Source organism: Carya illinoinensis, chromosome 3 (assembly GCF_018687715.1).
Source record: "Carya illinoinensis cultivar Pawnee chromosome 3, C.illinoinensisPawnee_v1, whole genome shotgun sequence".
NCBI classification, from domain to species: domain Eukaryota; kingdom Viridiplantae; phylum Streptophyta; class Magnoliopsida; order Fagales; family Juglandaceae; genus Carya; species Carya illinoinensis.
This window is the reverse complement of record NC_056754.1, coordinates 26,961,165-27,033,253: the sequence shown is the minus strand read 5'-3', so window position 1 is coordinate 27,033,253 and position 72,089 is coordinate 26,961,165. Positions and strand designations below refer to the sequence as shown.

The 72,089-nt window shown below is 38.1% G+C and overlaps 2 protein-coding genes, 2 long non-coding RNA genes, 1 other non-coding gene and 2 pseudogenes across 5 annotated transcripts in view; 4 read left to right on the top strand and 3 right to left on the bottom strand.

Annotated features, from left to right (window-relative positions):
• Positions 1-4,234, bottom strand: part of LOC122303991 — a 5,252-nt gene extending 1,018 nt beyond the window's left edge. The window contains exons 1-2 of the long non-coding RNA XR_006240880.1: positions 2,950-4,234; positions 1-452 (exon numbers count right to left, since the gene is read on the bottom strand). The exon at positions 1-452 is cut by the window's left edge and continues 1,018 nt beyond it. This is a non-coding gene — a long non-coding RNA (uncharacterized LOC122303991). The remainder of the gene's footprint in view (positions 453-2,949) is intronic.
• A 1,974-nt stretch (positions 4,235-6,208) lies between these two features.
• LOC122304675 lies at positions 6,209-7,732 on the top strand. Its single transcript, XM_043116932.1, has 2 exons — positions 6,209-6,273; positions 6,982-7,732. Exons 1-2 carry the CDS (start codon positions 6,209-6,211, stop codon positions 7,730-7,732), a joined length of 816 nt encoding a protein of 271 aa, XP_042972866.1.
• Positions 7,733-30,970: 23,238 nt separating this feature from the next.
• LOC122304673 lies at positions 30,971-34,347 on the top strand (annotated as a pseudogene).
• Positions 34,348-42,418: 8,071 nt separating this feature from the next.
• On the bottom strand, positions 42,419-42,525 carry LOC122305909. Its single transcript, XR_006241342.1, has one exon. It is a non-coding gene; the product is annotated as a small nucleolar RNA R71 (small nucleolar RNA).
• Positions 42,526-43,181: 656 nt separating this feature from the next.
• Positions 43,182-43,998, top strand: LOC122304672. Its single transcript, XM_043116931.1, has 2 exons — positions 43,182-43,322; positions 43,495-43,998. The coding sequence occupies exons 1-2, from the start codon at positions 43,182-43,184 to the stop codon at positions 43,996-43,998; spliced, it is 645 nt and encodes a 214-aa protein (XP_042972865.1).
• A 3,576-nt stretch (positions 43,999-47,574) lies between these two features.
• Positions 47,575-48,441, top strand: LOC122305779. Its single transcript, XR_006241232.1, has 2 exons — positions 47,575-47,745; positions 47,941-48,441. It is a non-coding gene; the product is annotated as an uncharacterized LOC122305779 (long non-coding RNA).
• Positions 48,442-53,865: 5,424 nt separating this feature from the next.
• On the bottom strand, positions 53,866-55,064 carry LOC122304671 (annotated as a pseudogene).
• Between the last annotated feature and the right edge of the window lie 17,025 nt (positions 55,065-72,089).

Here is a 72,089-nt window from a genome sequence, read left to right as displayed (position 1 = left end):
TCATTACATGCCCTCAACATTTTTTTTTTACTTTATTAGGTAACTGCAGATGCCAAATACTCTTCCAAAATGATGCATTAGAGTTCACATTTGAACTACTTCCAGCTACAATAACATTTCTTAATTGAAGTGCTAAATGATAGGCTGACCTCACACAAAAATGACCATTTTGTGTACAATCTCACACCATTTTATCAGCATTTTGATGAGAAAATAATGGAATTTTAAGGATTTCAGAAGCCTCAAAAGGAAGAAATACTTGGTGTATCAAATCTATCCTCCACCGACCGGACTGTGAAGAGTCCAATAAATCGCTAACATATGCATTAGCAGTAATAACTTTCCTGTTTGGGGAGCTTAGGAACCAATTATTTGACTAAATCTTCACTTGCTCTCCTCTAGCAATACACCACAAATGGCTAGATTGAACAACAGATTTAGACTCCAATATGCTGCGCCACACATAAGAAGGATTAGAGCCAATATTAGATGATAAAAAATCAGTGTGTGGAAAATATTTGGCCTTGCAAACCAAATAAAAAAGATAATTTGGTAAGTTTGCAACCCCCAGGCTTGCTTAGCTAAAAGAGCCAAGTTAAATGCTTCCAAATCTCGAAAACCCATCCCACCAAAAAATTTTGAACTGCATAAACATTTCTAGCTCATCCAATGAATCATCTTCTCTTGCTCTCTTTGTTCCCACCAAAAATGTGCAATCAGCCCTTCTAAATCATGACACAATCCTTTTGGAATTTTAAAGCAACTCAGGGCATATGTGGGTATGGCTTGTACCATAGCTTTCATCAAAACCTCACGACTAGCCTGCGATAGTAACTTTTTTTCCAGCCTTGTAACTTTGCCCATACATTATCTTTAATATCCTGAAAAGTGGTTAATTTTGATTTGCCAACAAAAGAAGGTAATCCAAGATATCTATCATGAGATTGAATAGAATAAACTCCCCATAGTTCCGTTAGGGCATTTCTTACTTCCACATTCACATTCCGATTGAACAATAGCTCAATTTTTTCCTTATTCAGTAGTTGGCCTGATGCAGCCCCATAAAGAGGCAAAATATTTTGAAGATGCATATTTTCTAACACTAAAGCTCGACAAAAGATAATGCTATCATCAACAAAAATAAATAAATGACTAATCCATGGAGCTCTATTGCAAACACAAACCCCCTTCAACAAATGATATAATTTAGCCTACTGCAACATTGAAGATAAAGTCTCAGCACATATAACAAATAAATATGGGGAAAGTGAACAGCCTTTCCATAAACCACGAGTTGGTAAAAATAAATTTGAAGGAACTCCATTAATAAGAACCTTATAAGAAGCTGTAGCAATACACATCATGAGTAACTGAATAAATGCAGGAGCAAAGCCCATCTTGAACAAAAGTTTCTCCAAAAACAGCTGCTCAACCCAGTCATAAGCCTTACTCATAACTAATTTAATCGACATATAACCTTTTTTTACTGCTTTTCCTTCTCTGTTTTGCATCCACTATCACTTAAGCCACCAAAACATTGTCCGTAATAAGCCAATCAGGAACAAAAGCACATTGAGATGGCAAAATAATCCTTGGTAAAATCAACTTCAACCAATTGGCTAGGAGCTTGGCTATGATTTTATAAACCACATTATATAAACTAATGGGTCTATAATCCTTGATGTACTAAGGCTGTGTTTTCTTTGGAATCAACACAAGATAGGTTAAATTTAATTCAATAGGCATAACTCCCACTCCCGAATGTAAGACTTGTAACACCGCAATAGACACTTTTCCTCCCACCACATGCCAATATTTTTGAAAAAATAATGGAGGCATCCCATCCAGACCCGATGCTTTCTATGCTTGCATCTGGAATAATGTAGTCCTAATCTCAATGTCACTAAAAGGCCTTGTTAGATCAACATTCATTGAATTTGAAACACATTGTTGCATAGAACTCAAGACAACATCAACAGTAATAGGATTAGTGGACTTAAACAATTCAACAAAGTAATCTGTAGCCATAGAAAACAAGTTAGAATCTTTGTGTCATCTGCCAGCATCATCTTTAAGACTAAATATCAAATTCCATCGACGTCGCTGAGAAACTTTAAAGTGAAAATACTTCATGTTCTGGTCCCCAGCAGTTCACTCTAGATCTCTGCCTCCACATTAGCTCCTCCTTTTCTAGCAGAAAATTAATATCCTTTTTAACATTACACATAGCTTGATAGGAATGTGTGGGTGAAGCCTGTAATAATTCAAATCCCCTACATTTGATAGCCAAATTCCTCTGTACATATCCAAAATAAGAGCGACTCCAAGCTCTTAAATCTGACCCAGACTGCCTCAATGTCTCAATCAGGGGTGCCATTTTATACAAATCCCAGGTATTCTCAATTGTTTCGTCATATCCCCTTGTACCTACTCACATTGCCTCAAATTTAAATAAATGAGTAGGATAATAAACATGATGGCCCATATCCTTAGTATTCAATAGCAAACAACTATGGTTAGATATAGACTTAGAAATATTTTGGATTTTACAGTAGGGATTGTTCTAGCCAATTAATAGTACTTGTAAAACGATCTAATCTCTTTTGTATTAAATCTCCCCCTTCTCTTAAATTGCTCGATGTAAAAAATGATCCTGCTGTATTATTACTTTCCAAGTGACAGTAATCTAATGCAGATCGAAAATCAAGCATCTGCTTATGAGGCCTTACCCTTCTCAGACTAAAATACAATTTCATTAAAATCACAAAAAATGAACCACAGCTCATTCGACTGATTTTTCAAATGGTGAAGTAAGTCCCAAGTTTCATGCCTAAGATGAGTTATAGGATGACCATATATAACCGATAATCTCTAAGTGGTTAAATTTATAGGATCTAGAACACACACATCAAAGTGAGATTTAAAATAAGAATGTAAGATTAGATTTACCTCACTACACCAAAAGAGACAAAGACCTCCACTTTGACCATCGCTAGCCACCGCAAGAAAGCAAGAAAACCCCAGTTGAAACTTAAGTCTTTCCATGTGACGAACGTCACAGTGAGTCTTCATAACAAAGAAAACTTCGGGATCTTCCCTCCAAATCAAATCTTGGAGTATACGAACTCCCCGCGGGTTCCCAAGCCCTCAGGAGTTCTAGCTTATTATCTTCATGGCGTCCGATAGGGTTGAGCCTCAGCCTTCATTGATAAAATTGGAATCTCCACCATAGCTTCCTCATCAATAGATTCCAATTTCTTAAGTTGACCCAAACTAATAGAATCTTATGATAGTTTCTCAACTTGACTATGTTTCTGTTTGGATGGAACCACCATTGCTCGTTGAGATGTACCACGCAGGTTACGGTTGCCAATCCATAGAGTTCCCTTCCCCCTTCACAATTTAGGCATGACAGAAGAATGAGTCTTTGCTAAGGCTTCAACTAATAGTGATGGACCAAGCCGTATACAAGGCCCACTTGAAGTTGGATTAAGCCTAAAAGGCTTAGCAACAAACTTAGAGATATTTGGCAACGGTTTTGGGTCATCATGCAACTGCTTCCCACCAATAACTGCCTGTGATAGTGGACCAAAAGCGTTCATCACCGCCAGAGACTTCGCTGGAGATGGAATACAGTGATTTTCAGCATTCACTGTCACAGAAGAAGAAGGTCCTTCATTCATATTGTTTTTAACTTCCACCCTAGGCTTATTCTGCATTGATGCATCCCTAACCCGTAACCATGGACTGTAAGGAAATCCTTCATTTTCAAACTTCTCTTTGTTTCATATCCACATCAAGCAATCCCGATCACCTTGCCCATCTAAACCACAATAATAACAAACTTATGATAGCCGCTCGTATTTGAAGTGAATCCAAACATAATCTTGGCTTCCCTCGATACCCTTTTACCACGCGACAATGGCTTATTAATATCCAAAGAGATCCTGACCTGAACGAATTCTCCCCACCCTGGCTGTGACTCTTTTAAGTCAATGTCCTCAACATGGGCCAAAGTTTTTGCAATCTTTTATACTATCCTAGCATTCATCCCATCCATTAGGAAATCATAAAACTGAACCCAGGAAGAAGCCATAGAGAGAGGAACCTTTGAGAGTTGCAACGAGCCATCACACACTATCAAGACTCAAAACCACAACTATTACTGAACATCCATGGACCATTATTCACAATACGCTCATTTTCACCCTGTTTTGCAAATGCAGCCAAAAATAAATTCTCTCTCATATCATAAATACAGAACCCAGTAGGACACCATAAATTCTTCATCATTGTCTTAAAGGCCTCTTTGTTGTAGAACCTCCCAATTAGAAGTTTGAAGAGAAAGAACTGATCCGTGGCAAAGGTATTATTTGAGTCCCACCAATCAAAAAGATTAACCGTTGTTTTCTTATGTTTAGACAGAGACAATACCTTCCATTTTTTAGAAACATCCTCATCATTTTGTGATCACATAAAGGAACAAAAGGTGAATAATTGGTATTCACCAGTGTAAAATTCTTATCCAATTATCCAAAAGAGGATAAATAGATTCTCATTTAGGTGAGACTTAGATAGTGAGATGAGATTTGATGATTTTGGATAAAAGTTAAAAGTTAAATAAAATATTGTTATAATATTACTTTCTAATATTATTATTGTTTTAAGATTTGAAAAAATTGAATTATTTATTATATTTAATGTGAAAATTTAAAAACATTATAATAAGTTAAAAGTATATTTTGATCAATGCAGATTCAGGAAGAGAGATTTTTTCTCTCCGTACAACCGAGAAAGAAGGCAAAAAAAAAAATCCAATATTTCATCTTGTTGGTGATTCGTTTCCGTTAACGATGGTGCTGTTCAGTGGTGTTTAGCTCAACTGTTACTTGCTTTAGGAATAGATACATTGTGATGGGGTTGTCAAGGAATGTTATTGTTGATCAGAAGTGTTTTGAGTTTGAAAAATTAAATGAGCGATGGTGGAGATGCACGAAGAGCAGTTGTTGTGCAGTGAACTACATTTCCATTGCTCAAGATTCTATGGGTTGGTTGGCTGCCATGGTGAAGGAAGCTCTAGGCTACGGGGATTCTACATAATTTATCAAATCGCGAAGAAGTGGGTCTCAGGTTTTGGTGGTGCAGTGGCAGCGTAACTCTTATGGGAGATTTATCTTCGCTTCAAAGTTAGGTCAAGGGAAGCGTCGTGGTCTAATAGTGATACTGGAAGGGAGGAAGGGGGTAGGGTGGAGGAACTTTGCTGATTTGTTGAATGAAATCACTGCAACATCCTCTATTTTAGGGGGAGAAAATAAAGGCAAATCGCAACTGGGGCCTCCTCCGTCGACTCAACATGATCCTTTGTTGCAAGGGCACCAGCTTGCCCTTTCGTATAGGGAGGCTCTATCTCGAGCCTTAAAACTTGCAGTGAGGACATTCGAGAATACGTCTTTGGTGAAAGATCAGTCGTGGGTAGGGAATGGCTGTAAGGTGTCGAGACTAAATATGGAAAAATTGATGCATGCGTTGGCTGAAATTGAGAAGCAAGTGGCTACTTTGTAGATGAATATGAGATTACTGAAACGTTGCGTTGAGGTTGTGGGGCTGGATCAGGTTATGGGTGCTTAGGTTGAGCTGGGCTTTGATAAGGAGATGCTGATTGGGCCTAGTCTTCATGATAAGGGGAAGGGTCTGGCCTTAGTTGGGCCTAACGGGCCCAAGGACTTGCATTGTGTGGTTCAGCAGTGCAGGCCTTTCCTACAAGCCGATGGCCTTGGCCCAATCTGCCTCTCCAACCCAAGTGTTGTGCCCACGGTGCCTTGTAATCAGGCTCAAGCCCAGGCCCAGGCATAGCCTGTTCTTCAGATCCAGGCGATGGACTACCAGTCTCGAAGGTAGTGTACGCGTGACGATGTACCATCATCATTGTGTGGGTCTCAACCCCCACCGTTGGCGATGGGTCAGGGGTGCCAGAATATGCCCGTGGCTTCACCGGCGAGGTCTGTAGTGCCGGATTGTACGTCGGAAGCCTTACACGATCAAGAGACGTGCTTTCACAGCATTGAGATGCCTCTAATGTAGACGAAGAGTTCACAGATAAGGTCGCCTGAGGTGGCCGGAGGTCTCCCCGCTTCATCAACGCCGTCAAAACCATTGGGATGTGGCTCTCTATTTTCTGGGCCTTTGATAGGTAACTCCCCAAGGGAGAATGGCGAATCTGATGGGAATAGGTTGGGGGAATGTAACTCTCTTGATGTTGGAAGGCTTTCTGAAGTAGTGGAAGAGGTAACTCGTACAAAAGTCTTAATTGGTGGGGAAGAATCAGACTCAAATTTGAATTTGAAACTAGCTTTGGTGGATAAAGACTGTATTGGTGGCGAGGGGGCCGTGCTAACTCCGTTAAGCACACTCCTACCAAGTTTCAATAATGAGAGAGTTCCTTCTAACTGGGTCTTCAAAAAAGTGGAGGAGATACAAACTGTTATTAGGATTTCGTTTGGAGGTGACAAAGAAAAATTTAGGGATCTTCTTATCGCAATTGAGGATAGGCGTATGAAGTCAGCCACTAAGTAGGATAGGGAATTCAAAAGGCTAACTTGCTCCATTAACTATGATGCAAAGGAAGGAAGTAGCGGTAGAGATAGAGCGAAAGGGAGGGGCAATCTAAGTTTACATGTAGCCTAAGATTATCTCTTGGAACGTGCGGGGGTTTAATGATCGCAGTAAACGCCTTCGTATCAAAGCATTATTTTGGATGTGGAAGGGTGATGCAATTTGTTTTCAAGAAAATAAGCTACGGTTTATCGATAGAAGAATAGTGAGAAGTTTATGGGGATGCGCATATGTGGGCTGGTCCTACTTGGCCTCCTTAGGAGCGTCAGGTGGAGTGTAATTAATGTGGGATAAAAGAGTGGTTGATGTGATTGAGGAGTGTATTGGGGATTACTTGGTAGCGTTTTGATTCGAAAAAGTTGTTGACAGATGGGAATGGGCATTTGTAGGAACATATGGGCCCAATGTGGACAGGGATAGGAGGAGGTTATGGGAAGAGTTGGCGGGTGTATACTCTCTTTGGGATATACCGTGGTGCATGGGAGGAGACTTCAACATTATTTTCTTTCCTAGCGAGAGGTCAGGACATCTTCGGAACTCAACGGCCATGGAGGAGTTCTTCGAGTTCATTTTTGAGTTGGACCTTATGGACCTCCCTTTGGTAGGAGGTGAATACACTTGGTCTAACGGTCGAGTTTGGTCGAAATTCGACAGATTCCTTGTCTCTCCTTCATGGGAAGCCCACTATCTGGAGATATGTCAGAAAAGTCTACCGCGAGTCTGCTCAGATCATTTTCCTATTTTACTAGATTGTGGGGGCATTCATAGTGGTCGCCGATATTTCAAGTTTGAAAACATGTGGCTTACCACAGACGGGTTTGTGGAGATGGTGCGTAATTGGTGGTCTGCTTATCAGTTCACTGGTACCCCATGTATTATTCTTACAAGTAAGCTGAAGGCTTTGAAACAAGACTTGAAGAAGTGGAACGTGGTAGTTTTTAGCCACATTGACAACCAGAAATCTACCCTTTTGGAGGAATTGCAGGAGTTAGAGGGGAGGGAATTATTGGGATATTCCTCGGAGGAGATGATTGTGAGGAAGGGTACAGTCTTGGCAAGTTTGGAGAGGGTTTTGTTGTCAAAGGAGACCTCTTGGCATCAAAAATCTAGGGCCCTTTGATTGAAAAAAGGTGATAAGTGTACGAAGTACTTTAACAAAGTGACAAACTCACATCGATGCAATAATGCTACAGAGTCGCTACACTCAGGTACTTAGGTGTTATCCTCTCCCTTAGACTTAGAAATTCATATCATGGATTATTATGAGACCCTTCTCTCAGAACCGGCTGAGTGGAGGCCGAAGCTTGATGCTTTATCTTTTGATGCTATTGACTCTTAGAACGCGAGTGTTCTAGAGAAACCCTTCGATGAAGATGAGATCTACAAGGTCATTATTGGTATGTCTAAGGATCAAGCGCCAGGGCCGGATGGTTTTTCTATGAGGTTCTTTCAAACTTCTTGGGACATTGTCAAAGGGGATGTTCTGTAGGTCTTTAGCGAATTTCATTTTTTTCAAAAGTTTGAAAAATCCCATAATACAACTTTCATTGCGCTCAATCTTAAGAGATACAGGGCTTCGATTATTGAGGACTTCCGTCCTATAAGCTTGATCAGTGGAGTGTATAGGATTATCTCAAAGGTTCTTGCTAACCGGCTAAGCCTAGTGTTGGAACATATTATTTCCAAGCCTCTGAATGCATTTATTCATGGAAGACAAATTCTTGACTCGGTGCTCATTGCAAATGAATGCTTGGACCATAGATTGAGGGAGGGAGACTTAGGCATTTTATGAAAGCTTGACATGGAGAATGCGTATGATCATGTGAATTGGAAATTCCTCTCATACCTGCTCAGGAGGTGTGGTTTTGTTGATAGGTGGATTGCCTGGATGAGTCATTGCATTTCGACTGCTCGATTCTCAGTTCTAGTTAATGGTACACCTGTTGGATTTTCAATAGCTCTCGGGGTTTTCGATAAGGAGATCCCCTATCTCCCATTTTGTTTATTATAGTTATGGAGGCTCTTAGCCAGATGGTGTAGGCCGCAGTTGGTGGAGGTATCTTATCTGGTTTTCAAGTGGGTAATGGTACTGGTGGCTCGATTACTATCTCTCATATGTTATTTGCAGACGATACTTTACTTTTCTATGAAGTAGATAACAACCAGATTCAAACTCTATGTGCATTGTTACTTTGCTTTGAAGCAGTGTTGGGACTCAAGGTGAATCTTGGTAAGTCTGAGATGGTTCCGGTGGGTGTGGTCTCAAATATACGCAGTCTAGCAAGCTTATTGGACTGTTAGGTGTCCTTTTCACCTTTAAAATATCTGAAACTTCCATTGGATGCAACTTTTAAGGCTAGAACTATATAGGATGGGGTGGTGGAGAAGATAGAGAAAATGTTGGCTGGTTGGAAACGAGTTTATTTATCAAAAAGGGGCCATCTTACTCTTATTAAGAGTACCCTTTCAAATCTTCCCACATATTTCTTATTATTGTTTCCTTTACTGGCAGGGGTGGAGAACAGGATTGAGAAAACCATAAGGGCATTCTTATTTTGAGGGGGCGGGGGGGGGGGGGGGGGGGCTTGGGAGGAGAAAAAAATTCATCTAGTTAGTTGGAAGATAGTTTGTGCTCCAGTTACACAAGGGGGGTTGGGAGTGCGCGACTTGAGAACTTTTAATAAAGCCATATTAGGGAAGTGGTTATGGAGATATCATTCGAAGGGAGGGTCTTTGTGGAAAGAAATGATTGATGCAAGATATGGAGCTGCTTGGGGTGGTTGGTGCTCCAATGAAGTGAGAGAGGGGTATGGTGTGGGTTTATGGAAATTTATAAGGAGTGGGTGGTCTTGTTTTGAGAGAAATGTTTGCTATGTAGTTGGAGATGGTAATCGTATCAGTTTTTGCGGGATGTGTGGTGTGGAGACCATGCATTGGAAAGAGTTTATCCAACTCTTTTTCATAATGCTGCTAATAGGGAGGCTTCAATGGCAGATGTGCGGTTATTCCTTCATGGTGCTCATCAGTGGAATGTTTTTTTTTATCAGAGACTTTCATGATTAGGAATTACCTATTGTTTTAGATTTCCTCAACCTGTTATACTCCATGGGAACTATGGCACAGTGTGACCGCTTGAAGTGGAGGTCTAATAATTAGAAGAAATTAACTGTAAAGGCGTATTATAAACTCTTATCATCACAAGACCACTCTCTCTTTCCTTAGAAGAGCATTTGGAAGTCTCATGTGACTTCTAAAGTAGCCTCTTTTGTATGGAATGCAGCTCTTGGAAAGATCTCGACCACAGATAACTTGAGGAAGAGAGGGTGCGTAGTGATGGATTGGTGTTATTTGTGTAAAAGGAATAGAGAATCCGTTGGTAGTAGATTTGTTGGGTTGTTGGAGGAAGATGCAAGGATGTCATCAAGTAGCAGCAGTGTGGAAGATGATACCGATGTGTATTATGTGGTATATTTGGTTGGAAAAAAATGCGCGCTGCTTTGAAGACAATGAACGCTCTCTGGCAGAGTTGAAGAACTTTTTCCTATACATTTTATTGCTTTGGTTTCCCGCTATTGTACTAAATGGGGACAATGTTCATGAGTTCCTGTCTTTAATTCATTGCACATAGAATGTCCTAAGTGTTATGTATACTTCTTGTGTGCATCAACTTTACCTATTTTTTGATTAATAATATTTTTCTCTTACTTAAAAAAATAAAAAAAAAAATTATATTTGCATCCAAACCAAAGAGAGAACCACACTCACACTCTCATGGAAGGAGGGAAGAAAATCCACGGTCCCACACGAACCCGGGCTTGATTTGCAGTTAGTAGCGGTTATTAGAAATCGCCCTGAATCGCAGGAGGGAGCCAGATGAAGACTTTCTTGTCATTAGAATCCCTGATTGACAAATTCAACAGTACAGTTCCATTCCTTTTTTCCTTCTAAAGAAACCCTTACCCTAACTCCCCCAGCCCGTCACCGCCTCTCTCTTCTGGTGACCATCTAAGCCTCCTTCTAAGCTTGATATTTCGTTGAAATATACATATTTCGTGGCTGGCGACTCGGCTTAAACATTTTACTTTCTCTGAAATTTGTCCAGGGTCTCGAGGATAACGTGACAAGTTCGGTCGTTTTCTGATGTTCTCTTCTCTATTCTAGAATCTAATTTGTGGCTAGGGTTTTTGCATTGCAGCAACCGCTGCCAAAAGTGGTTTTGATTGTAATCTTTATCTCGATCGCAAAAGGGAGACCTCTCTCATACTCGGTGCAGATTCCAAGGCTCTAAGAATCCACACCAAGGAAAACCTCCCCATTGACTCCAAAACCGACCTGCAGGTATTCTATATCTCTTCATTTTTCTCTTCTTTTTATGTTTGGTTTCCCTGACCATGCAAGGAATTGAAAATTTACTGACTTATGCAGCACTTTGGAATAACCTCCTCTCTATTCTATCTATTTTTTTTTAATTTATTATTTATTTTTTTATAACTGAGACACGCTTCATTCATAAGCAAGCATTACAATATCTAAGGACAGTTACCTAGGAGTTGGCTCAAGTGGTAGAAGGCATTGGGCTTGGGGGTATGATTCCCCACGTCTAAGGTTCAAATCCCTTGAGTGCAAATAATCTCTAGGGGCTATCAGACACTATCAATTTTTCTTACCAAGGGCATGTGCACTCCCGGAATTAGTCGAGACACTATTCCTGGACTTGTGGTGCCAATAAAAAAAAGAGTAACACCCTGCCGGATAATAGCAGGAATAGAATGCCACCACAATCTAGTATCCTCCACACGTTTGGAACATCTAGCCAAAGTATGTATAACAGAGTTTGCTTCGCGAGGAGTATAACAAAACTCAACATCTTGAACCTATAGACAAAGTCCTAATATCAGTCAAAATTGCCCTCTGTTCAAACAAAACCTCCTCAGCATTCAACATTTCAACAATGGATTGTGAGTCCGTCTCAACTATTAGTCTTTGAAAACCCATATGGGAAATAAATTGCAAACCCCTTAAAATAGCAAGAGCTTCAATTGTTTGAATAGAACACACCTTGTACCACATTACACACAGCCATTAAAACAGATCTGGAATGATTGCATAAAACAGCCCCCACACCTGATTTATTCAGCTCAAAAAACAGTGCTCCATCCACATTTAATTTGACTCTATCAATTGGTGGTTGTTGCCATCGAATGCATCTATCTCTAGCTACTGGTAAACGATGAGAATGTACCTTCTGAAAACTTTGAAGCAGATACAATCCTTTCCGTACAACAATATCTAGAGCAACATGTTGATGTTGGAAAACTGCCAGGTTCCGTCTATACCACAAACCAACATTCAGATTGTCTTTCATCAACAAATGGCATAGATTCACACCAACATCCAGATGTAAATGGAAATCAGAAAAGAGTCTTGGAAACTGTCTTACCCATACCTCCTGAATTTGCTCACAAGAAAATATAGCATGCTGAGAACTTTCAACCTGTTTTTTACATAGAGGACAAGAATCCTCAATTTCTATGTCTTTGTTTGAGCAAGTATGTGGTAGGAAGGATATCATGACATAATCTCCAAGCAAACTGCTTTATTTTACTTAGAGTATGCATAGTCCATATGGTTTTCCAAACTTTCTTCCAAACAATAGTAGTAGAGCTTTCACCCTCCATGTAATTTGGCTTGCACCTTGAGAATCTTCTATATGCTGATTTTACCGTAAACAAACCATTTTTCTGATCTTCCCAAACAATTTTAACTTCCAAATTAGTGTTACTCAAAGGAATCTTCAAATAGCTTCTTGTATCCCCACCGAGAAATTCCTGGATGGTTTGGCCTTATTCCACCAGAAAACTTCTATATCAATTATCTAACTCACTGATGAAGTGATAAAACTACATAATTAAGCTACTTAAGTGAATAAATTGTTTAACCAAAAATGATTTAAGTACTTAATTATGTAGTAGATCATGATATTTGAGTCCATTGATAAATTCTGATATTTTTTGTGCTTAAAAAAATTGATAATGCAATTGTTTCACATCAAAGTAAATATCTTAATTTTACTCTTCTCATATCATGTTTATACGTTGCAGGGCAATTATTTTTTTAAAGAAATACATGAGTTGTTGACATCCCTTTTTGAGTATAGAGAAATATTATAACAAATGGACATTCTTGACAAGTCACAAATAAATGTAAAAGGAGCTGCAAGCTGTAGCAAAGAAACTCACGCACTCTGAAGAGATCAATTAACTTGCAGCAAAGAAACTCACACGGACAGACAGCACACTCGGAAAGCAGGAACACACCGAATATATCATGCTGGACGCAGCACATTGTAGGAGAAGAATGGGAGGCAGCAGAGGATTATTCGGTTTCAACTTTTGGCATGTGAAGCTGAGAGATGGAAGCACTCGGATGTGCAGCAGGTCAGCAGAACAGTTGGCCCTCAACTTTGACAGAAGAGATCACGCTGGCACCAAATGGAGATCAGATGCTGACTACTGAAGCATTGAGGATTTGGTTTTAGCCTTTGCATGGAAGCACGTTGAAAACAGCAGGTCTTATTCCTTTTGTTGGTTCTACAATAGCACATGGATATGCGCTGGATCATTGAAGACGTTGGGTGGAAGCTTTTATTTATTATTTTTTCTGCTTCTTTTGTTATTCATTCGGCTACAGCAGAGTAGACCTTCTTTTCTTTCTTTTTTTCGTTTAAGCTGGAGAAGTAGCTTAGCCTGAAGTTATTTTTTTTCCTTTCTTTCGTTTCAGACGCTAGGCTTCAGAATTTATTTTGTCACAGCTTTCACTTTTGTTTTTTTCATTCCAGACCTAGACTAGAGAGGAGTTCTGAGCTATTATTTTTCTTTCCTTTTTTTTTTTCGTTTGGACGGAGGGCGGCTGCTTTGGTCTTTCTGCACTTATTTCGTTTGGTTTTTATTGGTCTTCACGGCTGGAGGTGTTTTCCAGACCGAGGAGTAGCTTTCTTTTCATTTTTTTTACATTGGCGGCTGGTATTGTTTTTTTTACACACACTGTTTTGGTGGGAGACCTTCGGACAGCAGGGAGCTTAGCTTGGAGTTGTTAGTTGGTTCTTTCATTTCTTTCTTTTTCGTTTAAGTTCGGTAACAGCAGAGTAGGGAGGAGAGTTTTATTTTCTTAAGTGTATTTTTTCTTTCTTTCGTTGAGACCACTGGGCGGCTGATTTTATTTCCTTACTTTTTTTTACTTTTCATTTTGAAGACCTTCGGCGCAGCAGGGGCTCTGGAGTTTTATTTCTTTTCTTTTCATTTAGACGCAGGCAGCAGCAGAGTTCTTTGCTTTTATTTTAACTTCGTTCCAGACACAGTTTTATTTTTGGTTCCTTTTCGTTGGAGGGAGGGACGGACGAACTCCGGAAGTCTCTCATTTTATTTTACTTCGGTTCATTTCTTTTGTTTATTTGTCTCTTATTTATTTTACTTCAGCTTTCAATAGATTCACAAATGCTTAGAGAGATTATCCATTTAGAAATGATAGGCTAGATTTTTGGACTTGGGATTCAATGAGTAACTTATGACTGTTTTGGGGTGGATTTTCTTCAATGTTATGTGATTTCAATGATTAACTTGGTGGATGATATTTCAATTTACATATAGAAAGGATTGAAGTTTTTTATTCTTGGTTTAGATTAGTTGTAGATGTGAAGGCACAATTAATACTTGAACAAGTAACAAGACTTTGATGGCTTTCTTCCACTATTTTACAATTGTTATATAATCTGTCAAGTAGTTTTATTAGGCTGAGAATTGGGATTCATTGCTATATTATCCGACCATGATTTCTAGGAATGTGAGCATGGTTGAGAGAAGATAAAAGAGAAGTAAATCCATCTCCAAATCAGTGGGTGAAAATTGTATCCCAAGCGTTTGTTTTATTGTTAGCTACAAGTTTAATTCATTTGCTACACATTTTCTCTAAACCTCTTTGTTTTGGTAATTTTAGAAAAATAGATTCACATTTATTTTCATCTTTTGTAAGTGATATATCTTTTACACAAAGAAAATCTCACAAACGCTTTGATAACTCTTTGTCCATGTGGAATACGATCCTGGACTCATCCTTGTATTACTTTGACAGCTTCTACGCTTGGAAGACAAAATTATAAGCTGATCAAGTTTTTGGCGCCGTTGCTGGGGACAACGGGTGTTTGTCAAAGCATTCTTTTTTTCTTGAGAGGACGTTTGTGGAGCTGTGAACTTCTTCACAGCTTGGGTGATATCTTTACCTCTCATTTTACTTATTTACTTTTATCTTGTTTTGTGCTGAAGTTGCATGTCTGGTTGGGCTTGAGATAGCACACACAGACTTGCTAGGACTGAATCATCGACCTCATCATCGAGTGCATCATTTGTTTCTCTTAATTAAGTATTTGAATGATCATTTGACACTCATAGTAACATGGCTGATGAATAAGAACACAATAATAGGGAGATGGAAAATCCCAACAGGAGACTTAGAGAATATTTGCATCCTATTAGGACCACCACTCCATCATGCGTCATTACACCTTTGAATGCTCATATTTTCAATTTTAAACCTGGAATGATACCATTATTGCCTCATTTTCATGGAATGGATTCTGAAAATCCCTACTTGCACCTCAAGGAGTTTGAGGAAGTATGCTTCACATTTTTGGATCAAAACTGTACTGAGGAGATTGTTAGATTGAAGTTGTTTCCTTTTTCTCTTAAGGACAAAGCAAAAACATGGTTGAATGCATTGAGGCCAAGATCCATTGGAACATGGCAAGAAATGCAAGCTGAATTTCTGAAAAAAAAATTTCCAATGCATCGCACCAATGCTTTAAAGAGACAAATCATGAATTTTTCTCAAAAGGAAAATAAAACTTTTTATCAAAGTTGGGAAAGATTCAAAGATCTCTTAAATGCTTGTCCACACCATGGTTACGAGAATTGGCGCATTATTAGTTTTTTTTTTATGAAGTTTTGGTACCTAAGATGCGACAAGTTGTTGAAACCATGTGTAATGGAGAGTTCTTTAATAAGGAACCGGAAGAAGTATTTGCATATTTTGATTACTTGGCTAAAAACGCTCAATCATGGAACACTTCTTGTGTCTATGATAGAGCTGAACCATTGAGGACCTTAAGTTGGGGGGGGGTAAATATGTTTTAAATGAGGAGGATGATTTGAAAGCTAAATTTGCCTTATTGTCAAAAAAATTGGAGGCAATTGAGTTGAAGAAAGTGCATGAAATTCAGGGCATTCCAAAATAGGAAAAATGAAACATATGTGAGGATATTAGCCATGTAACATCTGAATGTCCTACTATTCCAGCTTTTAAAGAAGTTTTGTGTGATGCTTCTCATCCTGTTAACATGATTTCTAAACCTTTTCCTGCACCATATTCTAACACTTATAATACAGGTTGGATAAATCATCCTAATTTCAGCTGGAAAAATGATCATCCCACAAATTTAGCACATCCGGGAGCTGGTCCACCTCAATATCCAGTTCATACCCAGCAAAATGCACTAATTGCAGCCCCTAGAAGACCCATGGATGACCCATTTCAACAAATGGCTTCTACTCTTCAGCAGTTCATGCAAAGTCAAACCACCATAAATAACCAAACTTCTCAAGCCATCAATGACATGAGGAATAATTTGACCAAGCTGAACACAACCTTGAGTGCCCAAGAGAAAGGAAAATTCCCGTCTCAACCCCAACCAAATCCTCAAGTCCAAATTGCTGCCATAGAGTCTTCATCTTCTTCAGAAGCAAATGTCAGGACTTGCAAGGCCGTAATAACTCTCCGTAGTGGTAAAGAAGTTGAAACATTGGGTAATGAAGCTGGAAAGAAAGGTGAAAGTTCCATTTCTAATGCACAAGGTAAAAATTCTAATGTTGATGTTTCTTTGGAACCAAAAGTAACTCCTTCGGCACCCTTTCCTCAAAGATTGGTTCCTTTACATAAAAATAAACATCATGCTAAGATTTTGGACATTTTTAGACAAGTGCGCATTAACATTCCTCTTCTTGATGCCATTGAACAAATCCCCACATATGCCAAATTTTTGAAAGATTTGTGTACGGTTAAAAGAAGACTTAATGTAAAAAAGAAGGCATTTCTCACGGAACAAGTCAGCGCCATTATCCAATCCAATACTCCTCCTAATTATAAAGATCCAGGTTTTCCAACAATAGCTTGTGTTATAGGAAGCTCCAAAATAGGCCAAGCACTACTAGACTTAGGTTCTAGTGTCAATTTGCTTCCTTATAACACCTATGAACAACTTGGTTTAGGAGAGTTGAAACCAACTTCTATCATCTTGCAATTGGCCGACCGTTCAATTAAAAAGCCTAGGGGAGTGGTAGAAGATGTGTTGGTGCAAGTGGATAAATTTTATTATCCCGTCAATTTTGTGGTATTAGATGTTCAATTAACTCATCACTTTGTTTTTCAGGCATCCGTCATTTTAGGAAGGCCATTTTTGACTACTTCCAACGCTTTGATAAATTGTCGAAGTGGCATCCTGAAATTGACTTTTGGCAATATGACGTTGGAGTTAAATGTGTTCAACACTTGTAGGCAACCACAAGATTTGAAAGAACTCCAAAAAGTGAATTGTTTGGAATCTTTACTTGCTGAAGAATTGTTTTTAGAGCAAGAGAGTCAAATGGAACTTGTTTTACCTGGAACCTTAGAAAATAGTGAATTGTTGGATACTAATACAGTAAATTCTGGTACAGGTAGCAAAATGGACTCATTGTGACGACTTAATATCGAAGATCTACCACTTCAATCCATACACCAACAAACATCGGATGAAGTTCCTCCATCACCGGTTTTGAAACCACTACCTGAATCACTGAAATACGTTTTTCTTGGGCCAACTAACACTTTTCCATGTATTATCTCATCTTCTTTGTCAGTTGAGCAAGAGGAGCAACTCCTACGGGTTCTTAAGCAACATAAAGGAGCACTTGGATGGTCGATTGTCGATATCAAAGGAATCAGCCCCACCATTTGCACACATCGAATTTTCTTGGAGGAGAATTCATCACCAACTCGGGAGATGCAAAGGAGGTCGAATGCTACGATGAAGGAGGTGGTTAAAAATGAAGTCTTGAAGCGCTTGGATGTAGGTATCATCTATCCCATCTCGGATAGTCAATGGGTAAGTCCTACTCAAATAGTTCCTAAGAAATCTGAGGTTACAATTGTGAAAAATGAAAAAGATGAATTAATCCCAGCTAGGACCATCACAGGATGGCGCATGTGCATTGATTTTAGGAAACTAAATGCTGTCACAGGAAAGGATCATTTTCCATTACCATTTTTAGACCAAACTCTGGAAAGAGTTGCGGGCCATAGTTTTTATTGTTTTCTTGATGGTTTTTCGGGATATTATCAAATTGAAATAGCCCATGAAGACCAAGAAAAAACTACTTTTACTTGCCCGTTTGGAACTTTTGCATTTAGGAAAATGCCCTTTGGACTTTGTAATGCACCCGCCACATTTCAGCGATGCATGTTAAGTATTTTTAGTGACATGGTTGAGTATATTTTGGAGGTGTTTATGGATGATTTTTCAGTCTATGGTGATTCATTTGATGCATGTCTTACTCACCTCACTGCTGTTTTGGCTCGATGTGAAGAGAAAAATCTGCTCTTAAATTGGGAAAAATGCTATTTTATGGTGCGGCAAGGTATTGTCCTTGGTCATATCATCTCAGCTCGAGGCATGGAAGTTGACAAATCTAAAATTGATTTAATATCAACGTTACCCATTCCAAAATCAGTCAAAGATATTAGATCATTTTTGGGAAATGCCGGGTTTTATAGGCGTTTCATAAAAAACTTTAGCTCCATATCGAGACCTTTGTGTGAGTTGTTAGCTAAGGATTGCGTGTTCAATTGGACTAATGCATGTCAAGTTGCTTTTGAGCAACTCAAATCTATGTTTGTCACTGCACCTATAATTCAACCACCTGACTGGTCACTGCCATTTGAGATCATGTGTGACGCTAGTGACCTTACCATAGGTGCTGTCCTTGGTCAGCGGAGAGGTAAGCTTCCATTTGTGATTTATTATGCAAGAAAAACACTTGATGCAGCTCAGAAAAATTACTCCACCACTGAAAGGAGTTACTAGCAGTTGTTTTTGCTTTGGATAAATTTAGAGCTTACATTTTAGGCTCTCCAATTGTTATATTCACTGACCATGCAGTTCTTAAATATTTGCTCACAAAGAAAGATGCCAAACCTCGACTGATTAGATGGATTTTGTTATTGCAGGAATTTAATATCAACATCAAGGATAAAAAGGGAGTAGAAAATGTGGTTGCCGATCATTTATCTCGACTCGTCATTGAAAATTCTGAACCTTCTACTCCCATTTCAGATTCCTTTCCACATGAACAGCTTTTAGTTGTTGATTCTTTACCTTGGTTTGCTAATATTGTCAATTTCTTGGTGACAGGACATACCCCACCACATTGGAGTTCTCAAGACATCAAAAGGTTTAAATTGGAGGTCAGATCTTTCTTTTATGATGACCCATTTTTATTCAAATATTGTTCTAATCAAATTTTGAGAAGATGTGTGCCTAATTGTGACATTCCACACATACTAAATTTTTGTCATGCTAGTGCATGTGGAGGCCACTTTTCAGTTAAGAAAACAGTGGCTAAAATCTTGCAATGTGGTTATTATTGGCCCTACTTGTTCAAGGATGCTTATAATTTTTATAAGGCATGCGAACCATGTCAAAAGTTAGGAGGAATCACCCGTAGAAACATGATGTCCTTACAACCCATTTTAACATTAGAAATTTTTGATTGTTGGGGGATTGATTTTATGGGACCTTTTCCATCTTCTTTTAGTTATCTTTACATTCTTGTTGTTGTGGACTATATTTCTAAATGGGTCGAGGCAATACCATGTAGGACCAATGATCATCGGGTAGTGTTAAAATTTTTAAAAGACAACATTTTCACTCGGTTTGGGATACCAAGGGTTTTAATTAGTGATGGAGGTTCCCACTTTTGCAATAAAACCATTTGCGGCATTAATAAAAAAATATGGGGTCCATCACAAAGTTTCAACTCCTTATCATCCTTAAACCAATGGCCAAGCTGAGTTGGCCAACCGGGAGATCAAAACCATTCTTGAAAAAACAGTCAACCCAAATAGGAAAGATTGGTCTTTGAGGCTTTCAGACACTTTATAGGCTTATAGGACAGCTTTTAAAACTGTCCTAGGCATGTCTCCCTATTGTTTGGTTTACGGTAAAGCATGCCATCTCCCTATTGAGCTAGAACACAAGGCTTATTGGGCTGTCAAGCACTTTAACTTTTCTACTAACAATTCTGGTGTTTTAAGGAAATTGGAACTGAATGAATTGGAAGAGTTGAGACACAATGCCTACGATAATGCCAAACTTTACAAGGAGAGAACTAAGGTTTTCCACGATAAGCACATTTTGAGAAAGAGTTTTCTCCCCAATCAAAAGGTTCTCCTCTAGAACTCTAGGCTCCATGTGTTTGCCGGTAAACTTCGATCCAAATGGAGTGGTCCTTATATTGTTCAAACAGTGTTTCCTCATGGGGCTGTTGAAATCCTCAATCCACACAATGGTAATATCTTTAAGGTTAATGGACAACGACTCAAATATTTTCTTGACCATTTTTCACTAGAGGATACCACCATCCATCTATTGGACCCTGACCCTCCAACCGAGCCTTGATGTTTGATTTGTTTGTCATCTTATTTCACTTCTTCCTTGCATTTTTCTGTTTTACCTTTTAGTTTATGTAGGTGTGTTTTTCTCTCTTCTATTTTTCGTTGTTCTATTCTTGTCATATGTTTCTCTTCTGACCAGGTAACCCTTCATTCCCTTCACTATCATTTTGCGTTTCATTGTTTTCTTTTGTTCTTCATTTCTCTTGCATCATTGAGGACAATGCTACAATCTAGTTGGGGGGTGTTTTCTGTTTGCATGCCTTAGATTTTGGTCCACCTTGGGGGAGTGTTGGTATTGAGTTCAAAGCAGATTAAATGCCATATTCTTGAATTTTACATGCTAGAAAGTGAACTGAAAGAAATGATTTGTTGAGGTCATGAAAGATGTGGAACGTAATGCAAATATGAGTATATGTCAAAAGAGGGACTTATCTATTTTATTTAGTTGTTAAACCAAGAGAAAGATGTTAAAAGTTTTACTAAAACACACACAACACATGCCCGGAATGCCTAGAGAGACTACATTGGGTCATTGTTTGTTGATTTACACTTCGATTGTTTGGGACTCTAATGAACCATATCCAAATGGTTTAGGAAGAAATTTGGAATGAATCAAATTAGAAAAGGGACAAGCCAGGGATCAAGAAAAAAAAATCATTTAGGTAGACTAGTGGTGAGGACGGACTTGTGAAAGTGTGGGTAGGCGCACATTCATAGGCTTGATTCTCCCACTAGGAAAGTTTAAAAAAAAAAAAAAAAAAGCTTTACATTTGTGTATTGGAAAAGGCTGCCTATTACTAGGATCCTTACTAAATAAGAAAGTAGGTGCCTTTTAAAGTGTAATAGCGTGAAAGCCACCACTACAATGGTTTTGACTTAGAGTAAGACCTATGGTTATCTCGGATTAACTGCTGTGATTGAAACTATTAATGCCTCTTGGTAGTCAATCTTGAAATTCTAACCTCATTCCCATACACTTGAAGAAGTAAGCTTTGCTACATGTAATTCCCTTGGTTGATTAACTAAATGGTGTATAAATCTCCCAGTTGATACAAAATTCAGATTAATATATCTCCAGTGTTTTTAAACTCAACAAGTATATTTCATGGCATGTGATTCTCAGATTTTCTCAAGTTGGTAATTTCACCTTTGCATGAATTCATGCGCTTTATTTGCTAGAGTCTAGCAAAAAGCTAGTTGGGGGTGTGATGAAGTGATAAAACTACATAATTAAGCTACTTAAGTGAATAAATTGTTTAACCAAAAATGATTTAAGTACTTAATTATGTAGTAGATCATGATACTTGAGTCCATTGATAAATTCTGATATTTTTTGTGCTTAAAAAGATTGATAATGCAATTGTTTCACATCAAAATAAATATCTTAATTTTACTCTTCTCATATCATGTTTATACGTTGCAGCGCAATTATTTTTTTAAAGAAATACATGAGTTGTTGACATCCCTTTTTGAGTATAGAGAAATATTATAACAAAGGGACATTTTTGACAAGTCACAAATAAATGTAAAAGGAGCTGCAAGCTGCAGCAAAGAAACTCACGCACGCCGAAGAGATCAATAAACCTACAGCAAAGAAACTCACATAGATGGACAGCACACACTCGGAAAGCAGGAGCAATGCAGCTCATGCATCATTTCGTTGGAAAGCAGGAACACACCGAATATATCATGCTGGACGCAGCACGTTGTAGGAGAAGAATGGGGGGCAGCAGAGGATTACGGTTTCAACTTTTGGCATGTGAAGCTGAGAGATAAAAGCACTCGGACGTGCAGCAGGTCAGCAGAACAGCTGGCCCTCAACTTTGACAGAAGAGATCACGCTGGCACCAAATAGAGATCAGATGCTAACTGCTGAAGCATTGAGGATTCGGTTTTAGCTTTTGCATGGAAGCACGTTGAAGACAGCAGGTTTTATTCCTTTTGTTGGTTCTACAACAGCACATGGATATGCGCTGGATCGTTGAAGATGCTGGGCAGAAGCTTTTATTTATTATTTTCTCTGCTTCTTTTGTTATTCATTCGGCTACAGCAGAGTAGACCTTCTTTTCTTTCTTTTTTTCGTTTAAGCTGGAGAAGTAGCTTAGCCTGAAGTTATTTTTTTTCCTTTCTTTCATTTCAGATGCTAGGCTTTAGAATTTATTTTGTCATAGCTTTCACTTTTATTTTTTTCATTCCAGACCTAGACTAGAGAGGAGTTTTGAGCTATTATTTTTCTTTCCTTTTTTTTCGTTTGGACGGAGGGCGGCTACTTTGGTCTTTCTGCACTTATTTCGTTTGGTTTTTATTGGTCTTCACAGCCGGAGGTGTTTTCCAGACCGAGGAGTAGCTTTCTTTTCATTTTTTTTACATTGGCGGCTGGTATTGTTTTTTTACACACTGTTTTGGTGGGAGACCTTCGGACAACAGGGAGCTTAGCCTGGAGTTGTTAGTTGGTTCTTTCATTTCTTTCTTTTTCATTTAAGTTCGGTAACAGCAGAGTAGGGAGGAGAGTTTTTGTGATACCCCCAAATCCCCATGCACGGACACGGGGAAATCAAGACGTCCGGATGATGACATCACGGGTCATCACCCTAACGACGTGTGCTAAGTGTGTGTATAGTAACAAATGTGCATAAAGAAATACGCAGCGGGTAATGAAAGTCATAACTAAGTACCAGAATTTTTTTTGTTTAACACAAAGCTGTTCAAAACATACATAAATAAATATTACAAACTACAAATATTACTCAAAGCAACAACAAGACATTAACTTCAACCCAGAACTCCGGCGGAGCCGCATCCTCTGGCTCAGCCTCCTCCTCCTCCTCAAACTCTGCACCAAAATCTAAGATACCAAAAATGGTGCCGCAGGTAAGTAAACTCCAAACACTACTAGATAAAAATATATAAAATTCAAACAATATGCATGAAAGAAAAACCAATGCACATGCGCCATAAAACCATAATTTTTTCACGCACGCCAAAAAACTCATTTGGCCCACAAAAACATATCCTTAAAACCAAGCCTAGCCATTATCCCAGATAATGGCCCAAACCACCATTTTCTCAGAAAATGGTTCAGAAGCCTCAGTACATCCTCGCCATTATCCCAGATAATGGCCCAAACCACCATTTTCCCAGAAAATGGATCAGAAGTCTCGAAAACCAAATCTCGCCATTTTCCCAGAAAATAGCCCATATCTGAAAACCATAAAAACAATCCAGTTATGCATGCACCATGATCTCCCCTAGGGATCATCCGCACACCCTGGCTCTGTGCCACATCGCAGGTAACGACTACGCGTGTGACACCTAAATGAGCGATGCCCAGACTCGCGCCCCGCGCGTACCTGGCCAGACCATCCTCTAGTCCCCGCCACTGTAGGGACCACGGAGTCGACACGACAGCGTTACCGTATCGTGCGATCCGGTCGTCGCCCTGCGACAACCCAGGGGATGTCACTCAGTATTATCCACTCCCGAGTGACCAGAGGAGCTCCACCGAGATAATAACTCATCCCAGCTTGGGCTCGTGAGACAAACGCACCCAAAAACCATTTATGCCAATAAAATGAGATTTTCTCGATTAAAACAAAATGCACATATACACAATATGCAACTCACGCCTCATGGTTCACATAATCAAGCAATCACAAACAACCAAAGCCAAGCACTCCGTCCTCAATCTATCCGACCCCCGAACTCCTCAGACTCAGTCCGGAATCAGCCAACCAACAGATAAATTTTTATTGTAAGAGTAAAATACATTTAAATCTAAAAGTAGAGTTTGAAAAATACTTACAGTGCTATATGGTATTTTTAGAAAGCTCGCGGCGTTGCAAACGGCGGAAGGAAAGTAACGTAATAGTGAAATTTCACTGTGGCCGTGGGTTGTAAAATACCCACTTTTGAATGAGGACAAACCAAGGCTCGGGATTGATAGGGAATGGTCTAAGGATGTTTATGAAGCTAGTGGAAGTGGAGTTTGGCCGTGAGTGGCGGCGAAAACGGCGGAGAAAGTGCTGAAATACCCAAAATGGAAACTGGCTCGTGGGAGCTATTCCGGTGACTGTTAGAGGCCGGAAATGGGTGGGTTAGGATGGCAAGGAGTCGGTGATGAAGTGATGAAGAGGTGGTGGCCGGAGGTGGAGCGATGGCGGCAGATCGGAGCAAAAACTGTGTGGCTTGATGGGCTTTTTCCGGCTAAACGACGGCTCCATTGGCGGTGAAAATTGGTGGGGTGGTTCACCGGAGGGAGAGGAAAAAAATGGTGAGGGTGGTATGCCACACGGTGGCCGGTGGCGGTGGGTCTAGGAGCAAGGGGCGATCGGCGTGAAGAGAGAGAGAGAGAGAGAGAGAGAGAGAGAGAGAGAGAGAGAGAGAGAGAGAGAGAGAGAGAGAGAGACGGACGGGGGAGGGGTCGCGCGGGAGGGAAGGGGAAAAAGGAAGAAAAAAGAAAAAAAAAAAAGAAAAAAGAAAGAAAAGAGAAAAAAGAGAAAAGGAAAAAGAGAAAAGAAAAGATGGAGGGAAGAAATGAGGTCAAATCCTCACTCTGGAAACCAAAACGGATCTGCCGAAAACGAGATTAAAAACCGTAAAACGACTAACTAAATAAAACACAAAATCAAATAAAATAAAAACCAATTTAAAACGTAATAATTAAAAATAAATAAACCACTATATTAATTAAATTAAAAACAACCCTTAAGTGAAAAAAATACGTAAAAGCGGGTCGTCACAGTTTTATTTTCGTAAGTGTATTTTTTCTTTCTTTCGTTGAGACCGCTGGGCGGCTGATTTTATTTCCTTACTTTTTTTTGCTTTTCGTTTGAAGACCTTCGGCGCAGTAGGGGCTCTAGAGTTTTATTTCTTTTCTTTTCATTTAGACGCAGGCAGCAGCAGAGTTCTTTGCTTTTATTTTATTTTCGTTCCAGACACAGTTTTATTTTTGGTTCCTTTTCATTGGAGGGAGGGACGGACGGAACTCCAGAAGTCTCTCATTTTATTTTACTTCGGTTCATTTCTTTTGTTTATTTGTCTCTTATTTATTTTACTTCAGCTTTCAATAGATTCACAAATGCTTAGAGAGATTATCCATTTAGAAATGATAGGCTAGATTTTTGGACTTGGGATTCAATGAGTAACCTATGACTGTTTTGGGGTGGATTTTCTTCAATGTTATGTGATTTCAATGATTAACTTGGTGGATGATATTTCAATTTACATATAGAAAGGATTGAAGTTCTTTATTCTTGGTTTAGATTAGTTGTAGACGTGGAGGCACAATTAATACTTGAACAAGTAACAAGACTTTGATGACTTTTTTCCACTATTTTACAATTGTTATATAATCTGTCAAGTAGTTTTATTAGGCTAAGAATTGGGATTCATTGCTATATTATCCGACCATGATTTCTAGGAATGGGAGCATGGTTGAGAGAAGATAAAAGAGAAGTAAATCCATCTTCAAATCAGTGGGTGAAAATTGTATCCCAAGCGTTTGTTTTATTGTTAGCTACAAGTTTAATTCATTTGCTACACATTTTCTCTAAACCTCTTTGTTTTGGTAATTTTAGAAAAATAGATTCACATTTATTTTCATCTTTCGTAAGTGATACATCTTTTACACAAAGAAAATCTCACAAACGCTTTGATAACTCTTTGTCCCTGTGGAATACGATCCTGGACTCATCCTTGTATTACTTTGACAGCTTTTACGCTTGGAAGACAAAATTATAAGCTAATCACTCACCATTGCATCATAAGCCAAATCCTCACTAGCATTGAAAGGAATAACAAAATCAAGCCAAAGATCTTGCCAAAGTCTAATCTACTGACTGTTTCCAACTCTCCTTTACAGCCTTAATGCAGAATCCATTTAGCTTGGTGTATCCCCCTCCAAGCATATGAAGGATGATGACCAAGTGTAGAATCAAGAAAAGAAGAACAAGGGAAATACTTTGCTTTAAAAACCTTATAAAACAAAGATTTTGTCTAGTGAAGCAACCTCCAGCCTTGTTTTTCAAGTAAAGCCAAATTAAAGTCTTCCAAACATCGAAAGCCCATCACTCCATCAAACTTAGATTTACACAATTTAGTCCAACGTATCCAATGTATTCTTCTTTCATCAAATCTCTGCCCCCACCAAAATTGTGCCATTGACTACTCTAGGTCCTTACATAAACCAGTGGGAAGTTTGAAACAACTCATAGAGTAGGCTGGGATAGATTGAGCAACAGCTTTAATTAAGATCTCCTTCCCCGACTGTGACAGAATTTTCTCTTTCCACCCTTGTAATTTCTTCCATACTTGATCCTCAGTTCCATTGAAAACATGTTTATTTGATCGACTAATAAAAGATGGCAATCCCAAATATTAATCATGGACAATAGCTCTATCCACCTACCATACTCCCTTGATACTATCCCGAACCTCGGCTGCTGTATTTTTAGTAAAACAAATTGAGGTTTTATCCCTATTAACCTGCTGTCCAGAGCCCTCCTCATACTACCACAAGAAGGACTGAATCTGAATGTTATCTTGAAGTGTAGCTTGACAAAATAAAATACAATCATTAGTGAAGAAGAGATTATTGATACGTGGGCAGCCCCTACATCACTGAATACCCTTTAAACATCAGTCATGTGCAGCCTTCTTCAATAAAGCAACCAATCCTTCTACACAAAATAGATAAAGATAGGGGGATAGAAGATCCCCTTGACGTAGGCCTGAGAAGGAATAATAGTTCCATGAGAAACCCATTCACTAAAACTGAATAAGAAACAGTAGAGATACACATCTTCATCAAAGAAACCCACTTTTCAGTAAATCCCATCCGACGCATAACAACTACAAGAAAAGACCATTCCACTCTATCATAGGCCTGACTCATGTCAAGTTTGATCGACATAAAATCTTTCTTCCCCTTAGTTTTATGATGTAAGAAATTAAGAATTTCAGAAGCAATTAGAACATTATCTGTTATTTGCCAATCTGGAACAAAGGTGCTTTGATTTTCAGAAACAATAAACGGTAAGATGGACTTCAATCAGTTGGCCAACACCTTAGAAATTAGCTTATAAATCACGTTACACAAAGTTATAGGCCTATAATCTCCAACCTTCTTAGGATTCTTCAGTTTTGGAACAAGAACAATAAATCCATGATTCAAATCAGCAGGTAATTGACCCGAATTTATAATATTTAAAACAGCAGCAGTAACCCCTCACCAAATGCCAATAATGTTGATAGAGAAAGGGAGACATACAATCTGGTCCTGGAGATTTATAAGGATGCATTTGATTCAATGCCTTCAAGACCTCAGCCGATTGGAATTCAACATTTAAAGAAAGATTCATATCATCCGTGACACGGGACTGTATGAGAGACAGTAAATTACTTTCTGGGCCAGAACTGACTGAAGAAAACCTCAGTATAATGTCTCAAAATCTCGGCATTCATCTCTTCATTCTCACACCAACGACCATCAGCTCGAAGAATACCATTAACTCAATTTCACTCAAATCTTTGTGAATCCTTTGAACAAAAATATTTAGTATTCCGATGACCATCACTTAACCACTAGACCTTAGATTACTGTTTCCGCAAAATCTCTTCCCTTTCTCTAGAAGTTCATGAATCTCCCTATTTCAGGAGATCAAGTTGAGAAATCATACATATATCGCAATCGTTCTTGTTTGTCACGAATTTGAAGCTGTAGAGATCCAAAACAGTCCTTGTTTCACATTCTGAAATTATGGCTACAATCAGCAATAGATGAGAGCACGGATGAAACAATATCACTTCCCCTATCAAAATTCAAACTCCTCCTTAAAACATCCTTACAATCAGGAGCACGAGCCCACATAGCTTCGAAACGAAAAGGTTTACGACCAAAAGCTTTGCTGCAATTCCAACCAAATAACGGTTGGAAGATGTTTCACAGAGGCTTTAGGGAAATACTCTACCCATTCAGCAGTTTCCAAAAAACGGTTTGACCATTCAGATATTCTATCCCCACCCTCTCTCTGGTTACACCATGTGAAAGGAAAACTCAAGAATCCCAAATCAATTAACTGACAATGATCAATAAAATTACGAAATGCCATGATCTGATTAATAGGCCTATAAGCCCCTCCTAGTTTCTCATCTTGCATAAGAATTTCATTAAAATCACCAAAACATAGCGATGATGCACAATCAAAAGAGTGTTGAGATTCCAACAAATTCAACACCTGTGTCTTGTCGAGATGCCTGAGGATGACCATAAACACCAGTGAGTTGCCACTTGACATGAGATAACAGATCAACAATCCACGCATCAATATGACGTTTTGAATAACTACAAAGCTCTAAATTGACATCATACTTCCAAAAAGTCCGAAACCTCCACTCCAACCATCACAATCAACACCAATATAACCAGAGAAATTTAACATAAATTTAAAGAATTCAAAATTACCTTAACTAATTTTGTTTTCTGGAGGAACAAGATATCAGGATCTTCTCTTCGAATCAGAGTTTGAAGAGATTGAACGGCCCGTGGGTTCCCAAGCCCGTGGGTGTTCCAGCTGATGAGTTCCATGGTGATTGGTGGGGCTTGACACCAGCTTCCACCGATAATTGTATTCGTAGGTCATCCCCTCTCCTATGGCTCTGCTTTCGTCGTTTCTAAGACCGCTTTGCACCACCGGAAAAATTAGGTTCAACCCTAATATCATGTTGCCCTTCATTTCGTTGCAGATTAGATAGAACTTCCTTGCATTTGAATTGAGACCTCTGACCAGAGGCGACACCAACAGCGAGGGTTTGAGAAGAAAGTAAAGCACTTTCTACTCCAATCACATACGTTGAACACCCGAGTAGAACCAGACAGTAATGGGCCTGAGACAGAGGGAACATGTGTTTTCCAAATTTTTGGAACGTTGGGATCTGATGAACGCCCAAAGCCCAGCCACACTTTTAATTGCTGATGACTAACTTTTGAAATTGAATAGGTTCAGTAATAATGGCCATCTCTTTCTCCACCATTTTTGCACCAGAAGTTAACTGTCCTGGCAAGAAAGATTTTTTCGAGGGAGAAACCATACCCACCTCTATCCTTGGTACAGCATTATCAGATTGAGAATGAAGCGCTTCATTATCCGAGAAGTCCCTAGGAACATTCTGTTTAACATTTAAAGATGGATCCTTTTTGAGTTGTAACTTTGAAACACAGAGCCAAGGACCATACTGGTGTACATCATCCGACTCTGAGTTGTTCTTTGCATACCTGCAATCTTTTTTATTGTGACCAAGATGACCACAAACATAACAAATCTAGGAAGTTTTTCATATTTAAGATTCACCCAAACAGGTTCTGGTCCACCAATGTTAGCAAATATTCCTCTCTGAAGAGGTTCGAACACATCAATAATTACCTGGATATGCATATACGCACCCAAACAAATGTCATCTTCATGAACATCCACAGATACGACATGCCCAATAGATTGTTCAATTAATCGACCAACATTACCCGACATGCTATGAAAAGGTAAATCATAAATGCGAATCCAAAATAGAGCACAAGACATTCTGATTTTTTATGGTTGCAGATCACCCTCAAAGTCCTTCAAAACAAACACCATGGACTAGTGCGGCATACTCTATCCTTATCAGCTTTGTCAGTGAAGAAAACCAGAAAAATATCAAACCCCACATCCGTGAATGAAACTCTCTGATTCAGTTTCCATAAAGTAATGAGAGTTTTAGAGCCTCCTTGTTGTAATACTTGTTAGTCAACAATTTAAGCAATAGACAATGCTCCCCTTTACTGGAAATTGCTGTCTGCCCAACATCATCAGTAGAAACAGCCCAAGATTCACGTTCGGAAAGGGAAAGTTTCCTCCACCCTTTTGTAAGATCCTCTTCCTTCATCAAAACAGATACCATACCAAAATACGAAGCCCAACCAACAAATAGAAAATTCCCAGACCAGCAATAATTCCAAACTAGAAAACCCACGATTTTTACATGACAAGAGAAACACCATCGCCAAGAGATAATGCGCAAAACAGCAAGAAACGAACACCCAAGTAAAACGAAGTGATTGCCTTACTGGGAGAGACCAAGACCCAAAAAGGCAGTTAAAATTAATTTCCGGAATCCCGACACAAAGTAACCGTCATTGAGATTTCCACTTCGGGTCTTTTTCATTCTATCTACTTTTAATTCTCCATTTGTGCGAACAACTGGGCTAATGATTATACAAATCTGACTCCAATCCGACTTGCCGCTCTGACAAGTCAGATTGGAGTCTACAGTAGTCAGTCTTCCAAGTTTTTACGTGCATATTCTATTTGCATGAAAGATGTATGCCTTCTTTGCTGCCTTACCTTTTTTATTTGTCACGATTCATTTACTTCTATTATAGATAAATAAGGTGCATTGCTATTTTTTTTTTTCCTTTAAATTCATTTATGTTTTATTTAAGTTGAAACTTACTGTTGTTTGGGTTGAAAATAATCATCACATTCCTTTTGATTGCATGTTACATATTTCTGCTTCTTAGGGACATGACAAGCACGACTTGAAGGATGTACCTTTCCATTATCATAAAATGAAGAAACCTAGAGTTCAAGTTTCTTTCTCGTGGGGAAGGCGGAAGATGTCTTCTAAGGATGCTGACCTTATGTCTGCTGCAGTATCTAGCTTAAATAGGTTTGCCAATGATGGGAGCTTTATGCACAGTGCTCTTCGACATCAGAATAATGATCCTGTTGGTTCTGTTGAGGGAAACATGGAGACGGAATTTGCTTAAACTCAAATGAAGCAATCTAGTGAAGGTATTGGCATGGCTAATAATGCATTGAGTGCAAACCAGTTGGCAGCTAAGGCAATTCAGCTTCGTATGAAAGGAAAGCATGAAGAAGCCGATAAACTTTTGGTAAGATAGTGCAGTTTGCATTATAAACTTTTCTGCTCTTTTCTTACCAATGAATATTTTCTTTGTATTGTATCCTTCCCCTGTAACTCTCTTCTCCACAGTTCAATACCTAGTTGCCACTCCTTGACTTGATAGAACTGAACTGGTTGATATACTAAAGTTATGAATTGAAACGTTTCCCTGCATTACTTGGGAATGATAAACCTAGGATAAGGCGGCCCTAACATGTTAGCATACTTTTATACCCACCAAAAAGGAAAAAAAAGGCTACTGTTGGGTTTGTGTGGAAAAGTAATTGTATCTTAATTAGAGTCATTATACATGATAAATTAGTTGTTAAGAGTGTGAGCTTATGCTTCAGTGATTAATCGGAGGTATGTTGCTTTTCTTTCTTTTCACTAGCAAGAAGCAATGAAGATAAAAGGCAAATGAGGATGCTGGTAATAATTCAATTAGACTGCAGAATGAAGGAAGCTCAAGCAGGTAATTATGCAGCTTGTGATTTTTTATTTATTTTTTGGGGTGAAGGGGTGGGGGGGCTTGTGTGTGTGTGTGTGTTGTTTTTTTACGGAATCTCTGAATTTCATTGTTAATGAGAACACAAGTATTTGTGTATACGAAACTTTTACCAGCAAAGATGTATTTAACTTGTGTGAGTGGGTGAGCAGATTATTTTCCTTTTTCTTCATAATGTAGTCATCAAAAGCTTTTTTTTTTTATTGATTTTTTCAAATTTCCTGTACAGTGTCTCAATTCAATATCTTTCTTAGTTGTAACCTTGGTAGTGGTAATATCATTGTATTGATATATCCTTTTTTACCTAGATATATTATGCAGGATAGATCTTTTCAACGAAAGAAGGATGAGGATGATGCTGACATGCATCTAGCTTGGAAGATAATGCATAACAAACAGTTTACTACTTATGGTCAGGCAGATGATGAATATGATTTTGAAGATGGCCCTAGCAGAAAGGCTCAGAAGAAGGGTGGAGGTAATGAGCAAAATGTCACCCAGAAGAATATGCGACTGTTAACTCAACAAGACAGGTGCCTTTTTTGCATTGAGAATCCAAAGGCTTCAGAACATCTTATTGTGTCAATTGCACAATTCACATACTTGATGTTGCCACATTGGCAGCCTGTAGTGCCTGGTCATTGCTGCATTGTGCCACTGCAGGTGAGCTTAACTTGGTTCCTTCTTGAAGTTATAAAGTGGATTAAACTAGGTTTACTTTTAACTTCCAAGTAGGTTTTTGCCTACAGGTAAGAATGAAAGTGTGGTCACAGTGTTATATCAAAGGCCCATCCTTTAAAATTGAACTAATGGTAGAAAAGAGTGGGAGAATTGCGTACTACTTGATCAATCACAGAAATGATAATGAATAATGTTTGCGAGGTCAGTTGTCTAATGTGCTTGTACCATGAGACGCAATGGATTGTCTACCTGATCTGGAAAGTTGGGTTAATCTGTTCAAAGTGGTATTAAAAAAAAAAATATATATATATATATATATATATATATATATATCATTCTTGGGGACATGGACATGCTTCTTCTTTTTCTGTTATTTTCAATTTCCTGGATATGAAAATTGTATTCCCTGAAACATATCTTTTTGCTCTGCAGCATGAATCGGCCACAAGAATTGTGGGGGATAATGTGTGGGAAGAAATTCGTAACTTCAAGAAATGCCTTATTGTGATGTTTGCAAAGCAAGAGAAGGATGTGGTGTTTCTTGAAACGGTGATGGGATTGGCACAACGCTGCCATTATTTGATTGAGTGTATCCCTTTGCCTCGAGAAATTGCTAAACAGGCTCCTTTATATTTTAAAAAGGTATTGTTCTTTTTTCTTTGTAGAAAATGGTACTGTTTTGTACTTGGTTGAATTTTGTGCTTTGAAGTTTTTGTTTATTATTTTGGGGAGCAGGGTCTGGTAAGTTAGTAAGTTAATAAATCACCAAGAATATCTATATTTTCAGAGACCCTCGCCCACAATTTACGCTGGTACATTGCAGCTGTAACACCTAAATTATATTACCCACAGTAGCAAACACAAATTTCTGCAGAGTTTACTCAGTAACTACCAAATTACAGCTAATATTCCTGCAAGGAAAATTATATATACTATACCACCATCTCACTTTCATCTCATTATATAATATATAACACATTTATTGCTATTGGATGATCTTTTATTAGCTGATTCTTTATTATCCAATAGTAATAAATAATTGTTCTACATCTCATATAACGGGATGAAAGTGCGATGTGAACCTTTTATAATTGGATGCTTTTTGCTTTGAACTTAGCCGAAGAGATATTTAAAAAAAAAAAAAAAAAAAAAGCTTAGAAAAATCTTTTAGCAGGTCAGCAGAGCTGGAGAAACAGTCATGTTGAAGCAAACCAACCCCCCCCCAAAACAAAAAAAAATGGAACATTATTTGCCCATTGATTTCTTGTTTTACTGTTTTGATAATTATGTTATTATTTCATAAAAAAATAATTATTTTATCATCTGTTCTAACTTCACAAGTGGCATGATCTCCATTCTCCACAATTTATCTTAAGAAAAGAAACTTGTGCTTCTTCATTAGAAGCTAGCAGTTGATGTTTATCGCATTGAAAACTGGATTTGAGATTCATGGATTGTATAGTGTACATATCTGAGTTAATGTGTCGGATTTTGAATATACCGTAAGTGCTTGTTATTTATTTAATATTTGTTTTACAAGTTTCTAAAAGAAGTTTATTTTAGGCAATTGATGAAGCCGAGGATGAATGGAGCCAACATGATGCAAAGAAGCTCATTGATACAAACCAAAAGGGGTTGCGTGGTTCAATTCCCAAAAACTTTCCATACTTCCATGTTGAGTTTGGTCTATATAAGGGGTTTGTCCATGTAATAGATGACGAGAAACAGTTTCAGAGGAGCCTCGGCCTTAATTTCATAAGAGGCATGCTACAGTTCAAAGGGAAGCAGTTAAAAGCTTTGTCCAAGATTGGGAACCTTTTGATTGGACAAAACAGCTTCAGCAGGCATCGTGACACTGTCGAAGCAGTTAGAACTCATTGCTTGTAGCTGCATCTTCCATTCAGCATATTTAACTGATTCAGCAATCAGGATGCCACTAGCACAAAAGGTTCCCTTTTCCACAAGAATATCCTATATATTAATACACTAATCTGGAACTGTCTGTCAAAGACGTGCGCTGTGTGCGTGTGAGAGATAGAGAGAGAGTGAGAGGTGCAAATTTGTAGATGTCTTCTATTATGTGAGCTCTAGGCCCCATCTGATTTTACAAATGCTCTCAATCCATCTCTTCTTATCTCAAGTTCTTAACATATAAATACTGCTGAAATGAGATTTTTTAAATTTAAATTTTTTCAATTTGAATTCTTTTTAATTTATACATAATTATAAATAAACATAAAAATTTCTTTATCTATCATTAGATATTTATTTATTTATTTTATTAGATATATATGTTTTATTCGTTAGATACGTATTAATTTATTTTATTAGATATAACTGATAAAAAAATTATATATATAGATATTATATATTCATTTTATTGACTTTTAAGGTTTTATTTTTTATTTTTTTGGTGGAGAGATCAAAGATATAAGGTGGTAAAAAAAAAAAAAAAGCCCTCCACACGTCCCTGTTTTCCTGTTTTTTAATTGAAAGAAATACAATAAAATGAATTAGAAATTTGTTCAAAAATATAATTCGGAATATATACGTTTTTCTATTTTTAGGCTCAGCCTCTGCCTTCTCCCTCTCTACCTCTACTGCTCCTTCGGCCTCTCTCTCTCTCTTTCCCTTTCTCTGAGCCTCTCAGCATCTCTAAGCCATTTACAAAGTTCTGTTTTTCGATTCCATTTCAGGTTTGCACACCCATTCGATCTATGCCGATGTTGTTCTTGTTCTGGATTTTAATTTTCCAGTTATTCTTTTGGATTTTTAGGCATCTCCGAGTGTCAACTATCAACTTTTGCCTCTACTCCAGTTAGAACCGAGAACATGGAAACAAAGAATGAAATGAACTAGAAAACCATGAATGACTTCAAGAATGCAAGAATTCATTCAAGAATTGAGTGAGAACGAAACAAGGGAATTTTCGTGAAACTCCCAACCTCCCACAACTCCATACAATCAACCAAATTCCTTCACCTTCACAATTCCCGTTTATTTATACACGTGTTGAGTTCTTACATATGCTTAAATGCACTGTATTCATAAAGTTCCAAAACACAAGTCGCTACACATAAAACGCAGTCTATCAATTATTACATAGATGAAACACATGAAACCCAAAACGTCCCGTTTTCCAACTTAATCTTTTCTTCCTAGTACCGTTGCTTCCATCTTCCCTTTCGCCTTCACCCGTGACAATCTCCTTCCCTTCAAAGTATTGCCCACAAGGCATCCATGACAACCCCGCTTCCTTACAAGCCTTGCCCCAAGGCTCTTGTGACACCCCTCCCCCTAGAGGACCTTGCCCACGACGTGGGGTTACAAGCTACACAACTTCCACAAAAACTCCCAAGAACCGTCTTCAAGTGGTGCCCCCAAACATTTGATAAGGACTTCAGTAGCCATATGATTACCTACATTTTTCATTCTCTTTTCAAGGATAGCCTCAGGTTCTGGTTGTATACTTCCCTCACCGTCTGGAGGTGGAAGTGTAGGCAAAGGAGTAATTTGATCCCCCAATTTTTCTTTAAACAAGAAACATTGAAAAACTGGGTAATATGCCGCAGTACCAATTTTAGCAACCACCTGAAAAGGCCCATAATATCTAGGAGATAACTTCAAGTTATGGCACATTGTCACTGTTTTTTGTCTAAAAGGCTGAAGCCTTAAGAAAACCAATCACCCACTTATCTTTCAATTCTTTTCCTATTAGCAAAACTCTTCATCTGCCTATACCCACATCACCTTAATTGGTTCTTTTCATACCCTTTTTCTTCACGTGTGGGGAAAAGTTGAAAAAAAAAAAAAAAAAGATAAGGAAAAGAAACCATCATGAATTGGTAGTAGTAGAAGTTCAACTTCCAACAAAAGCATGACTATTGCATTATAAGCCAAAAAGCATTATCAAACTAGAAGAGGAGCAGGTAACACCTAAAGCAAATTCATTGAGACTATTATTGCAAAATTATAAGTGAATTATTACAAATAATGTTCTAAACCACTTGCAAAGATCCACAACTTCTTTCCTTTCCTGTATCTCATAGGACTTGGATTGAACTAGACAGATGATATCCAGATTTGCAAGATCAGCACACACCACAATATTCCACTTGACCCGAATGAAGATTGAAAAACAAGTTGCTCCCCTCTGTCAAATATGTTCACTTGATAGAGAAACTGAGGGCTGCAAAAGTAGTTTGCCCGAGAGAGTAATACTATTCTTCGTCATAAATTTTACTAGGGCTGCAAAAGTACTTTATATATCAACAACTTCAATGACAACTATATAATAAGCGTGACTGGAGTTGAAAAAATTTAAGGTAGTAAGCAACACTTCCTTATTTAAAATACCAAGCGAAACCCAAAACTTAAGTTTGATGCCTTTCTTTCAGGATGGGTCTAAATCCAAGCATGAATATAAATGTGCTTCCCATCATTTTGGTATGCGAAGGTATGTGCTTCTTGGTTCCTCAGCTCAGAAAGATCTGATTTTCCATTGACAAGTTCCTGTCATATATCCTAGGAGTGGGGGCCGGTTGTAGAATTTTGGGTCAACAGCAACCAATAACTGAATCATTGATCTTATAGAAAATCATTCATTCATTGTGGATGGAAAAAACAATAACGGGTCTCTCTCAAATTTGTCCCATCCAATATGAAACCCAGAAAATTATATCCAACAGAATCATTTATGTTTGAATTCAGTCACAATTTAATTCATTTTTAAGCAACTCAGTTGACTCTCCGCCCTTTTCTTATAGAATAATGATAGTCTTACTACTCGCTTACCACCGGTTCACAATTTAAATATTAAAAAAGTTTAAAAAATTAATAAAATAATTATGTAAATTGTTTTCTATACTTTTGTAAAGTAAAATGCTACTTAGTTCCCTCAATCTTATTTTTCAAAATTACCGTTAAGAGTGTTTTATTTTTATTTTTATTTTTTTACTTAGTAGTTAAAAAAGTGAATATTAGTAAAATTATATGTATTTTTTACTTTTTTTAATAAAAAATATTTAAAATAAAATAGTAAAAAAGAAACAATTTTATCAATTTTATTAATTGTAAACTGATAAAATTTTAAAATAATTTGATTGCCTTAATTGTAAACCGGTTGTTAACAAGTTGGAAGGGTATCATTGTCTATAAATTTATTTTATTTCTTGGGTGTGAAGTGAGCATCTCCATTCCTTCTTAATTATTTTCACTGCAAACAACAATGAGTTTAAACTTAAATAGAACATAATGGCATTTAAAGGGACAAAAAAAAAAAAAAAAAAAAAAAAAAACAGCAATGCATTGGATAATGCAAGGTGGCAACAAGGTACCTTTTTGGTAACTATCTCACTTTGATTATTTGAACCTGTTCGTTGTTTCCCTCTCTTTCTATCATTTATGACACGTAGATGAGCTCGAGATTGGGCAGCTGAATGACATGGTCCATAAATAGCCAACTGACCAAGAGAACCCCACCTTTCTTCAACAACCTGCACAATTTCACTTATAAGAAACAACAGCGAAAAAAATAGAAAGAGAAAAAATGATCAAGTATGTTTTTGGTAAGGTGGCAAGGTACCTTTTTGGTAACTGTCTCACATTGATTGTCTACACCTGTTCGTTATTCTCCTCTTTTTCTATCATTTATGGCGGCACGTATATGAGCTTGAGATGCTACATAAATAGCCAGTTGACCAAGAAAATCCCACATTTCTTCAACAACATGCACAATTCCATTTGTAAGAAACAACATCGAAAATAGAAAGAGAAAAAATGAATATAAAGATGTTTACTAATATATGAAATACAAGGTAACATACTTCCTCAAGCCTTCGCCCTTTTCGAACTGCTTGTTCTTGTGCATGCTTCAAGGCTCCAGTCCCTAACAACAGAAGAAGATAAAAAAGTTGATCCTCACTAGCTTTACTCCTGTTAAAATTTTATGGATAACCACTACCATTCAAAGGATTCAATTCCTTATATTTGTCATCTTGTATTTTTTAGAACTCTATGGGAGGTTTAGGTTACCTTGAACAACCTTAACTATTTCCATGAATATATGACAACATTTCATCCATATACATTCACTATTCTCTTATAATTCCTTTAATTTTCAGCAACTCTTCTCTCACTAGAAGGAAATACTCGATCAGGGAGCTAACATTTGGTATCCAGAGCCAACAATCCTAATGGTAGAGGGCACACATTCTAGACATCAGCGAGACACACTCCAACGATAAGTTGACTCTTATGAAGAAACATCGCAAATCTTGAATGAGAGGTTAAATCAACTTAAGACATTTTCCCCTTCTGGTACTAACCATAACCCTACTGGACAGTTTAGCAAAATGGTAGTAAAGTTGGAAAGTATATACCCCAGACAAAAAAATCTCCCCAACAACAATGGATGAGAAGCGTCGTAAAGGACTCTACTATCACTATAATGATAAGTGGAGTCCAACACATTAGTGTAAATCTCCAAAAAATTACCTATTACAAACACAAGAGGAGCTTGTAAAAAGTGCTGATATTGTTGACATTGAGTGTGATGGTGATAAAGAAGAAGTGTATCAAAACTTGCCTTGGAGCAAGTTGATACTATGGTGGGAACTCCAAACTCTCAAACCATGAGAGTCATTGGAATTTTACGTTGGGAGCAGGTGGTGGTATTGGTAGATTTAGGCAGCACAAACAGTTTTATGGACCCTTATATTGCTCAGAATAGAAGACTACCAATTGTTGAATCAGGAGCCATTTATGTCAACATTGCTAATAGTGATATTGTACAAGGGGAAGGCCAATGCAACAATGCTCCCATTAAACTCCAAGGTACACAGTTTAATCTCTCTTTTTACTTACCTAAACTGTGTGGATGTAATATTGTTTTAGGGATGACTTGGCTGCAAATTCTCAGGCTTATCATATGGAACTTTTCGAAGTTGATCATGGAATATGGGGATAGTGCCGAAAGGATTATATTAAAAGGATTGACTCTTGAAGGGCTAACATTAGAAGACAATAGTAACTCTCTACTCCATTCTATGCACTGTGGAAAGGGATTATGCCTGCAATTACAAGAAATACAAGACCCTGATATGAACCTCAAAACCCTTTAAAATTGAAACAATTCTAAAAGCTTTTCACTAGGTTTACAACACACCCCAAGGACTACCCCCTCCTCGTTCTAAGGATCACAGCATCATTCCTAAATAGGAAACCCAACCAATCTCAACAGGACCTTACCAGTACCCCCATTTTCAAAAAATTGAGATTGAGAAAATAGTTGCTAACTTGCTACATTCAGGGGTCATACAACATAGTTCTAGCACTTTCTCATCCCCGATATTATTGGTTCGTAAAGCCATTGGTAGTTGGCGACTATGTGTCAACTATCGAACTCTAAACAAGGAACCAATGAAAGATAAGTTTCCTATATTGGTAATCGATGAAATACTTGATAAATTACATGGGTCTGTGATTTTTTCTAAACTGGTTCACTTGAGGAGGATATAGTGAAAAATGCCTTTAGGACACATAAGGGTCATTTGATATCCTCGTGATGCCTTTTGACCTCACAAATGCCCCTTCTACCTTTCAAGGACTTATGAATAAGATCTTTAGACCATTCCTAAGGAAGTTTGTACTGGTTTTTTTTTTTTTTTTTTTTTTGACATCTTAATTTATAATAGCTATTGGGCTAACCATTTAATTCACCATAAAAAGGTGTTGGAGACTTGCAAGAGCACGAGTTATATGGTAAGGTCTCAAAGTGAAGGTTCAAAGTTACTAAGATTGATTATTTGGGTCACATAATAACCGCTGAAGGAGTTAGCATTGATTCCTCAAAGGTGCTGGCTATGTTAGAATGGCCAAGAACAAAGAATGTTAAGTCCCTAAGAGACTTCCTTGGCTTAACGAGCTATTACCGAAATGTCATTAAGCATTATGGCGCCATTGCTGCACCTCTTACACAATTGTTGGGAAAGAATTCTTTTGTGAGGACTCAAGAAGCCGACAAGGCCTTTCAAGAACTCAAGGAAGCCATAACACAGCTGCTAGTTCTTAGGCTGTCTAATTTTTCTTAGCCTTTTACTATGAAATGTGATGCTAGTAGGAGATGGGTTGGAGCTATCTTGATGCAATTTAACTAGCACATAGCATATGTGAGCAAGGCACTAAAGGGGAGGGCCCCATCACTTTCGACCTATGAAAAAAGAACTATTTGAACTGGTCACAGCAATGCAAAAGTGGAGGCCATATTTATTGGGTCAATCATTCACAGTGAAAACATACTAGCAGGCCCTTTAAATTCCAGCTGGAACAGAGGGTGGGTATAGTGGCCCAACAAAAGTGGTTGAGTAAGCTTATGGGGTATGATTTTATTATTACTTATAAAAAAGGCAAAGAAAATAAAGTGGCGGATGCTTTATCGAGACAAATGCAAGGGGAAATGACACAAGAAGCCACCCAAAGTGGCCATTTTTTTCCCACTCCTAAGTGGGCCAAGAAGTTGAAGATCAGTTACAGTGACTTAATTGAGGCCCATCAACATTGATGACCAGCCAAAGGGGTACAACATCCAGCAAAGCTTGATTCTTAAGAAGGGGAGAATTCTCATAGTGCCTGAATCAGCTTTTAAAACCAACTGTTGCACTTTATTCATGATGATCCAGTTGGGGGCCATTTGAGGTACTTGATGACTTACCAAAGGGCTAAAAGGGATTTCTTTAGGAGGGGCATGTAAAAAGACATTAAAAAATTGGTGAGGGAATGTGAAACCTGCCAGTAGGTCAAGTATGAGACAACACTTCCAACAGGCTTATTGTAGCCTTTGTCGATTCTAGAACAAGCTTGGACTGACATTTCTATTGGTTTCATAGAAGGGTTGCCTAAGTCTAAAGGCCTTGATGTGATTATGGTGGAGGTGGATCGTTTTACAAAGTTTGCTCACTTCATTCCCCTAGCCCATCCATACATTGCCTTCATAGTGGCAGAATTATTTATGAACCACATTTTCAGACTCCATGGATTGCCTAAATCCGTAGTGTCTAACAAAGATCCTATTTTTATCAATTTATTTTTGAAGACGTTCTTCACTTTATATGAGTGAACACTGCAATTCAATTGACCCTATCACCCCTAAAATCAAACGCTCTAAGTCTATTCTTATTATCTTTACAATATTAATTTTAACGCTCTTTTCTTCAGATTAATTTAGATAAGCTATTATTTGAATTTTGATTTTTCAAATAGTAATTAATTTAGTAAATTTCAGTACCTAATAGCATAATTTATCTCTGTGGGTTTTAAATTCATTTTCTTTAAAACAATTTACTACTTGTTACGATTCTATACACTTATAGATATTTGTTTAAATAGGCCTCAATTTTGCTTTCCTTCTCTTTCTATTTTAGGATTTAGAAGTGTATGCCTTGATCTAAACCATTAGAGCCCACACTTAATAATCTTGAGATTGAAAGAACTTTATGTAGAATCAATAAAAGGAAGAAGCAAGAGGCTACCACAGCTGCATTCACCATGGCTGACCAATATAATAAAGCTTTAAGGGACTATGCTTTGCCCTCGGTTAATGAGGCTACATCTAGCATAAGGAGGCTATACAAGCTAATAATTTTGAGATTAAGCTAGTGATAATTCAAATGATATGACAAACTATTCAGTTTGGAAGGCTGTCACAAGAAGATCCTAATGTCCATGTTGCAAATTTCTTGGAAGTTTGTGATACTTTTAAACATAATGGAGTGACGGATGATGCTTATTAGATTGAGACTTTTTCCTTTTTCACTCAGGGATAAACCGAAGGCCTAGTTGAACTCTTTACCACCTAGCATCATCACTAGTTGGGAGTAGTTGGCACAAAATTTTTTAGCGAAATATTACCCCCTGGCCAAGATAGCGAAGCTAAGGAATGATATTACTACCTTCACCCAATTTGAGGGTGAATCTTTGTATGAAGCATGGGAAAAATACAAAGATCTGTTGCGCAAGTGTCTTTATCACGATCTCCCAGCATAGCTTCAAGTCCAAACATTTTACAATGGTTTGGGAGCTACGAATAGATCCATGGTTGATAAAGCCGCAAGAGGAGCTTTAATGAATAAGAAGCACGAAGCAACCTATGAGCTCCTGGAAGGGTTGGCGTCTAACAATTATTAGTGGGCCATAGAGAGAGCAATGCCAAGGAAGACAACCAACGTAGTTGAGCTTGACTCTATGTTTGCAATTGCAGTCTTCCAAATAACTAGGTAAGATAAACGTTAATGTTATTCAAACTAATGTTTTTTGTGATCATTGTGTAGGAAATCATTCAAGTGGAGATTGCCAAGTGTGGAATCCTTTTGCCCAACCAAGTTATGAACAAGCCCATTACGTGTTCAATTTCCAATGTCAAAACAATCCTTATTCAAACATGTCCAATCCCAAATGGAGAAATCACCCCAACTTTTCATGGAACAATAACCAAGGGTCGGCTAGACCACCTCAACAGTTTCCAAAGCAAGACAAGAAACTAATGCTTGAGGATATGTTTATGCAGTACATGCAAAAGACTAATATGGTGATCCAAAATAACTCGGCTTCAATCCGTAATCTTGAGGTGTAAATCGGTCAGCTCTCAAACATGCTTACCGAGAGAACCATATGGACCTTGCCAAGTAACACTATGACCAATCCAAAAGAACGTGTCAAGGCAATAGACTTGAGAAGTGGGCGAACATATGAGCAGCCACAAGCAGCAAGTACCGAGCAGGCATGGGGAGGCCAAGTCCAAGATGAAGGAAGTAGAGCAGGAAGTGGCCTACAAGTAAGTTAAGAAGACTAAGGAGAATAAAGGGGCTTCAAAACCCAAGAAATCCAGGGAATTTACATCTAAAACTCATTATCCTTCAATTTAAGATCCACCAATTCCTTTTCCACAAAGATTAAGAAAAAATAAGATTGATAATCAGTTCTCTAAATTTCTGAGTATATTTAAGAAATTGCATATTAATATTCCTCTCATTGAAGCCTTAGAGAAAATGCCTAAATTTGCTAAATTTTTGAAGGATATATTATCAAACAAGTGGAAATTGAAAGAGCATGAGACTATGATGCTAATCGAGGAGAGCAGTGAAATTTTACAAAAGAAGTTGCCGCCTACGTTGAAAGATCTAGGGAGTTTCACGATCCCTTACACTATAGGAAATTCCTATTTTGATAAAGTTTTATGCAACTTAGGGGCAAATATTAATCTAATGTCTCTCTTTGTTTTCAGGAAACTGGGTCTTGGAGAAGCAAAGCCAACCACCATCTCTCTACAGTTGGCGAACAGATCTATTAAATACCCGAGAGGACTCATTGAGAACATACTGGTGAAAGTTGATAAGTTCATCTTCTTGGCTAACTTTGTTGTACTTGATATGGAGGAGGACGAGGAGATCCCTTTGATATTGGGCCGACCTTTCCTTGTGATGGGGAGAACCTTAATTGATGTCCAGTAACGGAAACTCATTTTGAAGGTCGGTGAGGAGAAAGTCACTTTTGATTTATTTAAATCTATATAATTCCCTTTTGAGATACATTCTTATTTCCAAATAAGCAACCGAGACGAGGTCATGACCAACAAGACTTATGGAGTTGAATTTTCAAAGCTACCACTTGGGGCATGTCTTACTCACTCTACGTCTATTGAATTTGAAGAAGAAGAGGTTAGGAAATGTGAGCAACATTTGGAAGCTACACCATCCTTTCCTCCTTCAATAAAACTGAAAGTAGAAGAGTTAAATTCATCTCAGTCAACATCTCCAAGTAAGGAACCACCCAAGCTTGAGCTCAAACTGCTTCCATTAAATTTGAGGTATGCTTTCCTAGGCCAAGACTCCAGGACTCCAGTTTTCCAGTTATTATTAACAGTTCCTTGAGTAATGTAGAGAAGGAGAAGTTGCTGAGAGTCTTGCGGGAACATAAGATGGCCTTGGGTTGGGCCATCTCAGATATCAAATGATAATTTTAAAATGATTGTCCAACCCTAAAGGAGATTGAATCCATCCATGCAAAAAGTGGTGCATAAAGAAGTGTTGAAGCTGTTAGATGCCGAGATTATCTATCCGATCTAAAAAAATACATGGGTAAGTCTGGTACAAGTCGTCCCAAAGAAAGGTGGGATAATTGTGATCAAGAATGAAAACAATGAACTTATACTGATGAGGACGATCATGGGATGGCGAGTATGCATAGATTATAGAAGACTTAATGATGCAACTCGGAAAGACCATTTCCCATTACCTTTTATTGATCACATGCTATAAAGACTTGTGGGCCATGCTTACTACTGTTTTCCAAATGGATATTCCGGTTATAATCAAATAGTCATTGCACCGGAAGATTAAGAGAAAACCACTTTCACTTGTTTGTATGGAACATTTGCATATAGGCGAATGCCTTTTGGCCTTTGCAATGCGCCAGCCACATTCCAAAGATGAATGATGTCCATCTTCTCGAACATAGTGGAAAGAATTTTAGAAATCTTCATGGATGACTTTTCAATTTTTGGGTATTCTTTTGACAATTGTTTGTCTAACTTATCTTCAGTTTTGTAGAGATGTGAGGAGAGCAATCTAGTTTTGAATTGGAAAAAATGCCACTTAATGGTCAAGGAGGGGATAGTGCTTGGCCACTAAATTTCCTTCAAGGGAATTGAAGTTGACCGAGCAAAGATAGAAGTAATCGACAAACTCCCACCACCAACCAATGTGAAGGGTGTGAGAAGTTTCTTAGGACATGCTAGGTTCTACCCTCGGTTTATTAAGGATTTTTTTTTTTCCAAATTACTAAACCTCTATGCAATTTATTGATTAAAGACACTCAATTTGAATTTTCAAATAAATGCTTGCATGCTTTTGAAACTCTGAAAAAGAAATTAATTTCAGCACCTATAATTGTGTCATCAGATTGGAATTTACTTTTTGAATTAATGTGTGATGCTAGTTACTATGTTATAGTGGTTGTTTTGGGTCAGAGAAAAGATAAAAATTTTCATGTTATTTATTATGCAAGTAGGACTTTAACAGAATCCTAACTTAATTATGCCACTACTAAAAAAGAACTATTAGTGGTGATATTTTCCTTGGACAAATTTCGTTCTTATTTGGTAGGGTTGAAAGTAGTCATCTACACCGATCATTCTGCTCTTAAATACTTGTTGTCGAAGAGGGATGCCAAACCGAGACTGTTAAGATGAATTTTGCTCTTACAAGAGTTCGATTTGGAAATAAAAGATAAGAAATGTATTGAGAACATAGTTGCTGACCACTTATCTCGTCTCAAGTTTAAAGAGGTGGCTGGGAAGGAGAAATTTTCAATTAATGAGACCTTCCCAGACGAGCAATTGATGCCTATACAAGTCGTTCCATGGTATACCAACATGGTATATTATTTGGTGTCAAGAATTCTATCGGCCGAGATGAAATATCAACAAAAGAAGTTCTTCTCCGACTTTAAATATTATTTTTGGGAGGAACTTGTTCTATAGTAGCATTGCACGGATCATATAATTAGAAGATGTGTGCCCTAGGAGGAGATGGAGAGCATACTCAGACACTGCCACTCATTGGAAGCAAACGGCCACTTTGGTGGAGCAAAAACGACAGCGAAAGTTTTACAATGCGGCTTTTATTGGCTGACTATTTTTAAAAAATCTTTTAATTTTGTTAATTTATGTGATTATTGTCAAAGGTTTGCCAATATTTCTAGGAAACATGAGATGCCTTTAAATAAGATTTTAGTGATTGAATTATTTGATATTTGGGGTATAGATTTCATGGGTCCTTTTCCATCCCCATATTCTAATAAATTTATTTTGGTGGCTTTAGATTATGTCTCCAAATGGGTAGAAGAGGTCGCCTTGCCAACCAATGATCCGAGGGTCATAGTGATTTTCTTGCGGAAGAACATCTTTTCCCGATTCGACACTCTGAGGGCCATAATCAGTGATGGCGGGAAGTATTTTTCCAATCGCCAATTTGAAACGCTACAAACTAAGTATGGAGTTATCCATCACGGGCGACACTATACCATTCTCAAATGAGTGGCTAGGTCAAGGTATCTAATCGAGAGATAAAGTGCATACTGGAAAAGACTGTGAGTATCTCTCAAACAGATTGGGCAAGAAGGTTAGATGATGTGCTATGGGCCTTTCGAACAACATTCAAAACACGGATTGAGATGTTCCCTTATTGACTCGTTTATGGAAAAGCATATTCTGATAAGGGAATTTGAACTCGAGCAGAAAGTTTTATTATTTAACTCAAAACTTTAACTTTTCTCATGAAAGCTGCGCTTTTGATGGTCGGGACTATTTGTGGTGACCCGTGTCTTTCCCTATGAGGCAGTTGAAGTCCATCACAAGACAAAATGAACATTTAAAGTAAATGGACAAAGATTAAAATCCTATGTGGATGGAGACTTTAACTCGGAAAAATTTTCCATCGATCTCACCAATGAGAAATGATGAGAGGATAAATTCTAGCTATGGACTTTAAATAAAGCGCTTTGGAGGCAACCCAAGTTTTTATTTTTCTGTTTAAATTTTATTTTTGTTTAATCTTATTCGTTTGCTTTCCATCTTGAAGGAATGAAGAGACCAGGGAGATCTCCATGGAGTACACAGCTGCACCTTCAAGGAAAATATTCAATTGGATGAAAAATAAAAAAATAAAAAATCAGTGGAGCATCTCTTACCTTCTCTCATCCTCTTATTTTGTTTTTCTTCCTCTTTTCCATTGAGGACAATGTGATATTTAAGTTTAGGGGAAGGGAATTTATTTTATTTTTATTTATTTCAAATAATAATAATAATAATATATTTAATTATATAAAAGCCAAGTTTTAACTTTTGAGTTGGCATTCATACAACATTACTCGGTCTAATATAAAGGGGTGAAATCGTTCTTATGGACGCTAACGGAAGGTGCCTCCTCACTGTTAGGCGAAAGGTAAGGATTTTTATTTTTATCCTTTTCTTCTTTCATATTACGGGACAAGGCAAACATATAATTTTTTGGAAAGGAAAAGAAATCCCCAGTTCGTTTCTGATTGATTTTCATTAAATAGGTACGGTCAGATTTCAATCCTCTCTGGTCTGCCCAAAGTTCCATTCGCTTCGTGTCTCTGGATCTTCCAAGACTGGGTTTTTGGATGCCCCGCTTCACACCATCGGATTCAATATTGGACACTTAACCCCATATAATGTAACCGGTCATCTTCAAGTTATCGAAATTTGTTGTCAAGTCAACACCTCGTCACTGTTCTCCGATCCCCTGCTCCCCCCCCCCCCCCTCTTCCCTCTTCAATCATTTGTTTCTTTCTTTCCATTTTAATTTTGCATATTTGTTTGAAGACATAGACAGAATTGGTGATCTTTTTACGAATTTTATGCATGCTAGGTTGAAATTAAACAACCATTCAAGGTGCTGCATGAAGGGGTATTGGCTTTGATAGCTGAGGGACTAGCAAGCATAGGCGTGCACATGGCTTCAGGTTTCCAGAGAGTGGTTGCTGAGATCCACATGCATGAAGAGATAACAACATGCAACCTCTATTCTTCCAGCCAAAAATAGAGGACGACGTGTGAAGCCCAAAGCTAATATGATCACTCCGTTCAGAGCACCACCTCCATCAAAAGCACACCGACGACTTGGACAGCCACTGTAAGCCACCACCCAACCATGTCAAGAGAAATATCAGAAGTTAGAAGAATAATTTAGGAGGAATACGATTGGAATATTGTGGCATTAACCTCGCATTAATAGGCTTAAGATGCATTGTGTGGTTTCAAACTTTTAGTAAAAAACCTTTCGAACCTGCAAAACAAATTCCCAACGAGGTGTAATGGTGCAAATCGGAAAGACAAACACAAAGTAGTGCTTCTATGACCTTTTGAACCAGGAAGATGTTTTGATCCAACATAAATATTTATATGCAATGTTTGTCCCCCATAACACCATATAAACACCATTTTTGTCTGTTTCTCATATTGGGTGATGGTTTTTATTTTAGTTTTCGTGCACTCCTTACCTTTCTCACACACTCAGTCAATCATCTTTGTCATATTTTTTTTTCCCACAAATGTAGACCACACCGTGAAAGTACAAGTAACTGAGTAAGTGTCATTTTTCATTCATTTCATTGATTTATGGAGTCTACAAAATCATTTTAGCATTTTAATGACATTTTCATTCACCCTTTCTTTTTTGGGCTTTCTTTCTACATGTTAAAGAGCATGTTTTAGTTCAATCATTAATATATCTATGATCAATTTTTCATAATTATGTTTGACTTGGGTTTATTTTATTTTTTCTAGGTAAATAGGATGATAGGTGATTTGATGGTGTGAGGCCATTTCTTAAGATTATTCCAGTATTTTTTTCTCCTACTTTCTTCACTAATTGGCAACCATGTCTAATAAAGATTCATGTTTGCCACATGCGTTTGAAACAATACTGTTAGATGACATCTCATTCTAAAGTGGTATTCATATTTGAAATGGTGCCTTGAGTTTGAACTTCAAATGGGCAAAGCCTGTAAAGCCATCAAAATACATCATTTGATTTTTGTATTTCACCGATGTTTTACATTGTTAAAGGCAGCATTGTTTTACCTTCAGTTTTTTCTTCAAATAATTGTGAAAAAATCTCTAATTGAGTGTCACATTAGATAAATATTGTACTTTGATTTTGTATAATTTACCGATATCATTGAATAGACTTTGCACATCGTTACATCAGGGTCATGTTGAGTATGGATTTGAAATCTTTTGTATTTTATTGCGTTCAATATGTTTGTATGTAATTAGTATTTGTTAAAAATGGATTTCAATAAGTTTAGATATAGGCTTTAAATAGAGCAATGAATCAGTGTTTTGATGGATCAAGTCTTCATGCCTACAACAATGAGTCTGTCATTGTTTGAGTTGTAAAAAAAAAAAAAATCTAATGATATGTTTAAGATTCTAATTTGCTCAAATATTTGGTAACATTAATTTATCATTTTTTTTATTCATTACTTCCACTATGATTTTAGTTAGCACAAGTGTCTATTATATGGTTTTAGACTTTATAGTCAACAATTGGTATTAACAATTTTTTTATATATCAGGGAAGTAATTAAAATTTAAATTATATAGGAGGCTTTATGTAACTTTTATGGACATGAAAAATAAAATCATACAAGTACTAATATTTAAAGATCTCAAACCATCATCTATAATTCTATCACAAAATAATAAATTAAAATTTTAATAAAATAAAAGCCTACACATTGTGCGGGTTATAGGCTAGTAGTAGTAGTAGTAATAATAATAATAATAATAATAACAACAACAACAATATGGTTTGATGAATAAAAAGTCTATGATAAGAATATGATTGAAATTGATTATAATTTTTAGGAAAATTCTCATTGCTTAAGTCTAGTTATTAATTATTTACTTGATCGTGCTTAATTTGATATTTTCTCTATTCAATGAATGCTTATGGTGATTATTAACTGTTTTGCATACATAGAGAAAGTTTATATGAATTTTGTAGATTTGTATGGTCTCAACTTACTCTAGAGCTTCTTTTATTACACTCGAGGCGAAATCTTAGATAGAATATTACTGGGGAAATGATTAAGGTATTCTTTGGACCGATTGAGTCTTTCAAGCTTACCAATTTATTATCTTTATCCCTAGTTACCCTTTTGAGCTTTATTGAATTATATTTTGGCCTTATGTTTTTCTTTCTTGTAAACCTCATATTCCCTACCCTATTTGAGCTTAAATACTGATTTCCTTACATTTCAAGATAACTAAATTTACACAAAGTTACAGACTCATAAGAGCATGAAAGAGAGAGGTAGAAGGTCTACAAGTAAAGTTAATTATAGCCATCTTATCAAAATCATAAGTTTGGGGGTGTGAAAAGTCAACTCGTATAATGTGTAGCTGACAAGATAAGGCCGACGAGAGTTATCCACAAAGGCAATAAAAAAAAGTATGGTTTGTTTTTTTAGAGAGAGAGAGAGAGAGAGTCCAACGTGCCAAATAGAGGGGTAAATAGAGAGATTCGTGAAAGTACAAAAAAGAGAGGTATATGGAGTGATTCACAATGATTGAGAAAAGATGCTTGTGTTAGAAGTGAGAATGCTCTATTGTTTTGTTGGTGTTCAAACTTAAGTTATCTTGCCTTGTTTGAATCCTACCTTTTCCTTGTAGCCCTCACCCTAGCCTTACATTACAAGTTTAATAAAAACATATTGATCTCTGGTGATAGTTCTTGTTCTACATTAGTGGAGAGTGATTTAAAAAGAAAGCCTGTGGAGTTTTTAGAGATACATTATTTATTTACTTGTTTGTATAAAATCATCTGGGGAGCTAATGATGAAGTGAGAATGATAGGTATACATGAATGTGAGGATGAATAATGCGGTATAATTGAGTTTTGAATTAACTTTTAGACTTGATTGATCTTGAATGATTCTTTTGAATTATAAACTTTAGGCAATCTTTAAGACAATAAATTTTATGAATCAAACCAATGCTTGTTTTAATTGTTTTTATTTATTTATTTATTTATTTTGGAGAGCCCTTGATCTTCTAACAGCAAGCATGGAAAAACTTAATGTTGTGCGCCCACAAGATAAAGAGGTCAGGAAGTTACGCCGTATTAATGACGTCTATCCCAAGACTCAACACCGCATTAATTAAGTCAACTTAGAAGCCATGCCACATTAAAGGATTCTAACTAAGTAAACAGTTGAGGGGACATATGCTCCCTAAGACAAGGTATTTTCCCCTCAGAAACCTAGTATGAAAGTCAATCCCTAAGTATAAAAAACTCTTTCTGATTTCTCTACACTCTTGTACAAACTACTAAGGAAATACTAATTTAAGTATCGGAGACTCCTCAGCCTCTATCAAGGCCTCCAACTCTCTATGTTTTCTCCAAGTGTGTAAGTGAAAGACTGAAAATCCGAGTTGCTGGAACCCGGCCCAAAGGTATACAAAACATGACGTTAACAGACTTGACAACATATTGTGTTTCAACCATGTTCAGCTACATCAACCTCTATATATGGAAAATACCCTCCGGGCCTGTCTACAAACCTGTGCAAGTGAAGGACAGCTTGAATTCCACCAATGTAGAGGAACCCAAAGAGAAGAGAAATGGAGGTCATATGGCTGCTACACAGCCCACATTGGTAATGATCACAGCTTGCTTGCTAATCTTATTCTTCCATTGGTTCTGAGGGACAATCTGTATAACCGTTCTACCTGTATTTATTGATCTATGATCCTCCATCCTAAAATATAGTTCCCCCAAATCCTCCATCCTAAAACACCTGTAACATAACCTGATTGTTTGTGCACACATAACTGTGAGCCTGTTTGAGTGTGACATTCATAGAAGAGCTTTGAACTACTTTCGCTGGATTTCTCATCTTGTAAACAAGAGTCTAATTTAATTTCTCCTCGGAGAGATATATGAAGACATAATTAGTTTATTTGTTCTGAGCATTGGAAGGTCGGTTTATTAGATTTCCCGTTCTGGAATCTGGATATATACTAGAAAATTAAATCGAGCACCTGGACTGGGTAAAACTGGTCTGGTTTGTGCAATTTAAAAGTCCTGAGCACATTACAATATCATTATCTTTTTGGGTCAATTGACAAGCGTGTGCACTTGATTACTTTTGAGTTTTGAGACGTAACCTCCGGTGGTTATCATCGATATGATTAATATTGAGTGATGTCTTTTCCCAATTGGTATGGGCCTCCAGAACGGAACGGTACGTGACATCCATACAGAGTTGGTGCACCTGATCTTCAAAATTAATGGTGCACGGCTTTCATTTAAATATATATATGCAAGAATCATGTGCTACGATTTCTGATAATTTATAGTATTCTTAAGCAAGGACCACTTTGACTGGATATTACAGTAGTTGGCACTATTTATGAATTATTGAATAAAAAATAGCATATATATATATTTATATATATAAACGTCGGGAAATTATTTCTGGGTTTTATTTTGACGAAAGATAGTTGTATGATAATGATTAGGGGCAAAGATACTTTCATTTATGCCACTCTATTTTCATTTCCACTACTTTCACTAGCATTTATCTTCCTATCAAATAGGGAAGAGTGAGAAAATGAAGTATAAAAAGATCCCTCGGTTCTGCTTATTGTGATTAAAGGTCTGAGCATTTTCTTTGCATAGTGACAGAAAAGGCATGAAAGGGAAGTGAGAGAATTCGTTCACCGAAAGAAACGAAAAAAGGCAAAAAAGAAAATCAACATCCCAGTCACATGGAAAGGTATACAAGGTAGTGACATCATTTTCGGCGCCAACCGGCCTTGTTTGTAGGGAAGGGTGGTTGTGTGTAGAATATACTATCACATAGCATGTGCAAGCAACTTGCACATTTACAACCAAGTGGTGCTGTATTCTGATCCGTTCCAACTTAGTGGTTGACAACGCTTTTCAAATCAATTGAGGGGTTCCTCCGCCAATGCTTACCGTGATTGGACTCCAAGCGCCGCCATAGTTGCATGTCATATCGAGTCCTTTCTTTATCTAATGATCTTTATCTCATCTTTAATATCAATTATTGGGTGCATTGAATGTGAAATACATGTCTTTTACATCGTCTTATACAATACGTATTCCGAGTCAGTTTTACATGAAATTTTTTTCTCCTCAGTTTTAGGGTATATTTTCAAGATTTTGTTAGAGCTCCACCCTCAATTAATCAAATCTAGCCAACAAAAAAAAAGTTTGGGGGTTGTTACTCCGTGCCTGCGAGGGGGACTTGATTTTTAGGTACCGCATGAATTGTTTTGGCATTATGGGAGTTTTTTTTATTTTTTTTTAAATATCTGTCTTATCACAATGCATCTTTGGCCGAAGAGGCATCTCATCTCTTCTTTCTAGAGAGCCTATTCAAGGTAGCACTAGTTGTCGGGTTGGAGATTCTTGTATCTTTGAAAAAAGGACCAAAAAGACAAAGCAGAAATCTAAATCATTGGTGAATTTGATTCTGAATAATGTAATCTACCGCCTAAGACAAAATCAAACAGGAAAGAACTTTGACAATTTGAATCAGGAAATGCACCCAGAAAATTATAAAGGGTGATGAATTCAAGCACAAGCTTGATACCATATTTAACAATTCCAATCTGTTCTTTGTTGACATTAATCTAATTGCTGTCGTCAAGGTGCTATATACAATTTACTGCACTTTAGCACGTGTACACTACTTGACCAATCTTATTAGTATACCCTTTTATAAAGATAATATAAAGACGACATACGTCAACAAAATAAATGAATTTGCAAATATTATTTTGTTTTGATAGCCAATCAATTTTCGTTTTCAAATTTTTGCAGCTGGGAATTAATTACTAAAAATTACTTATCAGAGGAAAATCTGTACTTTCCCTCTAAAGCAAAACAAAAACTGAAAACACTGCTGCGAAGAAAGAAAGGGTTACATGTGATTCACAGAGAGACGGAGATTTATAAACAAGGGAAGTTGCAGATTTGAACCAAAAATAAGAGGCACCACAACTGAAATACTACAGTAAATCTTTTCCTCAATTTAAAACCCGGGAAAAAAAGGTTAAAAATTACCCCCATAATGGCCATTTCTAAAGAGTAAAGGACAAGTGGAGATGGTAGTACTGTGACCATGGAAACGCGAGACCCGTGGAGAAAGCTGCAATCAGTAGAAATTATCCAATCTAATCCTTCCTCTCGAAAGGAAGAAACTTGAGGAACAAGCTTATCTGTGGGCAGTGACCAGGGTTTCAATGAATCTTAGACCATCAAACCTCGGCGCAAATTTCTCAGTCGGAGGTGACCTTTGATTTTCTTGGTTTTGTTTCATTTCAGCCTCCTAAAGAATCAAGGAGAGAATAAAGAACAAAAATTAGTCTTGCGATTAGATATGAGAAATAAATGGCAAAGAAATTAAATCCTAATGAAAGGGGAAAAACTAGATGAAAATTAAATTCTTTGGTCGTCAAGAAAGTAAAGGAAAGAAAAATGAAAAGAAAATTTGGGAATTATATAGAGCCATAGGCTTTAGTGTGAAATCAGAGAAACAAGTCAAACCTCAATTTGCCAGGCCTTGGTTTTCTTGGAAACCAAACAAGGAAGAACCCAAAAGAACAAATAAAGTTGAAGAAACCCAACTTAGAATCAATGAGTGACAGGAAGAAGAAGACCCCAGAAATAAGATTAAGGTTTACCTGTTGAGTACAGTTGGAGGAAGAAGAGCAAGACGAAGCAGAGATGGCCGTAGCAGAAGCTGCGGCCACTGAGGCGGCAACGAATCCTGGTTTCTTCATTTTCTGGGGATACGGATTCTAGTACTACCAAGAGAAAAAGAAACTGCGGTTGGAAAGAGAATTTTCCAGGCAAGAAAACTGGAGAGAAAGCGAGAGAAACTTGGGGGAAGTTGGGGGTCGTTGACGGCAAATTTATAGAGGCCCAGAGGAAAGGTCTATGGTCACTGTTGGTTCGTATTCTGAATATTTACGCGGCAACTCTCGCCATTTCTTTATCAACTAAAGTTACCCATTCCACCCTTGACATTCTGCATTGAAAAAATTTGAGTTGACCAAATTGCCATTTTTATGGCGGCCAATTGACATCTATATCTTTGTATTCATAACCTATGATATGATGTCATATTATGCCACCTGGAGCATTTTGCTCCACTTGATTGTAAGTTTTTTTTTTAAATAATTAAAAAAATAATTTTAAGTATATTTATATATTTTTTATTTAATAATTAAAAAAATGTGAAAAAGATTAAAAAAATAACTAGACAGCAAGTCTAGCAGCATGCTCCAGGTGGCATAGTAGCCACACCTCTCATATTATTAAAAGAATAATAATTAATAAGACAATATCTAAAAAGATGAGAGTAACACCTTATCTATATTTTAAGAGTGCCTAATAATCAATAATTTCTTATAATTATTTGATAATAAAAATTACGTAAAATACATTATTTTTTACCAAATTCATAATATGATATTCGAGTGATTAGAACATACTTAACTGCTTATAATTGGCAAACATATATATAATAGATGATATTTCATTTCAAATCCATTTTATGTATAGCAAAAAATATTTTAAGAAATTTGATAAGTAATATTATATACAAGTCTCAAATAAATAAGTTATGCAAGGATTTTTTGATAAATAGTCACATTTAATTTAAAATAAATAAAAAAATCATATCTTATATATCTTTTATGTACTTTCTTAATGCATATGAAAAGAATATTATGAATATTAATAGTTTTATGTGGTATAATTATAAAAGGAATATTTCTGTTTTTTTTTTTTTTTTTTTTAAATTTGGGCAATCCCACTAAATTCAGCTTCACAATGCATTTTTCACCAAAAATAGGTTGTCCAAATTCCCTTTATATCAAACGGGGTTAAATTAGTAAAATGGAGATTTCCTTCTAGATTCTGACAATGTTCTAGAGGGATAAAATCGCAATTGTGAAATTTTCATTTATTGGTTTTTTCGAGACGTACTGTTCTAGTTAGAAGTTAGCTCCCCAATTGGCTGGTGTTTTCCAGAAGATAGTCAGTTATTTATCGACACGTGTGTGGAGAAGATGATGCCACCGAATTCACACAAGTTTCACAAGGATATCGATGGATAGATTCGATATGTTGTCGGAATGGTGGAGTGGGGACGTTACAACGGCAGGTTGGAATATCTGCTTCGTTTCCTATATTTACCCCCCTTCTTTTGCATAATTACGGTAGAGGCCCCTGTAATAATTAATTAACTAATTCATTAATGATGGTTTGGCATCTAAGATTTGTAATTATTACTTTTAAGATTAATTATTAGACATGAAAAAATATAATTGAGATATTCGATAATTAAAATGAGGATCAATAACATTGTTTCATTACTAATATGGTTGGAAGGGCGTTATCGACATTTAGCGTGGTGGTTTGTTCGGGCCATGGAACGTGAGGTGTGGGAGAGTCTGGACAGATGATGATGATGAAGTATCATCTGGGTCTCGGACACGTTTCTTGACAACTGACTTGTAAAAGCCAGCCATTAATTTATTTTAACTACCTTAGTTATTATTTATGCAAGAAAACAAAACAGTGGGTCGGAGCGGACCAAAACAAAACCGCCAAACAGCATAGTTGCTGAAGAAGACGTGAGGAAGTTGTAATTGTAGATGTATAACGAGGACCACATCCACAGAAGAAATTATATAAAAAAGAAAAATGACAGAAACATAATTTTTTTATAACTTTTTATATAATTATAATTTAAATTAAGGGCAATTTTGTTGAGTAATTTATAAAAATAATAGCAATTTTAGAACCGGTTTAGTTCAATTTTGTACAAATCCTAAGATTAAACTGGTATATACCGATTTTATATTTTTAAAAATCAACTCCAAACCTATTATTATCATATATTGTATAAGTTTTATTTAAATCACCTCTGCACTCATGCACTCTATAAACTAGCATGTGCTTTAGTTAGTTTTTACCTTAGTATATAAATACTTTTTGTAAATACATATTTAGTTTAATGAAAATATTCTAGAGTTTTCTCCCAAACTCTCTCGATTCTCCGTCTTAGTTTCCCTCTTATCATGGTATCAAATGAAACCTTAATGCTAGACCAATGAAGTGTTGTTATGACCAATCCCACCGACGAACCGTCTTCTACCAATCCTAATCCTTCCACTATTCATTCTTTTGTGGACTATTCGAATCCATATTATCTTCAGAGTGGAGATCATCCCCGTGCAATGCTCATCTCCCAACTCCTCACTGACAATAACTTTCTCACATGGAACAAATCCATGTCCATGGCCCTTATTGTCAAAAACAAACTCTGTTTTGTCGATGGTGCTTTGCGGAAACCCTATGAGAGTGATCCTATGTATCACGCTTGGATTCGTTATAATACTGTTGTTCTTTATTGGCTGCTTAATGCTTTGTCCAAAGAAATCGCATCCTCGATCCTTTGCATCGATTCTGCAAAAGAGATGTGAAATGACTTGAAGAAAGGATTTGCATAAAGCAATTGGCCTCGTATCTTCTAAATCTGGAAGGCTATTGCTTCTTTACTACAAGAAAATATCTTTGTAAGTTCTTATTTTACATGTTTGAAAATTTTTTGGAAAGAAATGATTCATTTTCATCCTCTGCCTCCTTGTTCCTATGGAGCTATCAAACGGATTGTTGATTATCAATAAGAGGATTATGTCTTGCAATTTTTTATGGGGCTTAATGAGTCTTATGCTCATTTACGCAGTCAGATCTTGCTCTATGACCATTTTCCTCCAATTAATAAAATCTTTTATCTTATTCTTCTAGAGGAAATCAACGAGAAATTGCTTTTGACTCTTTATCTTCTAAGGAGTCTGTTGTTCTATTGACTAGTCGTGATTCTAGTCAAATGAAGGGCTTTGTTTTGGATCTAGAAATGGTAAGCCATCGGCCCCTCGTAAGGATAGGCCTTATTGTACCCATTGTGGCTTGTCACACCATAAAATTTACAAATATTATAAGATCCATGGTTATCCACCATGGTATAAGGCCAAATTACGAAACCTTAATCAGGCCACTGCTAGCCAATTTGTTTCAGATTTGATTATGGTTTCAACTTTCCCTTTTTTCTCAAGAGCAATGTCAACAACTTCTTACATTTCTCCAAAACCAAACTAATGTTTCCTATGTGAATCAAGCAAGTACACTTCCTCCCAGCTCCACTGCACCATCAACTTCTCCTGCACAATCCTTTTCAAGTATATCCATTACTAATATTTCTCATCCTTCAGTACTTTCTGCTTTTCATCAACAGTCTTGGATTCATGATTCTGGGGCAACTGATCATATGATTAGTTCTATTTCATTTTTTACCTCACCACCGATCCCTGTCAATATATTTGTGAAATTACCTAATGATTCTTGCATTCAAGTTACACATAAAGGCACGATTAGACTTTCTGATTCTTTAGTCTTAATTGATGTTCTTTATGTTCCTACATTTACCTTTAATCTTGTCTCAATTAGCAAGTTAACTACTCAATTATCTTGTTTTCTAATTTTCTTACATGGTTTTTACTATACTCAGGACCTCTTCAATTGGAGGATGATTGGAGTGGCTAAACATTCTCAAGGTTTATATCATTTACTGTAAGTTTTAGGCAGTTCTATTTCTTGTAATTCACTTCTAGTTTCTCATTGTAATGATGTTACAAACAATTCTTATCTTTAGCAGTGTCAACTTGGACATATTTCTAACTCTAGATTGCATGCTTTAGCTTTTGATATTTTCTGTTTTGCAAATACAAATAATACTCATTGTGATGTTTGTCCACTTGTTATATAGAAAAGACTCCATTTTCCTTTAAGTTCTTCTACTACTAGTTCTATTTTTTAACTAATTCATTGTGATATCTGAGGGCCTTTTTCAATCACTTCATATGATGGTTTTAGGTTTTTTCTTACCATTGCAAATGATTACAGTTGAGGCTAATGACCCTGTGAAGCCCCGAGCTGACCTGGGCAATGTTCCAGAGTGGGTGACCTTGTGTAGACGTGGAGGAGAGTTTCAGAGCCATTGCATGGCACCCAAGTTAGTGACCTCGCATAGAAAGATTCCAAGTGGAGAAGGCTTCCCGAGCCCGTGCTAGGTGGATTCCAAGTGGACGAGACTTCCCGAGCCCGTGCTAGGTGGCCGAGCTGAGTGGCACCACCATTCTGAGTCCTACAAAGGTGTGGCTGAGTCGAGGGGGTAACCTGATGACTATCAGCATCCTCACCGAGCTGTGACATGACTAGGCCGAAGTTGTGCCTTCCCGTGCTTGTGGCTACATGGAGAGGCCTCCGTTGTGCTATGCTGCCGCAGATGGTCTCAGAGGGGACAGACGGCGTTGGCGGTTCGTATGGTGACAGCCAACACCCCTACTGAGCCACAATGTGATTGGGCTGAAAGGGCTTTAGCCCTATACCTTCCCGTGCTTATGGCTACACAGAGATGCCTCTGCTGTGCTAGGCTATAGTAGATGGTCTCAGAGGGACAAATAGCTCTGGCGGTTCACATGGTGATTGCCAGCACATCCCCTCTCCCTGGGCCAAGACTTAGTGCCTTGACACCTGTCTTAGCGCATACTACCGTGCATCACGGTGCACGGTCCAACTGCTGGGCCCTGCCTATTGGGTGGAAGCCACTTGCGCCAAGCAGAAACTGCCAACGGTCGAGTTGGTGGCCACCGCCAGGTCACTAGGGGCTTTTGGGTTCCAAACACACCCACATTACATTACATGCCATGCATGAAACCGTATGTGCCATGCATAATCAGCACGTGCCTCGTTCAGGTGCACGAGGGCCCTTGTGTGATGCTGCATGGCACTATACGTGTCATGCATGCTTGGTACATGAACTATGTGAGCACACAGTGCCCTTGTGTGAGTGCCCTGCTCGGTACGTGCACTGTTGAGCAAGTGAACAGTTCCGAGCAGGGGGAAGTGCAATGGCTCAGAAGCATGTGTGCCTGAACAGAGCGCCTCGTGAATGAATCATGTTTGTCATGCAATACCGTTTAGAGTGAGACAAGTGTAGTGGGAAGGTGTTTGGTCTCTCATCTGGCTGAGGAAAAAATTTAATCCTTCTTCATCCATTTCTCGCACATTTATCATAAATGTAAAAGTTAAAAGAATTAAGAATACTCATCTAGGAGAATGTCATCTATTTGTCCAGTATTATTTTGCATGCTGAGAAATCCTCCTCCTCCCACCTCAGACAAAGAGGAAAAATTATATCCCACAGATGATACCACTATCGATGCTGTAAAAATTGTACAATAGGCTGAAATGCGAGAAAGAGTCATTCCCAGTCCATTGGGGCAATCCAAACCTTGAACGGCTTCGTTTGGTGCCCCAGGTGATGTTCCGGCATGGCACGTATGGTATCAGTGCATACACTAATGGCGGTGTAAGGAAATAAATGTAGGGAAAATACAAGAAGTAGACACATGGATTCATATGGTTCGGCACTTGGCCTACATCCACAAAGGTTTTGGGAGGGGAGATTCCATTATAATGTGCTCGTTTACAGTCTCTCATGGCCTCTCATCTCTCACTATATAAGGAAAGCTATAGATGTGTAGAAGTTTCCTTGGAGCTCTTTCTTGAGAGGTTGAAGAAGGAGAGAATCTAAAGTCCCTAGCCCTTCCCTTGGTCCTTACTTTTATTCTGCCTTTCACTGTGCATGCCAGCCTACAATGAGGTGATCGGTCTCCCTTGCGTGCCTGAGTGTCTTTGCGTGTCTAAGCTGCCTTCCTTTTTTCCACTTCCTTTCTGACTTCCTTTTACCTCTGTTGCCACTTGCCTTCTCCCATTGTCCCCTTGTCTCCTATTTATTTCCCTTCCTATCCCAAATCATGGCCTTGTGGGTTGGGCCTAAGTATGGGCTTGGCGTTTTCCTCCCTTCACAGGAACAATGCCCTTGCTTGCTACAAACAAACAAAAAAATGATTTCTTTTTCTTATTGTTTTGATATTTGGGGTTAGGCCATTTTTCTTGAACTTTTTATCGTTCGTTGTATGAAATTATTTCTTCTGCTTGTTTTTGTTAACATCAATAACATTAACCTTTATTTTCATTTAAGAAGAATCATCTTTTCTGTCTCTATTTCTAGAATCTTCTTCCACACGTAAATGAAGTTGAAGAGATTCTAAAAAATATTTTCTATCATCAAGCTTAATCTTCCTCTTGTAATCATTCCATGCTGAGGCAATTTATTAACAATTGTTTCCCCCAAGAAGTTTTCAGCAATATCAATTCCCATTGATTTAAGACCACCAACGATAAGTAATACAATTCATTTACTTGGATTAAAGCTGGCTTATCATTAGTCACCTTGAAATCCATAAAATTTGAAATAATAGACATTTCGATACCTACTTTCTTGATTTTCATTTTGTTTTCAAACTCTTATATAAATTCGTTATCAAAGGAGCAGACCAAGAAACATCATCTATTGAATTTGACAAGAGACCAAATCCAGATCTCACAGATGACACCAATGTCAAGGACTTGTCCCACCACCGCCTATGCAACCGTTCATATGCAAATATTAAGAAAACTCCAGTGTGATGCACCTAAGAATACTCCAATGCTTAAGTCATTACAATATATCTCTCAAAAATCTAGAATTTAGAAGATCCTTCATTTTTGGAGTTACCTAGTATATATAGAGAGTGCCTGTTAGACTAGATCATCCTTATATGAGATTATTGTCATGTGATGTGTTTATCCTTTACTTTGTTTATCGATTTAGACCATCTCTACGTAATTGAAACAGTCACGTACATGCATGAGACTTTCTTCTTCCTGAATAAAGTGGCGTGTAGTGTGCAAATCCCTATTGGGACTTTCAGTTCGAGCCTGCTTATAAAGAACTTTTATACTGGGCTTAAATATAAAATGGGCCCTCCAAATACTATTTCTGGAGTAACATATTTATGTATGTGTAACTCGGGTTCAATTCTTTTATGGTGACAGGTTGTGATTAGCTTGTATATTCCATCGTTAATAAATTATGATCATTAAAAAATCTACTTGAAAAATGTGATCATCTTCAACAAAAAAAGAAAGAATGATAATGAGTAAAGAAAAAAATATATTTAAACGGTATAGTAGTCATGTGTTTGAAAAGGAGACGCCAATCAGCCAATGCTATTAGTTGACTATTAACGTTGCATCGGTAAAGATTCCGTGTGACGATTACCTATATGCTCCTGTGTCAGGTCATGATGCCTATGGCTGGCATTTTTTATTCACCCATTTTAAATAACTCTCTACATGATCTTGATCATTCTTTCCTTTACTGTCTTTCCCTATTCTCATTCTCGCCCATGCTAGTCCCTGTTCTTGCTTCTTGGCATCTACCCACCGTGTCTTAGTTATTTCCTTACCATATTTCTTCCCAAGATTCCATGGCTGAATTCGGCGACAACTCTAAGCAACCTTCCCCTACTCCAGAAACCCCAGTCTTTGATGGGTATGGGTGGCATTCTGCATTGAGACAGAAACATTTTCCAGCAATTAGGGATGAATTCCGCATCCCTGAAGACACGGTGCTAGAAGTTCCTTCATCTGGGTGCTGCGACGACAAAGGGTTCATCGGTAAAGTTACCCTAACCACTTCCTTTTTGTCTCATGGACTAAGACTTCATTTCTGTCGCCCCCTTCACGACATTTTGGATTTGCTGGGCTTGGCACCTAACTCCATCCCTTCGCACTGAGGCTCTTTCTCTACGCCTGCATGGTTTTTCGTATGGTTTTGGAATCCCTCGGGGACATTTACCCCAACTTGACTAGGAAATTTTTGTCTTTTTACAATGTGAGGCCTGCCACTAAGGGCAACGTTGCTAGCTTTTGTAAGAAGGAAAAAGGGCAAACGTTGGCTCAATTCAAGACTCAGCATTCAAATGCCAAGAACCAGACAAGTAGGTTCTTTATCACTGGCTAGGGTTAGGAGTTTCTTGCCTCTGAAGCTCTTTTAAGGGATTTTCCAGTTAGGGCAATCTGGGGTGTCCTTCTTGATGTAAGAGCTTGTGGGCGAACATGAGCCTTTATCAATTGGGGAGCTGGCCCGAATCAAAACCATCTGCTTTTGGGTTCAGGCTCACCCCAACCAGCTTTGGATGGACTTCTTACTGATGCCCAGCCATATTGATCAGTTCCTGATGTCCCCCAACCGCTCCCATGTTCAAGGGCGCTCGTTCATGATTTTTACCACAATTCCCCATCCTAACTTTAGCAAGCATTCAGAAAAAGGAAAGAAAGATGGCCAAGCCACGCAGGAGAAGAAGGAAAAGAACAGGCCCTCTAAAGAGGAAAAAGGCGAAGAGAAAAAGAAATAAAAAGAATAAAGAGAAGAAGAAAAAGAAAGAAACAAAAGAAACAAAAGAGAAAGAAAAAGAAGAAAAGAGGCAAAAGAAAAGGGCCCGTGCTAAGACCACCTCTCCTCCTGCACCTAAGCAAAAGAAGACCCTAGCGCCTTTAGAAGGTGACCACGCCTAGGCACTTACCCCGCCAGCCACTGCCTATATTCCTAGGGCTGGCAGGTCTTCTAAGTGGCTGCATTCTCTTGGACTGGGAGATGTTGAGGGCTTGGAGAACTTGGCCCTATTAGATCTGGCTGCCACTTTCGAGCTTGACCCCCCAACAGGTGCGCACCCTGGCGTCCAACCCCATTTTCAAATTCCCCATCTTTGACAACCTGGTGAGGGAGGGCAAGTTGGACCCTGAAGTTGAGGCTGCCCTCAATCTGAATTCTGACATGGGCGAGGAGATTCATCTACCTATGGTGGGAGATCACGCCCCAGTTTGACCTGAGAGTGTTTGCGAAGGGATAGTGAGTATTCTGCCTATTGACAGGGCAGATAAAGCTCCCACCCCCTACCACACCACCTTGCCATGAAGATAGAGGCGATGAGATGGACACCAATTCATCCCTCCCTGAGACTTCACCAATCACTGTCTCTGGGGATAATACTCCCTCGTTGCCCAGCAGCAGTGAGTGCCTCTCACTTCCTCTTCTCTTCGCCCTATCCTTTAGCAAAGATATTGAATCCCTTCTTCATGAGGGATGGGGTGGTGCACTGGGAGAAGAAATTCACATAATTGAGGTAAACTTGGCCTATACTAGGACCTCCCTCCCATCTGCAAGCTTCAGAGGTCCCCCAGAAGGGATGGTGGATTCAATGCCAAGGATCGACCAGACTTTCTTGTTTGGGGAAGTTCCTAACCCTGAAGAGGTCTTTGGCGCGGAGGCTAGTGGTGGCGTCTCCTCTTCCTCCACCAATGCCCAAGTTGAGGCCACCACCCAAATAGCCAACTGCTTTAAAGATTGGCTTTCTGACGTTTCACCATCAATTTACTTGCTCTCCCTTTTCTTTACAAGTTCTTATGTGGTTTCTCACTTGAGTGCCCTTTTTTTATTGTTTTTTAAATTTTATAGGACATTAATGGTTTGGCAACATGGATCTTAACGGATCAAGCCTGCCTTGAGGAAGAGGTTAGAGAGCAGCGAAAACTATGCTACGTCGCCCAAGCTCACTTTCAAAAAATGGTGGGTGGACCAATCGGAGCTAGAGATTCTGGCAGAGAGAAAGAAGGAGTTAGAGGTACTACTAGAGCAGTTGGAAGGCTACTCCCACTCTTTGCACAACGACATGGAGATTCTCGAGAGTGACGTCCTTGAGTTCCACGATGCCATTCGCCATGCTCAAGAGGCGAAGACTAAGGATGACTTCGCCTTGAGGCTTCTTCAGTCAAAAAGGGACTCTGCAAAATCCCAAATTTCTGATGCTTGGAGAGACTTCGAATCAGACCTTGCCTGCCTTAACTCTGAATTGCTTGCCCGTAATGAGGAGCTGGGTTCAACCCGCAAGGAGTTGACCCTCCCACAATGAGGAGCTAGGTTCAACCTGCAAGGAGTTGACCCGCAAGGGGCTAGCTCAAGAGTTGGCAGTCGCCATGGAGAAGAATCGTCATACCGCTCTTGACCTTTTAGAGACACGGGAGGCCTTCGAAGAACTTTAGAAGCATCACCAACAATACAAGGACAACCACAGAGATTCAGACAATGAGCTTCGCAAATTGAACCTGGCTTTCCTTGCCAAGGACCAGTAGTTGACCAAGAAGAAGGACAAACTAGTTGCTGCCCAGGCAGAAATTGCCAGTCTGCATGGCCAACTAGTTCTAACCCCTACTACTAGGGATTGTGCCTTCGCCTATGGTTATGGCCCTAGCATCTTGAGGCCCAGGTCCTGTCTCCTGACCAACCCTGGTATAGACCTCGAGAATCTAGATCTGGACTTGTTCGTTGCTGAAGCTGCTACCCGCCGCCTTGTCAACACTTTTAGGTGGGATGAGATGCCTAATGCCTTTATAGGCAGACCTCCACTACTGCTGATGACTTGCAAAAATTTCGTATTGCAGATTTTACAAGTTCGCTCGAGCGGAGGCTTTTGGCCGCTCGAGCAAATTCAGGCAGATTCAAATGCTCGACTGCTGCTCGACAGGGAGCTCGAGCGGGTAACTGAAAAACTAAGATCACTCGAGCTAAGACATTGGCCGCTCGAGCGAAATCAGGCAGAGTCGAATGCTCGACGTGCGCTCGACACCCCGCTCGAGCGAACATCGTATTTTGACAGATCTAGGGTCTTCCGCCGTCAAACCATATAAAAGAGATTTTTCACTCTATGGCCGTACTTTTTGACTGGAGAACACCTTTTGGGACTAAAAAAGACAGCTAGAAGGATTCAATTCATTTTTTTTGGAGAGAGAATTCCAATTATTGCACGTACGTTGGAATCATACACGAGCACAGACAGGAGAAAAGCATTGAATCGTTTCCTTGGCTGCTCGACAGTGAGCTCGAGGAGTATTTTTCAGCGTTTATTTTCTTCCAATCTTCTCAGAACAATTATGGTGAATTCGTTTATGTTGAATTCCATTTCTAGCATAAGCTAAATTTTATTCATTCTAGGAAAACGATGTAACCTATTTCCGAACTATGCTTGATTGTCTATGCTAATTTAAGGCAATTCTCTCTTTGTTTATCTGATTTATTCTGAGTTTATTGCTTCTAATTAACTGGTCATTGATTAGATGATATTTAATCTTGTGATTTGCTATCGAAAGAGGAAATCATAGGGCAGATCTTGAATATTTCAGCATAGGTAAGTATAGAGATCAAAAGACTTGTATGAACCTATGTAGTAATTAAATCATTGGTCTTATTGCTTTCTTACTTTATTAATTTGCATATTCTTGTGTGAATTGATGAACAAGAATAATTTCCAATTGACTATCGAAAGAGGCTGTTGGATGGATTAGAAATTTGCTAATGAACAAAAAGAATTAAATTAAGTTAGCTGGATGAGAAAAGCATAGTGAAGAATTAGGTGAAATTGATTTCCTAGAAGTTTTCTTTTCCATTAATTTGATCTTCGAACGTCAGTTTTATTTCATTTGCGTATTACTCTCTGAGTTGATCTTAGTTTAATTGGCAGCTACAAAAATCTTAGTGATTCCTCTAGATAAAATTGAGATTAGTATAATTTTAGTATTTGGCAAAAGTAAGGTACCAATCCCTGAGGACGATACTCTTCTTATCACTTTATTATAAAACTAAGATACTGTGCACTTGCAGTTTTGCACCGATCAGCTGCCTCCTAGCTTCATTCAAATGGCTTTTTTTTTTCTTTTTTTTTCCTTTTATGCTTATTTATTTTATTTTATACTGTTTTTCACCTTGTACCAAAAATAATAATAAACCTTGATGATGAGTATCCATTAATTGTTTTGTTGTGCACCCCTGGCCTTTTGTTTTACTTGATTCGCTTGCTTTTGATTTTTTGTTTTATAAGTTGCTAATGCTCGTGATGGACACCTTGGGAAGGGGTGTGGTCTAAGGACCACCGCGCCCCTTTTTCATGGCACCACAAGCTGTTAAGACTTGTCATAGGTATTTAAGGGTGGTGTGGTCTATTGACCTTCGCGCCTTTTTTTATGATAGCGCAAGCTGCTAAGGCTTGTTATAGGTATTTATGGGTGGCGTGGTCTAGTGACCTCTGTGCCTTTTTTTCATGGCACCGCAAACTACTGAGGCTTTTCATATGTATTTAATGGTAGCGTGGTCTGGTGATTTCCGTGTCTTTTTTTTTATGGCACCGCAAGCTGCTAAGTCTTGTCATAGGTATTTAAGGGTGGTATGGTCTGGTGACCTCTGCGCCCTTTTTTCATGACACCGTAAGGCTTGTGATAGGTGTTTAAGGGTGGTGTGGTCTGGTAACCTCCACGCCCTTTTTCATAGCACCACAATCTGCTAAGGCTTATCATAGGTGTTTAAGGGTGGAGTGGTCCAGTGACCTCCGCACCCTTTTTTATGGTACCGTAAGCTACTAAGGCTTGTCATAGGTGTTTAAGAGTGGCGTGGTCTGGTGACCTCCACACCCTTTTTTTTTTTTATTATTTTCCATGGCGCGCTCACTCAATTTTTCACAAATGCGTGCTTAAGTGTATTTACTGGTACCAGGAAATCATCAATGAAACAAAGCGTGATAGGATTTTGCAATAAACAGATGCAAGTGCTACCAAAAACATGGATATATAAACATAATAATGCCAATAAGAAGGAATGAAATCAAAGTAAATGGAATCACTACAAATGTTACTGATAAAATTTCCTTAAGTGCTCTGCATTCAACGAGTGTGGCAAGTCCTTCCCATGGCTGTCTTCCAAATGGTACGACCCAGGTCTGTTATTCGATACCACCAAGCAAGGCCCTTCCCATCGAGGTCCCATCTTCCCTTCATCTTGAGTAGTCACTCTTTTTTTCTTCAAAACCAAATCTCCTATCTTAAAAGTCATAGGCTTTATCCTTTTGTTGAAGTATTGCTTGGTCTTAGCTTTTTCCTATAGCATTCTAGCTTCCGCTATTTCTTTTTCTTTCTCCACTAAATTGAGGTACTCCTCTATTTTTTTTTATCATTTTGGGCGGCTGAGAAGTGGCTTGTACGATAACTTGGGAGCCCTACCTCAACTAGGGGAACCGACTCGCATCCATACACCAATGTGAATGGGGACTCCCCTATTGGAGTTTTTACTGATGTTCTGTATGTCCAAAATACCCCCGATAGTTTGTCCGCCCATTCTCCCTTTTTCTCCACGACCCTCTTTTTCAGAATTGAGAGTAGTGCCTCGTTTGTTAGTTTTACTTGCCTGTTTGCTTGAGGGTGGCCCAGGGAGGAGCACTTTACTTTAATCTTCAACTCCGCACACCAATCTCTATAATGGTAAGAGTCAAACTGGTGCCCTTTGTCTAATACTATGCTTTGCAAGATTTCGAACCAACAAACCACGTTTTTCCACAAAAACCTTGTCACAGTCTTGCTTGTCACGCTTGCTAGTGGTTCGGCCTCCACCCACTTTGTGAAATAATCAACGATGACAACCATGAACTTTACTCCGCCTCTCCCTGTCGAAAGCAGCCCAACCAGATCAACACTCCATTACGCAAAAGGCCATGGTGCTGTCATGGATGTTAATCCTTCTAGAGGGGCGAGTGGTACCGCCGCATACACGTCTAACACTTGACACACTTTTTAGTAAATTCCCGAGCATCTCTTATTGTGTTGGGCCAGTAGTATCCTGTCCTTACTATCTTCCTGCCAAAGTTTTTCCACAAGAATGGTTTTCACATATTTCTTCATTTATTTCTGCTAATACATACTGCATTTCTTGTAGGGAAACACACCGCAACAACTGGGTTGAGAAACCCCTCTTATAAAGGACTCCATCAATGAGTATGAACATTGCCTCCTTTCTCCTTACCCTCCTTACCTCCTCTTTCTTCTCTAGTAAATTTCCTTCATCTAGGTATTGGACCATACTATTCACCCAATCTGGGATATTGGAGCCCAGGATGCCTACCTCTCTTCCAATGGCTAGGATCTCAATGACTCTCCTTTCCACTTGCCAGGAGATAGGTGCCTCCTCCATTCCTGACGCCGTACGTGCCAATTTATCTGCCACTTCATTATCCGTCCTTGGTATCTAGGTTATATTAAAATATGAGAAGAGGGTGCATGCCTCCCAAACTCATACTAAATACTTTTTCAATTTCTCCCCTTTTGTAGCATATAAGCCCAAGATTTGATTCACAACCACCTGTGAGTCTGACTTTGCCTCTATCTCAGTTGCCCCTATCTTGGTGGCTATTGAAAGCCATGCCACGAGTGTTTCATATTGAGCTTCATTGTTGGTTACCTTAAATGTTAATGTGGCCATGCAGTGTCGTTCTTTACCGCATGGGCTCAGTAAATGCATCCCCAGGCCTCCACCTGCCCGGCATGACGAGCCATCTATGAAAAGTGCCCATGGCTTTCCCATTGGAGTTATAGTGTCTTCTTGGGAAAAACCAAAAATTATGCCACAAAATCTGCCAGAGCTTGATCCTTTACCTCCCTCTTCAGTATATACTCTAAATCGAACTTACTTAGTTCAATCGACCACCCTACCACTCTTCTTGAGCTATTAGGTTTTCTCAGAGTTTTTGCCAACGGGCTCTCTATGAGCACCTTTATTGTATGGGCTTGAAAGTATGGGTGGAGTCTTCTTGCCGCTGTTACCAAGGCGAAGGCTAACATCTCGACTTGGGAATACCTTACTTCTGCTCCTCTGAGAGCCCGACTTATGTAATACACGGGATGTTGGGTGACCCCCTCTTCTTTTGCCAAGAAAACTGAAACTGCGTGTGGGGAAACTACTAAGTATGCACAAAACTTATCACCTTTCTCTGGTTGCTTTAGGACTGAAGGGCTAGCTAGGTGTTGCTTCAACTTTTCAAAGGCTTCATCACACTCTTCATTCCAGGGGTGTGTCTTGCAGAGTACTCAAAAAAAGGGGAAGCATTTTTTAACTCCCGTCCTTATGGTGGGTCATTTTCAAAATAATTTTAATAAAAATCGACGGGAATTATGATTTCTTTTCCTTTCATGTCAGGATATAAAAGACTCTATCTCCTTTCATGTTAGGATACAAAAGACTCTATCTTTATAAATAAAATTCATTTTCTTAATTAAAAAGGTTATAGCGGAAAATATAAATTTTGTAATTAAAGTTTTCCGTACAAAATATCTTGCCTAAGCTTTCATGCTCTTTTATTTGGGTTGTGCCTGTCCTGACCTTTCATGCTCATCTTGTCCCTGGAAGGGCACACATAAAAACTAAAATGAGTCGATGACTCGTAAGCATTATTTCATATATTTAAAATATAATAACATAGATTTACATTCATGCATTTATGATTCCATACATACATATCTTACTTATCATGCATAGACATTTTGTTTGTTTTAAAACGTTGCAAGGTGAGGTTTTTCTTTAAAAACATTTTCTTTTTTAAAACAGTTCCCCATGCATCGCTGCCTTCATTTCTTAAAGAGTCTTTTCATGCATACATCTTTTCTTACGTACGTTCATGCATTCATGCATTCAGTCCATTCATACATACATGCATTCTTTTTTAACATGCATACATTTATTCTTTCTTATTACTTTCCTTAGCCGTTGCATACTGTTGTGCCTCATGTGCTGGGTTAGCAATCTTTTGGACCTGATTCCGCCCGTAGACATGGGTTGGAAATCTATTTCGTTAGGGTGCAATACTGGGTGCACTACCAGTATTACTTACCTGACATTGCAATCTGCCAAATCCAGTCCTTTTGGTACCTTTTCCTTTCTATTCATATGGCCGTTACGTATTTTCATACATCATGTATTTAGTCTGTTCATTCCTTTTCAGTCATTTCCTTTCCTTTACAGTCTTTCAGTCCTTTACAGTCTATTCATTCATTCTAGTTTTTATAGTTCTTATGGTTCTTACAGTTCTTCAATTCATAAAGTCATTTAAAAAATAGTTCTCTTTCTTTTCATAGAAGCAGTTTTGTTTCTTTTCGTTTGAAAACGTGAGTTCTTGTATCTTTTAAAGCTTCTTTTCATTTTTCTTTTGTAAACATACATACAATATGTACCACTTATAGTATCCATTTACATGAATATACATACGTACTTTGGGTGCGTGAAAAAGGGCTGTTAAGGAGGGTCATTACATACTTATACTTGAAAACTTATGCTTCATTTTTTTTTGTAAAGCGTGTCTTGTGGATAAAAGCGTCAGTTCATAAAGTATTTTTGAGAAAAAAGATTTCATTTTCATCTTCGTTTATTTAGGAAAAACTCAAGAAGAGTATGAACGCAATACTTACCTGGACTTCATGCCATACTCAATCCATGCAGTCCATTCTTGTGTGTGTCAGATGGCAACCTATATGCATACACATAACCTTAAGTCATAATCTATCTAATGCATAGGAAATTATACTAAAATAGAATTATGCCTCACTTGGAATACTCTTCATCCATCTCTGGGTTCTTACGTAGCATTTACTATGCTAAAATTTTCGGGGTCTTATTCCGTAAAGTGAACCTCCGTGATTCACCTTAGGGTTAAGACACTAAGACCTCTATCTCATTCTTCTATTTCCACATTCCGATGCATGATTTCAATCAACAAAGTCATGCGTTCCAACCTTAGACTATATATTCATCAATACCTTCATGCATCTTAACCCATACTGAATCCTCATTCTCATCCAAGTAGACTACATGACTTTAAGCCAACTTTGGGGCTAAAATACCATGTAACCATGTTATGACAGATTACCCATTATATATGGTGGACCTTTCTGGCACACGTGTCTCACCAGAGGCACATGTATCTTACCCTTTTTATCACCTAAAACCAACTTATAATTCCAATGAATACTCGCTTGTATATCAAGCTCCATACTCCGATACTAACTTGCTCAGACCCGGTCGATAAGACTCTTCTTACTTCCTAGCCCTATACAAGTTCATCCCAACACTTGATAGGTGATGATTGCATCTA

Excerpts from the sequence above, each read along its gene's own strand:
- LOC122304675 (XM_043116932.1), top strand. The coding sequence starts at position 6,209 with ATGGCGAATCTGATGGGAATAGGTTGGGGGAATGTAACTCTCTTGATG. Across the intron at positions 6,274-6,981 it reads ATGTTGGAAGGCTTTCTGAA|ATGGGAATGGGCATTTGTAG; the intron begins GTAGTGGAAGAG and ends AGTTGTTGACAG.
- LOC122304672 (XM_043116931.1), top strand. The coding sequence starts at position 43,182 with ATGACCAATCCAAAAGAACGTGTCAAGGCAATAGACTTGAGAAGTGGG. Across the intron at positions 43,323-43,494 it reads GAGCAGGAAGTGGCCTACAA|AAATTGCATATTAATATTCC; the intron begins GTAAGTTAAGAA and ends AGTATATTTAAG.